The sequence below is a fragment of the Telmatherina bonti genome (assembly GCF_933228915.1).
Source record: "Telmatherina bonti genome assembly, chromosome: 5".
Lineage (NCBI taxonomy): Eukaryota > Metazoa > Chordata > Actinopteri > Atheriniformes > Telmatherinidae > Telmatherina > Telmatherina bonti.
The window spans coordinates 21,958,899-22,030,276 of NC_136623.1; the positions used below are offsets into that span (position 1 = coordinate 21,958,899).

The 71,378-nt window shown below is 39.3% G+C and overlaps 4 protein-coding genes across 7 annotated transcripts; all 4 read left to right on the top strand.

The window, feature by feature from the left end:
- Nucleotides 1-9,312: 9,312 nt before the first annotated feature.
- On the top strand, nt 9,313-11,350 carry gpr20 (G protein-coupled receptor 20; the record flags this gene model as incomplete). Its single annotated transcript, XM_079241096.1, has 6 exons — nt 9,313-9,510; nt 9,596-9,862; nt 9,975-10,219; nt 10,361-10,445; nt 10,883-11,008; nt 11,165-11,350. The coding sequence occupies 6 exons, from the start codon at nt 9,313-9,315 to the stop codon at nt 11,348-11,350; spliced, it is 1,107 nt and encodes a 368-aa protein (XP_079097222.1).
- Nucleotides 11,351-12,201: 851 nt separating this feature from the next.
- Nucleotides 12,202-23,794, top strand: LOC306756368 (solute carrier family 45 member 4-like; the record flags this gene model as incomplete). Its single annotated transcript, XM_079241097.1, has 13 exons — nt 12,202-12,336; nt 14,121-14,415; nt 17,146-17,334; nt 17,414-17,593; nt 19,259-19,935; nt 20,137-20,286; nt 20,369-20,617; nt 20,727-20,846; nt 21,080-21,179; nt 21,293-21,373; nt 22,717-22,847; nt 23,183-23,251; nt 23,489-23,794. Exons 2-13 carry the CDS (start codon nt 14,193-14,195, stop codon nt 23,792-23,794), a joined length of 2,475 nt encoding a protein of 824 aa, XP_079097223.1. The 5' UTR covers nt 12,202-12,336; nt 14,121-14,192.
- Nucleotides 23,795-26,626: 2,832 nt separating this feature from the next.
- On the top strand, nt 26,627-45,580 carry LOC306756606 (DENN domain-containing protein 3-like). Of its 2 annotated transcripts, XM_079241405.1 has the most exons (29): nt 26,665-26,745; nt 27,062-27,108; nt 30,622-30,775; nt 32,674-32,863; nt 33,035-33,127; nt 33,634-33,749; nt 33,966-34,087; nt 34,254-34,365; nt 34,580-34,699; nt 34,781-34,879; nt 35,169-35,288; nt 35,462-35,577; nt 35,663-35,818; nt 35,910-36,006; nt 36,113-36,216; nt 36,504-36,691; nt 37,453-37,612; nt 37,788-37,983; nt 38,098-38,266; nt 39,645-39,904; nt 39,983-40,153; nt 41,450-41,579; nt 41,903-42,010; nt 42,565-42,704; nt 43,428-43,588; nt 43,721-43,857; nt 44,296-44,414; nt 44,644-44,781; nt 44,998-45,580. In XM_079241405.1, exons 3-29 carry the CDS (start codon nt 30,692-30,694, stop codon nt 45,214-45,216), a joined length of 3,825 nt encoding a protein of 1,274 aa, XP_079097531.1. In that variant the 5' UTR covers nt 26,665-26,745; nt 27,062-27,108; nt 30,622-30,691; the 3' UTR covers nt 45,217-45,580. The 2 variants fall into 2 exon arrangements, with proteins under 2 accessions (XP_079097532.1, XP_079097531.1); XM_079241406.1 differs by lacking the exon at nt 27,062-27,108 and having other exon boundaries at nt 26,627-26,745.
- Nucleotides 45,581-50,650: 5,070 nt separating this feature from the next.
- Nucleotides 50,651-55,423, top strand: tbrg4 (transforming growth factor beta regulator 4; the record flags this gene model as incomplete). Of its 3 annotated transcripts, none has more annotated exons than XM_079241448.1 (11): nt 50,651-50,728; nt 51,278-51,690; nt 51,784-52,104; nt 52,276-52,450; nt 52,594-52,751; nt 52,839-52,949; nt 53,047-53,191; nt 53,802-54,044; nt 54,139-54,250; nt 54,383-54,497; nt 54,912-55,423. In XM_079241448.1, 10 exons carry the CDS (start codon nt 51,283-51,285, stop codon nt 55,011-55,013), a joined length of 1,890 nt encoding a protein of 629 aa, XP_079097574.1. In that variant the 3' UTR covers nt 55,014-55,423. The 3 variants fall into 3 exon arrangements, with proteins under 3 accessions (XP_079097574.1, XP_079097575.1, XP_079097573.1); XM_079241449.1 differs by having other exon boundaries at nt 50,679-50,728; nt 51,203-51,690; XM_079241447.1 differs by lacking the exon at nt 50,651-50,728 and adding an exon at nt 50,893-51,034.
- Between the last annotated feature and the right edge of the window lie 15,955 nt (nt 55,424-71,378).

Below are 71,378 nucleotides of genomic sequence, written 5' to 3' on the forward strand. Positions count from 1 at the left end.
AACTTTAAGCCCGTTGAGCTTCCTTTAGTTTATAACAGCTGAATAACCTTTCTGCGTGCGTTAACAAAGCTAAGTTGTTCCTTGCCATATTTGTCATTTAAAGTTCCCTCAGTTCAGCTGTCCCAGAATAAAGCAAAAGGATTACCTCATTTATTTGGCCAGTAAATATTATGTCAGTTTTGTGATCACGGTCCTTTCAGTTTGACGTGAGTCTGGACAGAAACACTGACTAAAAGCAGTGATTTTAAACATAATGTACATGTCATTTATCATGCGTCTGCGCTGTCTTCTTAGTCACAACTGAAGTCTTGTTTTTAGTCATACACATCTTTTACTGCACACGTTCATGAGACTATGACGTTATTTGTAAGTGATAGTCATGATAAGGCTGCCAGCAGGGCTAAATATTAGCACAGGGATGGACAATCCATCAAACACTTTCCTTGTCAGTAGAAATGAGCATCTTAAGGTTCAAAATCATGTCATGTTGTGTGTGTGTGTGTGTGCTGGTGGGTTTCTTGTCCAGAGGTTACAGACAAGGCTGTGAATCTGCACTTTGTCTTGTTGACAGAAAATTAAACAACGAGGCTGTGGCAAATCCCTAACACTCTGGAGGTATGTGTGCTTTGTGGGTGTGACATTTGCTTTAGTAGTTAACAGTGGGGATGAGAGGGAAAGTGTGAGAAGAAACAAAACTTTGGAAGTCAAAGACAATGCAATGTTGACAACTTAAAAAGTAAGCTTGTTTTTCCAGTAATCCCATTTTTGGAAATTTAGTTTTCTTTTTGGAGCCTGTTGTGTTTTTTAGAGACCCTCCAGACAGATGCATGGGAGAAATTATAGACATGAACTGAAAAAACTCTATAAACATTTAAAAATCATTGCAGTCTTGCTCTTCTCTTGTGATGGCTAATGAAATATGTGAAAAGCATGCAGGAGGCACATCTCTCCGAAAGACTTTTTCCATTTTCTTCTATTTAAGAGATACAAGCAACCATTTGCACAAGTATTAGTCCCTTAAGTCTCTCTTTGTGTTTCAAACTGAGGAAACCGGTCACCAGTGCCTAGAAGGGTGCTTTTTCTTCAGAGTGGAAATATTCTCCACCCATCCCCTGACTCATTCTGACTGAACCATCTAAGCCCAGCTGAAGTAGGTTAAAAAGTGCAGAAACCTCCTCATCACTCATTTATCATCAATATTCAGGATAAACAAAACCTTTCCTAGTTGGACTGCAACACACTGATGCCCCATCTCTACATGCACACTAACAAACATGTCATGCAGCTGTGCATCTGTCATTTCCACGCCTATACTACTCTGTCTTAGCTTTTCTTATTACTTTCCTCTTTTCCATTCATGTCTGTTTTTTGCTGCCCTTGTTCTCAGCAACAGGTTGATCCATGGATCTTCTCCTGACATCCGTTTTTCCGGATCTCCCGAGGAACGCTGACAAGATATGAGCAATGATGATCCTCTAGACAGGAAACCAGGAGACACAAACTCATTCTGCAAGATGGATGGAGAAGTGGTTCTGGGACTAGTTACGCAGATACAGAGCTTGGCTTACATTTAAATGTAACTTTCACTCAGGTGTGTGCGTATGTGTGCTTCATTCATACACTTTAAATGGCTTTACAATGACAAAACGAAACATAAACTAGGTCAAAAACTACTGAGGGAACATTGCTGTATCACCTTGATTTATAAAATCCAACTTTATGGTACTTCTGACAAATTGGACTTTGTTTTAAACAGACTGATTCACTATTGCATAGGTGTATTTGAGACACACACACATGCTGGGCATTATTTTTTTTTACACATTTTCTGGAAAAAAAATATACTCACTTCTTTATTCCTTTTTCCATCATACAAATGCCTCATGTCAGGTTCATGGCACAATTATTATTATTATTATTATTGTTATCAATAAAAATAATAATTTTGTTTGCTATTGTGCTTTTCTAGGAAAGGCAAGTGTATTTGGACAGCACATTTCATGTACAAGACAATCTGAAGGGCTTTACATTAAAAAATAAAAGCATTACAGATGGGATGAAAAATAGCATAAACGGCAGGAACAAATAGCAAAAATTTAAAATGAAATCCTAAATTTAATGTTTAAAAACAAGATAAGTTTAAAGTTACCATGCAGATTTCATACATAGGCACATCAAAAAAGAATGTTTTTAAAGTGGATATAAAAGTTTCCATATTTGGTAAAAAATTAGTTTCCACAGATAGTTTGTTCCACTTGCAGCATAACAGCTAAATGCAGCTTCTCCATGTTTAGTCTGGACTCTGGTCTGAAACAACTGACCTGAGTCTTTAGATCTAAGAGCCCTGCTTGGTTTATATTTTCTGAACACACCACACATGGGTTCTGAAACTAAACTGTTCGGGGATTTGTAAACCATCAGTAGGGTTTTAAAATCTACTGTGTGACTGACTGGTACCCAAAGTGCTTCAAATTGAATCCATTATTCATTTACTCCTCACTACTTGCTGATGGTAAGTTACATGTGTAGCCACAGCTACCCTGAGGAGAGACTGACAGAAATACTGCAGTTAATCTGCACCAACAGCTTCTCTGACCGCCACTGAACATTCAGCCACATTCATCCACCAGCCATGCCGACACTGGTGGCAAGCAGGGTGATGTATCTCGCCCAAGGACATAACTGCAGATTGACCGGAGGAGTGGGAATTGAGCAACCTTCTGGTTATTAGATGACCTGCTCTGCCATTTGGGCCCTGCAGCCCAGTAATGAATGTAAGAATATATTTATTCATTCATTCATTCATTCATTCATTCATGTTCTAAACCGCTTATTCCAATTCAGGGTTGCGGGGAAGCTGGAGCCTATCCCAGCTGGCTTTGGGCGACAGGCAGGGTACACCCTGGACAGCTCGCCAGTCCATCGCAGGGCCACACAGAGACGAACAACCACTCACACTCATTCCTAGGGGCAATTTAGAGTAACCAATTAACCTGCATGTCTTTGGATGGTGGGAGGAAGCCGGAGTACCCGGAGAGAACCCACGCGTACACGGGGAGAACATGCAAACTCCACACAGAAAGGCCACTGACCAAACCCCTCCCCAGCCAAGGATTTAGCCAGTGACCTTCTTGCTGTGAGGCCACAGTGCTAACCACTGTGCTACCGTGCAGCCCTATTTATTACTATTAAATTACTATTAGTTATTAGAGTTGAGAGGTCATTCATTCATAGCACATCTCTCTTTTAAATAATATTTCTTTCATAAAAACTTTCTGAACAAATCAGAGGGCTTTCTGATTTTTACAACTCTGGATCCAGACTTGTGTCAGATGTGTAAAGCCTCCTACTACCACTGGTTCTGCTTAGGTATTTTGTGATTGCACTGCAAGTCTAAGTCACTGAAGAATAATAAAAGATTAAAATATGATGTAGAATATTTGGCTAAATAAAATATGGCTCCTATCTCAAGGACAAAAGATCCAATAAACTCAAACCTGACTAAATGTTGCAGATGTATACTTGCGTTTGGTTGATTATATTTTTGTTGTAACACTTGATCTGGCTGTCAACACCTGGGATACCAGAGGCTTATAACAAGCCAATAACAGAATATGTTGTCTGGCAGAGAGGATGAGGCAAGTTTTTCACAGGCACAACACACAAATTCAACTTTGCTCCCAATATCACAAATGCATTTTCTTTAACAATGAGCACTATTTACAAGGAAATAAAGAGGCATTTATACATTTAAGAAATAAAGCAAACATATATTTCTTCAGTTTTTATGCTAAATTTATGATAAAACTGGAATAAATTAGGAGTTCACAAACTAACCGAAAGCTTTATGATCTTTAAAAACATTTTGTTTAAAATTCTAATATTCTCCGTAGCTGCATGTAAGTGACTGGGAAAACCCCAAACTGCTCCCAGGATGAAAAAACATGACAGTCCACTGCTCTCAATCAAGAGATGCGTAAAATAGGATGTGAATTTCCTTTTTGGGTTAAAGTAAAAATGATTATGAAGAATTGTTTTTGTTTTTGTTGTTGTTGCTTTGACGTGTAATGTTGTGTATTTGTTCATAATGTAGTACGGTATTTCACAATGGTTTATATCTTGTGTTAAAAAACATAAAAAGAAAGTTAAATAAAGTTCGAGATAAAAAAAAAGTGTCTACAGCTTTGTTGTGAACCAATTTGCAACTTCACCATTTTTTTATTTTATATTCCTCCTTATACTCTATATAACCATATGAAATGCTTGAGAAAGGTGCAATACTCTAGCTATGTGTTTTTTACAGTTGGTGTGTGTGCATGATGGACATGACATGTGAGTGTCCACGATATAAACACATACTGAGACTTCCTGTCTGAGAACCAAACCAAGGGGGATTTGGGGTGGGACGGGGGAAAGTGGGAAGGCAATGTCAGAGAATGAGAAGAAAGAAGAAGAATGATGCTGAAACAAGGAGGAAGAGAAGAAGGACAAATAGTCAAAGCTACTAGACAAAGACAGGCAAGAAAATGATACACAGAACAGAAGGCAGAGGGAAACGGCAAAGACAATCTTGATGTTTAGAGGAGGAAGTTTATTGTTGCAAGCTACCAGTATGAACTGAAAACCTGAGAGGAGACATTACTGACAGGGTGAAAAGAGAACTGAAAATCCACCTGAAAAGCTGAACAAAACACAGTGACTGAAGTCATAGTGGATGTTTGGAAATGGTTTGAGAGGGATTCCTACTTGGACAACAAGGATTTCTGGATTAGGACAAGAGGAGAGCTTCATTAGCCACAGATTTGATTAAGAGTTAGTCAATCTTATCTTCTTGAACGGGTAAGTAAACATCTCTTAAAGTTTTATTAATGTTTAATAGTTCCGGGTGATCCAGGGAAACCACATTGATAACAACACACCAAATCTTAAGATAAAAATCAAGAAAAGGGGCCCATTTAGTCCCCATCACATATTTAGGTAAATAGATTGCATGTAAATAGACTTCACAATCAATTCATTTAATGAACATAGAAAATAACCTGATCCCCCTCCTCAAAGTGAATGGTGTATAAAGTCCAGTGTTTTGAAAAGTTACCGTTTCAGGCTCTAGAAATACCTTCCCCATTTTAACTGAACGTACAAGCATCTCTAAAATTAGAGACATAACAGGCAACAAAATGTTCTGTTTGCCTCGGGGCTCCTCTGTAAAGCAATAAATTGATGATGTACAGCTTGAGATCTCTGCACCACTATACCACCCTGTCTCTCTCCTTTTCTGTATATTTCTGTCTTTCAGACAGTCACAACACACATGCTCACACAGGACTCCCACACTGCTGGAATTTATTTGGACAGTGTTATTTGTGATCTGCCTCCAGGCCCTCTGTTCTCCTCTCAGTATCACTTTACACTTATTGCATCACCACTCCCTTTGATGTTGGGAAAGAAGAGCAACAGTAGGATAGAAATAGTAAAGCATTAGATTTGATCTGGGCTGACTGAATTCCCAACCTGGATTCCAGTATTTGTGGTTCAGTGGTTTAGATGGTATAATATAGACTACATTGTGGTATGTGGCGTTCCTTCCCTTAAAACTTACTCTTAAAAAATGTGCGAGCTTACTATATAGAAGGGTATGCAGGTTTTCAACTCAGTACTTAAAAAAGCTTTAATTTTATTTAAGAAATAAAATTAAAGCTCTGACTCAACAACTACAGGCTTGAAAAGATTTTCACTCTTGCATTGTCAGATTTTTCCCAGGAGATCCACTTGAGTTTCATCGAACTGGATGAGAGGCATCTGTAAACGGATGTGTAGAGCTAAATTATTGTTTAATGATGAACCACACATATACAGTGCCCAGCCGAAGACTAGAAGCTAGCCTATTGCATCAATGTCCTAGTCTACTTGTATTCTCAACTACATCCCGCACATGAGGTTGCCTGGTCAGGAACCATTTTCTTTTCACATTTCAACAGAGGTGTATAAAGTAGAAGTAGAAAGTAGAATTTCTGTCCGGCAGCTCTTTCCAACCAGTCCCTAAACCAAGTGAATTTAATTAGCTGAGTTCCACAGCAAGGTAGATGAGCCTGTTATACACTGCTTCATACACCTCTGCATTTCAATGCACATTAATGCCATTTTTTTTTTCTTTTTTTTCAGAGGTGTTTGATGTTTTGCTAAAAAGCAAACCTGTGATTTTGATGCCTAGATTATGTAAAAGCAACACCAGTCTCCCACAGGACACCAGCTCCTGTCTTCTTAGTGCAGTGATGTCCAAAGTCAGACCTCAGGGGCTGCTGTCCTGCAGGTTTTGGTGTTCACTGTTGCTGCACACCAGAGTCAGATTACTGAATCAGCATGTTTGGGCAGCGCTTGACATCAAGCTGTTGAGGAAAGCCATTTCATTTGAATCAAGTAAGTTGGAGCAGGAAAACACCCACAACTTGAAGCACTGTGGCCCTCAAGGGCCCAAAGTTGGACGGCCTTTTACAATAAAAGACATTACTGTAAATGTACCAGAGTTAGCCAAATAGCTATTTTACAGCAGAATTCTCTGGATGAGACTAATAGTAATACAAAAAAGTACCCTAACAACCCTGTAACACTCCTTTCTTGAAGGATCTTATGGCATTCAACAACTTATTCTTTGTATTTTAACATAGGTGATATTGTGGGGTGGAAGAAAAAAATAATAATAATAATAATTTAAAAAAAAAAAAAAAAGTAAAAAAAGAAGCCTGTAACACTACATGTTGACACCTGCGTCCAACTGGCCTCGGAGCAGTCCACGGGCACCTTCCTATGATGTCCTCTACTGTTTGATTCTGTGGTTGTGTTGTTCTCACACTCAAATGTAAGTCGCTTTGCTAAATGACTGCAGAATAGAAAATAATAGAACTGCATTCAGCTTTATAGCAGTTCAGATTAACCACTATGTCCCTGCTATTGACAGCCACCATCACAGCATGATGATGCAACCATCCATGTTTCACTGTAATGTTGATGTTAGATAGATGTTAAATGATCTCTAGTGTTAGGGCCCTGCAGGGTCCTATTCCTTATCTCATCTGATCTATGGACTCACAACACTCACAAACAACTAACAGTTAATGTAGAAATGCTTTCCACTTGCTATTTATCTTTATCTGAGTGACAGATATGTTCATACATCCCATACCTGATGAGGCATTTTATCCGTCACTACAAATGTCATATTTAAGGTGGTGCAATAAAGTTGTGAGATGACTGGAGACAGTGCATGTCCTGTGACCAGAAATAAATCCATCTTAATCCATCTCATAATAGATATTTGTTTCCCAGAGCAGTGCACAGCATGCAGATTTGGGCATCAGCTGGGTCAGGATATGTTTAGGCTTAGCTTTCATTTTCCCACAGCTCAACCTCAGTCAACAAGCTATAACATTAAAAACCACTGGAAGGTTTTATTTGTCACTGCCATTTACTCTTAACAGAGGAAGCACATGATTTATTATATAATTTCCCTAGAGTGATGCTCATGACACTTGTTAGCAGTGTTAATGATGATAAGCCAGTTCCAATAAGCTGACTAATACCACGGGACGTTACTGTGAAAACATCCATTTATTTCCTTCATTGGTTTTAATGTTCTGGTTACACTGGTTTAGTTCTTATGGATGAATCACATTATTCATGTCTCACCCTCAACTGAGCATATTTGTCTCATTAGCCTGAATCAGCTCTATTTTTCATCAGTGGGGTGATATTTTGCTAAGAGATGAGTTACGAGCAATGAGCATATGCACGACAATATGCAGAGCATCTAAAAATTTCCTGTCTGAGTTCACACAAGCAATTAAACTGCATTTAGGAATACATGACACGCTGGCCCAGATTTAAGCTGACAGTTACTGAGAGCAATAAGGGATGGAAAAATTGTTTATCTTCATGTGACTTGGCAGTTTTTTTTTACAGCATCTTGGATGTAAAAAGATCCCCTATTAATTTGATTTAATCAACATCCCTTTTGGATCTCCTTTACATTCCTTACTATTTTACATCCAATACTCATGCAAATATATATTTTGCTTCTGTTGTATTGTACCACATACTGTATGTGGTCACTGACTGCCCTCTGCTGACTAATATCCACACTTCCCCCCCCCCCCTCTCTTATTATAAACACAGATATATTGAGCATGTAATGTAACAGAATCATAAAAAGGCGATTTTGTTAGTGAACAAAAAAAATACTGCAAAGGCCACATTCTTTGTTATTCTAACATGATACTTTAAGATTGAATAGATTATGCTCTGTAGTCTTTAGTCTGCCTTACTAGGATAATATGTGGGTGTTTTGTGCCGTGCTTTTTCTCCTGGACATCACCTATTCTATAACTTGGCATATATGGCACTGAAATGAGTTCAGTTGACTTGTTTTTATATTGCCTGTAAATATTAGTAATCATTTATCCATAACCAAACCAATTTAATGCAATTTCACAGTGCTTCTTCTATTTCCAAGGACTTGTCAACTCTCTCATGTGTAAATAAGCACACTCAGTTCAGCATTGAAATCAGGACTGAGTCATGCCAGCCGAAAAGATCCATGTAGGGGGAGTTTGGTCTTGCAGCGCTTTATGAATTATGTATTACTATAACATCATATATAGGCCAGAATTTAGTGAATACGTTTTTCAGCATTTTGTGATAGTTTTAACAAAACTAGTTTTTCTTGTGGAAACAGATCCGCCCATAGCCCGTGAGAAAGCATTGCTATAGAAATAAATAAATGTGATATTATTATAAATAGCTGGGGTAAATAACTTAAATATTGGTTCAAGTGGCTTCTGTGCCAACAGAAACACCCATTTAAAGTTCAGATGTCCAAGCAGAGGAATGAAGAGGCCACTGTGTGTGTATGAGAGACAGATCCTGAATACAAATAAAGGAAACAACTTTATTAACAGGATAAAAAATAAAAAAAAAACACAAGGATTTAGTCCCAAAACTGGTTCTTCTTAAAACTTTGACTGCATTGACTGACAGAGATGCCCGTAAATAGATCTTTTGCTCTAATTATTGGTGGACAAGTAGATAATGTGAGAGAGGTGACTGAATCATGGCCTGTTAACTCAACTCTTTTAAGAGATGTTGAAAACAAGCATGTCATTAGAAATGCAAACTACATGCACAGCAGCTACCAGTTAGTCACTGTAGAAAAGGAAATAAACCCATTTTGTCTTCTTGTGATTTATACTTCAGTACTGACTCACCGTCATCTGTATCATCCTCTTCATTAATGTGGATCAGCATCATCACATCCCCAATATGCTGAAGCACAACAGTTCTGAATCCTGGCTTTTTATAAATGCTTCACTCTCCATCCTGCCGGTGACAGCCAGTCCAGCTACCACAAGTGGCACGGAAGCTAATCTCCAAAGACTGGCACACTTAGATGAAGGCCTCTACAATGACTTCTATGGCCTCTGGATAGCACTTATGATCATAAACTCTATCATTTTCCTGGTAGGAGTACATTTGACATCTAGTCTATTTACGCTTTTGCAACGACGCATCTCTAACTGTCTTTTCCTCTTCCTCTGTATTCCAGGTGGGCATGGTGCTCAACACAGTTGCACTTTATGTTTTTTGTTTTCGCACCAAGCAGAAGACCACCTCGGTGATCTACACCATCAACCTGGCAGTGACTGACCTCTTGGTGAATCTTTCTCTGCCCACTCGCATACTGCTTTATTATAGCGGAGGAGCCTGTGTGACCTGCTCCTACATGCACATCTTCAGCTACTTTGTCAACATGTACTGCAGCATCTTGTTTCTAACCTGTATATGTGTCGACCGTTACCTTGCCATTGTGCAGGTGAGCATTACCTGCAGTTTGGCTTCATAGTTTGCCTTGGTGACTTTTTCTGAAGTCTTTATATCTGATGCTGATATGAGATATTAATCTAGCATTTTTTTCCTCCTTGCAGGTAGAAGCTTCCCGCCGTTGGAGGAACTCTAGTGTTGCAAAATGTGTGTGCATTTCTGTCTGGCTATTTGCTATCGTGGTCACATACTCCTTTCTCTCTACTGCTTTCCAACATACAGGCTGTTGCCTCTCAAAGCTTCTTTTTCTTACAATCACTGAGTTCTTCTTACCCCTCATCATCATTGTGGTTTTCACATTGCGTATTATGTGGGCCCTGGTCGACCGCCGCCTAATGCAGCAGAGCAGGTAACAACAGCAAATAATAAACATGTTCCAGTGACAGACACAACAGCCTTCAATTTATGAATAAAACACTGAGAAATCACTAATCAATGCTTGAGCATTAAAAGCAGTTAATACTATTTCATACTGCTGGTTTTTCTGCAGGGAGAGGAGAAGAAGAGCTGTCCAGCTGCTAACTACTGTGCTGATCATCTTCACAGTCTGTTTCACACCTTTCCACATCAGACAAGTGAGATCAGCAACAAGTTTAACACTTTTCACCCCTTATCTATTGGAATTATTTAGCGTGGCATTGCAAATCCTACACAGTGTATTCTATATTTAAATAATGTTGCCAAAGATGTTGAACAAGGGTCTCCAACTTCGGTCCTTATGAACCACAATCCTGGAGGTTTTGGTGTTTTTCTGGTACAACAAACTTCATTTAAATGAAAAGGTTCTCCAACAACTTGTTTTCATCTTCTGCACCTGTCTGTTAATGAGCCATTGATTTGGGTCACTTGTGTCACAGCGAGGAAACACTAAAACCTGCCAGATGGTAGCTCACGAGAACCGCAGTTGGAGATCCCCGTGCAAGAAGAAAGCAAAGATAAATTTTATTTCAATCCTCTGAATATTTGCAAGGTGATATTAAGAGTTGTTTCTTTGTGTTTTCTTATGTTACAGGTTTTAGTATACTTTTACCCTGAAATGCCACATCATGTGATTGTATACCACCTAACTGTCACTCTCAGTAGTTTGAACAGCTGTATGGATCCTGTCGTCTACTGCTTTGTTACAAATAATTTCCAGGTAAGACTTCCGTTCCTTTCTGACTCTTTTCTTCATCTCCTGCATCTCGACAATCTTCCTCTCTGCCACCTATTTATTTTTCCCTCTAGTCATAATTTATCCATCCATCTTTCATTGGTTACTCAATAAATAATTTACCTCCATTGCTGCCCCCAGGCCACTATGAGACATCTTTTCCGTCGTGCAGAGCCAGAGCAGACCAGTGGTGACATTGTCAGTATGCAGCACAGCTCCAAGGCCTCAGGAGGGACAGCTAACGCCATTGCTAATAATGTGGTTATGATGACCAAGATTGCCACAGCACTGCAGAAGGACAATTTGGGGAAGAATGACACACTATAAAACGGTTCTTACAAAGAGTGCTTTGTTTTGACAAAGGGTGCTTTGCAAATGGGCTCTGCAAAATGTTGACAAATGACAAAACCTTTTTTTGTAATGGTTCAGTACTCTCACCTGAGGACAGACACCCAGCGAAGTCATACATTTTTAAAATAAGTGCCAGCAGATTTTAAAAAAAAGAAAGCCAGCTGGTTCTGAAACCCAACACTATTGCTATATAGTTAAACAGATAAGACAGAGTTAAACAGCAAGATACATTTTTTATCTGCAACAAAATCCCATCATGTTACGAGACTGCCTCATCAAGCTGGATTTCTTCTCTTTTTATGTCTGTGAGAGCTTCTGTTTATTAAATAAATAAGGACTGAGAAACATTACAACTTGTTACAATTTTACAAGAAAACATCACAGTTTTAGGCTTCTTTGACATTGTGCAATGCTTAAATGAATCTTTAAGATGACTGCTACGGACATTGGAGATGACAAAATGTCACACAGCAGTGTTTGTTGTGATGTCTGCTGTGCAGTTTAAAAAGATAGCACAGATGGAGTGCAAATCTTCAAATAAAAATAATAAAGAATGGCATTTTTATGACAGCTTGTGGCACTGCATTCTTTTTATGAAATGTTTATAGTTAAACACAATTGAATTAGAATCTGACAGTCATGGCTCGTCACAGGTCTATAAAGCCTTAATCTATTCTATCTGGTTTCAGTACTGATAAATGATGAGAAATGAAAACGTGGTTTTGCGTAATAAGTCGCTGGGTGGGTACGTTGCTGACGTCATGTTCGTTCCCTCGCGACCACGCCCCTCTCTCATTTTGTTAAAAACCATTGGAAATAGAGGACTGTAGTAAAGCAGATGGTCATTGAAGGTTAGCCGGATTGCTAACCTAATATGCACCTTTTTTTTCGTTGGCACGATAGCGAAACTTGTCGTGTCGCATGGAAATATTTGTGCTGTACCAAGGAAGACTAAAAACCAGGTATATATATACTTTTTTTTTTAAATTATCGGACCTAATTCGCTAAAGTTAGCTACCCAATACATTAGCCATCCTAGCTCGCTAACGTAACATTAGCAAGCCAAACCACAGTCAAAGTAAGGTTGCCATCAACGTGTCCACAGCATGGTGTATTCATTTAGCCTAAAGACATTTCTGTTCCATCCGGCCACAAAGGTAAAAAGTCCAGATAATATCCACGTAATGTGTTTCAAGGTGTGTAGCTCAGGTAAGTTTGGAATGCCTTTCCAGAGAGAAACAAAAAAAGCGTAGCTGGTTTAGTAAGAACCAAGTGCCTCCGTACACCACAGGAACACGCGTTTAATCCTTATGACAGGAGATAAAATGGGCTATTGAGGGATACTTGCAAAGTTTATGTGCAGCTGTTAATATTTGTAACATATGGCACAATAGTTTACCCGTTTCTGTGTGAAGACACTATAAAACTGCAGAATACTGTCTCAGATCTCTGGTTAGATTATATTAAATATTAACAGTAAAGTCACCAGAGTCTGTGTTGTTCACCTTTTTACTTAAGGAGGTGAAAGTAGGACAATATTGGAATACGTAGAGTAAAGATTAGATTAAAAAAAAAAAAAAAAAAACTATTAACCATATCCCTAAATTATAACCCTCAAATCAAGTTAAATCATCCATCTGACATGTATTATCTCAGGTGATATAGTAGCTCTGCCTGCTTATACGGTTGTCACTTATGCAACATCCATAATGTTGTAATAATGGTTTATTTCTTAATGTAACCTGTGTTTCTGCTTCTGATGTCAGTTTTGTTGTGTGAAGATTACAGGATAAGTGGCATCACTGAGTTTAACAAATCAATCATTGACTATAGAAAAATAATTTTATGTTTTGTGCCTTATTGTGTCATAAGAGTCAATGTCATCTTTAATCTCAGTAATTGCATATTTTAGATGTTGAGTTTAGGGGCAGGACATAATTTCTCTAAAACTATGAAGAGTATTTTTTCTCTCATGGGAAAAATGTACCAAAATATTTCTAAACATGGGAACCTTCTGGTATTTGACCCTGCCATCGTCTTTATGAAAAAATGGTAACCCTTTCAAAGGGTTTACTGGACAAAATCCATACAGTATGAACATACAGCTATAGGTTAATTAAAGATGTGCCAATTCAAACTATGAAAATGGTCCCATTTTATATCTTCTCCATGCTTTGATTTTTACCTAACATCTATTTTCCTGCAGGTACTGTAGAAAAGCAACATCCTATCTTTGCCAAGGAATTTCCAGATGTTTTAGCACTGTACTTGCATGGACCTCTAAGAACTGATTCAGCTGTAAAGACTCCAACACCCAATGTTACATATTTAAGTATTTACCTCTGTGCACCACAAACACTGCTACTGGAACTTGTTACCCAATTATTACCCCTCCCCTTCCATCTTTTTTACTCGGCTTAGCTGCTCCTCCCATCTACATACCTTTGGAGCTGCACAGACTTTTTTGCTCTTATATTTATATAATCTTATATAATATTTTGTGTGAGTGCAAGCAGCTGTTAGAGTCCCATCGCTTTCAGTAGATTTTCTAAACCTTGCTGTCTGGTTATATGTAGTCATGTTGCAGCATCAAGAGTTTGGATTATTCATCCCCATATGTTGAAGACTGCTTCATTTCATCTGCTTTGAACTGCTTGCTACAAGGATAGATCAAGATGGAAAATGATGGACATCACATATTTGTTTTGTTTAATATAAAGTATTAAAGTTATTTTGGCATTTACAGGAAAATTCTGCCAACACATTGACTTAAACCAGCCACAGCCTGTTGGATCCTGTGACGTTAAACCAGACTGAAATGGGGGGTGAGGCTGGAGAGAGAGAGGCTTTGGGCCTTACTGAAAACAGAAAAGCCACGCAAGACGCAGAAGACGGTGAAAGCGAGAATGAAGTGTCTGAGGAGCGGGAAGCCGTTCGAATTCCGGTTCACCGCTGGGTAATGCACGCAGCTGTGATGTTTGGACGCGAATTTTGTTATGCCATGGAAACGGCCCTTGTGACACCAGTGCTGCTGCAGATAGGTATGCAAAACACACACAGACTATTAAAGAAATGCGAGAGTGAAGTTGCTGTCTGTTCCTGGCATATTCTGTATAAACTGTCAAGGAGTTTGAGATGAAGAGCTGTTTGAGGTGTGTAAAGTATGCAGAGCAAGTATAAGTAGAACCAGTTTTTACTTCAGTTTGTACATAGAATAAATAGTGAGCCAATGTGCCAATGAATGTAAATATACATTACACTGTTTACTTTATTCACTCGTACCTCAACTTAAAATCTGCAGTTGGATGGTAATTGTTAAAATAGTGTATCAATGTGATGTCAAACTGATGTTGACACAAAATGGAGCCTCATATTTCCCCTGATATAATTGTTTCTTTTCCTAACAATAACATACTGTTAGCTTAGTCTTAACTTTGTTTTACTCTAAAGGTATTTAGTCAATTTTGCTGTCACACACTGATAATGGTAAACTGCATACAAATTTAAAAAAAAAAGAAAAGACAAAAAACGCAAATTGCACGGAGATTACTGATGTGTAAAACATAAAATCAGATATTCTGAAAAATCTTAAAGCAACCAGAATGGAGTTTAGTTTTAAAGTTAGTAATATTGTTAATATAGTAGAAAACACAGAGCATGATATATGCTGCGTAATACATTCTTGTCATACCTAACCTGGGGAAAAGGCCTTTGTTCCATTTCTGCTTCGGTAGCAAACTTGACATCTAGCTGCATACCGTAGCCCCTCAGTGGCTCCTGCTAGAGTTAGCATGACACAGAGGTTCAGAGATCAAATGGCTGATGGACTGAAAGTCAGACTCCACTGTGTCTGGTGTCACTTCACTACGCTTTCCCATTTAGAGCAATATGGATACCTTTTGGATAACCAACTAAATCACTAAGCAGGCTCAACTACTCTAATGCTGGCAGTGAACCAGTAACAACATACTCGTAGCTAGGGAATTAGTTCATGTTGATCATCCAATTTACTGACCCTAACAGTTGACTACGTGAAATTATGTGTCTAAAATAACTGAACAATTGACACTACTTATTTTGGGTGAAGCACTTTTGTGGATTACTGATATCAGGATGGGAATTTTTTTTCCCCTTTTGGTGTTTTTCTCAAGTCTTTAAATTCAGTGCTGCAAAATCTTGTGATGCCACCTTCAGGAATGTTAACATGTTTAGCTAAAATGATGTTAACTTGCAAGTTGTGCATAGCTGATGCAAAGGTTGTGGCCTTTGTCAAACGCAACACGTCAGAACTAACAGCACAGAAAATGTGGTTCATTTGTATTGTTGTATAGTTTTGTATTAACTTCCAGATAAGTATTTCTGTAGTTATTGTTACAGTGGTAGATAGGACTTTTACCACAGACAAGCAGCTCTGGATAGTATGACGATATGCTTCTGTACTGATAGAAATGTAAAACACAGTCTCATGCTCTTTTGTTATAAAAGATGAGGAACAATGATTAAATCATATTGTCTTAAGTGTCCAAACTTGGGGAAAAAAACTATTTAAAATCATTTTAAAACTAACAACTCAAACACAAATGAAGTACCCCGCTTTCTTTTTTTGATGGCTTGCACAGCAAAATCAAATCAAAGGTGACTCAAAACATGTGATTGTCAGTCAAGGTAGAGGACTGTAAGTACTACAACAAACTCAAATATTACTCATTGTTAGTTTTACCTTCTTACAACACAAATGTACAAAGATTGTGTCAAACCTTTGCTGAAGACTAACCGGTGGAGTTGTGCATATAACAAATAATAGTTATGTTTACAAATGCCATTAGTCACTGGAAACAAAACTGATTGCTCTTCCTCTGTCATTCTGGATGATCCGGACAAACAGAGTCCCACTCATATGTCTCCAAAGGGGACTTATATGTCCTGCTTCAAGCCCACTTAAGAATAAAAATAGGAAGGGCAGATGGAAAGCAAGATATTTCTGCCTCTGTGAGAAAGTAATGTTCTGTTATGTTGACTTACAGAAAAAATATGACATGAGCAGATTAAGAGAGTTACATGTTCCTCTGCCAGCCAACACACATTATAATAAAATAAATAAAATGAATGTGATAAAATGAAGAGATTTTAAAAACAAAACTTTTGAGTTTACTTCTTTGTTAGAGGAGTCAAATATCTCCCTATAGGAGAAGTGGTTGCTTTTATTACCAAAGCCATGGGCAAGGGTAGGTGGCTCTTCACTCAGCAAATATTGGTTTGCAAGAGCAGTAATGTCCTTTTGATTTGATAAATTGCACAACCAGTAATACTTTGCTTGGAAAGGAAACAATACAAAAGCTTCTTTGCCCCAACCTTAAACTCTGGCAGTCATTCTGACAAGTCTTTGCCTGACAAATATTCCAGCAGCTTGCCTTCAAGTTTTTCTAAACAGTCTGGTAGATGAGTATTTAATTGCAGAAAAGGATTAAACAAATTGGCGTAATTGTGTTTCACATGCATCTTTTTTGTTTGTCATCAATTTAGAAATACAAGCAAGACTCCAGCCTTTTAAGATTACAAAAAACATTAAAGCATTAATGTTGTATTTCAGCGTTTTGTCAAAAGAAACTGAGACTTATAAGAAAAAAGGCAGTTTCATCCCATCTCTTTACTAAGAACTAAAATTTAAGATTTGTGTTCCAAAAATTGCAAAACGTAACTATTAACTGTGCATTAATCTTGCCTGTAATATAAATGAATTTATTGAAATTAATCTTCTTTGTGTTTTCCAGGACTGCCTGAGCAGTATTACAGTTTAACTTGGTTTCTCAGTCCTATCTTGGGCCTGATTTTCACACCAGTCATTGGCTCAGCTAGTGACCGCTGTACTCTGCGGTGGGGTCGAAGAAGACCCTTCATTCTTGCTCTGTGTTTTGGCGTGCTGATTGGAGTGGCTCTGTTTTTGAATGGATCATTGATTGGTGAGTATGTCTAAGAAAAAAAAGCGCACCTCCTCTGTATTTGCAGTTTAAGCCCGCCTGGTAACTTGTTTTCCTTCAGGCCTTTCCATTGGTGACAGCCCGAACAAGCAGCCAATTGGCATTGTTCTTACTGTCCTCGGCGTTGTAGTTCTGGACTTCAGTGCTGATGCTTCCGAGGGACCAATCAGAGCATACCTTCTTGATGTTGCTGACACTGAGGAACAGGATAAGGCCCTGAATATTCATGGTCTTTCTGCTGGTAGGAGATTGCTCACAAAGCAACTGCAAGTTGTTTGCATGTGCACACCTTCAAAAACTAAAGATTATTTAATGAACCTTTTTCACCTTGTACTTCTTGTCTTTTTTGCATGTTACTTTTGCTGTTACTGTTGATCTAATCAAATCTACATAAGTCTGTTTATTCTGTCTGTAGCCCAGAGTTAATATTTTTCCTTTTGATCAGACTTTCACTGCCAGGTAACAGTTTGACTTCCTAGCTTCACACACTAACAGGCAGTGAAAACCTCTATTGTGACACAGTTCTGTAAGCCATGATTGCTACACAAAAGGGTGTAGCAAAGCCAAAACAAAAGCCCATGCAAAGAGATAGTAAGACACATGAAAAAGATTTAAAGCAGATTTTTTTCACTCTTAATAATGGTGTGATTTAAAATTTTATGTTGTTTAAATAATGTAAGAACTTTATTTTATTTGTAATTAACAAATGTGAGCTTTTGTATGCAGTTTATAGTACTTTTTTGTACACTTAAGCTGTGATGAAATATCTGAGACTTGCTTAAAGTACTTTACAACTTTCTTTAAACAAAACTCTGATTTTTAAAGCTTTTGATGATTGCAACTGGTTTTAGGATTTTGAGTGAGCAACTCAACTCTGCTTTCCCCTCTTTCTCGAAAATTGGATTTAATGAGATTTGAACAACAACTTGTACCTACTTGGCTGATATGAATTAAGACATAAAATGCATAAAATACTTCCTGAAGCATACATGACCTAGCTTAAGAGCTAATCTTAGTATAAAAAGCAACTCGGTGTCACACTCATCTTAATGAGAGACAATACCTGACTGGCAGTTTTCATCTCATTCATTCATTCATTCATTATCCTAACCGCTTAGTCAGATTAAGGGTTGCGGAGAAACTGGAGCCTATCCTAGCAGTCTTTGGGCAAAAGGCAGGGTACACCCTGGACAGCTCATCTGCAGTTTGACATCAGACAGCCGATATTTACCTTTCTTTTAGGTAAAATCTCGTGTGTTGAATTGGTTGAGGTTGTGATGAGAATTAGTAAGTTACAGCAATGCAAAAAGCTACATGAAGAGGTTGAACTTTGGGTAAAACAGAGGTGTCCAGCTCCGGTCCTCGAGGACCACAATCCTGCAGGTTTTCTGTGTATCCGCACTCCAACACACCTGACTCAAACTAATCAGTCATTGTGCAGAACTTCATAGGCTGTTGGATCCAGTTAACGGAAGCCAGGTATGTTGGAACAGGGATACATAGAAAAGTTGGAGAAGAGCAGTCCTTGAGGACCGGCTTTGGACACCCATGGGGTAAAGCAAATGCATCGTAATTTGAAGGAGATAAGCATGAGAAGGTGGGGAACTTTGTAGTCGGAGCTGTAAGAGTGATGTACTTCCTTTAAACACTGAACAACTCACTGAAAGGGTCCCCAAACAAAGAGCCAGAATTGGGTTTTTAGTGAGTTTTTGACTTGCATGTGTCTTTATACTCTTTAAGTCTCTTCTCAAACACTTTTATACTGTAGTTTGTCACTTTAAGAAATCTTCAGTTTTGCCACACACACATAAATCTCACTGCACTCACAAGTAACACAGTAATGCCATTTTTATACACCCTTACAAACAACATGGCAACAATAACCCTCATATACCTGTCTCTCTAGGGCTCGGAGGAGCAGTGGGTTACATGCTGGGAGGCCTTGACTGGACTGACACACCTCTTGGCAGAGCATTTAAATCACAAGAACAAGTCCTTTTCCTGTTTGCAGGAATAATCTTCATTATTTCTGTTACACTGCACATGCTCAGTATCCCTGAGCGACCTTGCGCTTCATCCAACCAGCTTAAAGACTCAGAAGGTGGAGAATCCATCAGCCAAGTGTATTTGAAGCCAGCTGGCAACACGGCACCTTTTCTAGATGCAATTGTGGAGGAAGATGCTTTCACACAAGCCCCATCTCGAGAGGACAACGAATCAGATACAGAGAAAAGAGAATTGGACTTCCTCGCTGTTGACAGAGTACGGAGTAAAAGCGATTCTGTTTTAGCCATGCCCGATGCCACAGTTGAGTTGGATCCTGACCTCAATATAGAGCCACAGGTTTTCTTGCCAGATGCACACTTTCCTCTAGAAATACATGGAGACCTAGAAGATGCTTTTAAGCCATCAGACCACAGTCCTGAGTCCTCATCTCCTGCTGCTGAGCCCCCCTCATTTACCGGTCGGGGGGTGATCATCGAGTCTACTAATACAATTTTAACTGAAATTACAAATGCAATAAATGGTCAGGCATCTTTGGGTCAGAGCAGCCCTGCCTCGGAGGATGCACATCTTAAACAGGTGAAACCATCTGCAACAGAAACATGTTTGTCAAATCATTTTGAGACTGCGGTCATTGTTTTATCAGATGTTAAGCTTTTTGCTAATTTTATGTGAATGACAAATAAAACTCTTTAAAGACAGAAAAGATTTGTACTCTTTCAGACAGGAAGTTCCTTGGTTTCCATCCTGACCTTCAGTGTGTACGTCTGTGCTTTCTAGCAGGTTAAAGCCATCAATGGTGTCAACGCCAGCTCGCCACCTTCTAATGATTCCAAATGTAACAAAAAGCACGCTGCCGCCAAGTCAGGGAACCACCTTGGTAGTTCTTCAGTTTCATCTCGGCTACCCCCACCAACCTTCTACAGACAAGTAAAATTAATTGACCACTAGTGTGTTTTTTTAAATATATATATCGAAATAAGGTTGATAAACATCAATCTTTTCTGTTCAGCCCTCCTTCACGTTTTCTTATTATGGACGAGTGGGATCCCAACGCTGGAGACTTCGACACACAAAACCTTCAAGCCATCGGCCAATCACCACATCGAGGAGTCTGAATGATCTGCGAGACATTAAGCGGCTCGCACCCAGGCGACCGTTCCAGTGGTCTGTTAGCAGTCTGTCCTCGGAGAGCTCCAGCAGTGAGGGAGGACCGGACGAGGGTACAACCGTGCAACTACTTTGGCTGTCCATGTTTAAGGTAAAGTAAATGGAAAATCTGAGCGTTTCCTATTTTATGTGCTGTTGGAGATTAACAAACCAACCTGATGTTTAATCATCTTTTTTATATTCATTTTTCTCCATCCCAGATGCCGAGGCAACTCTGGAGGTTATGTGTGTGTCACCTCCTTACATGGTTCTCCATCATAGCTCAAGCTGTGTTTTACACTGATTTCATGGGACAAGTTATCTTTGAGGGTGACCCTACGGTACATGCATGCATATTTTTTTGAATCGCATCACTGAAACATCTGACATTTTTAATTTTTTGTGTGTGTGTGCGTGTGCGTGCGCGCACGTGTACGTGTACCAAAGAGAATACAAAGCAAGGGCGCACACATGTCATGTTACACACAGTTATTCATAGTTAGAGACTAAGTGTTAATGATTCCATCAAGTCTGGGTTGAAATAATTCTGAAATTTTGTTGTCTTTTTTTTTAGGCACCAGCTAATTCCACAGACCTACAAAATTATCACAAAGGAGTTCAGATGGGCTGCTGGGGACTCGTGGTCTATGCTGCTACAGCTGCTGTCTGCTCTAGTAAAATGCGTCTATCGTTTCTATATTTAACAGTTACAGTAGAAGATGGAGTTGAGCCTCTTCTTCCTTTTCTTGCCCTCTTCCCAAAAGTTCAATCATTTTTCTCCATTCAGCCATTCTTCAGAAGTCTTTGGATAATTTCGATCTGAGCATTAAGGTCATCTACATCATCGGTACTCTGGGGTTCTCAATTGGTGAGTTTATTTTCGAGCATATTACAATAGATTTTTCTGTCATGTACAGTGATGCTTGAACGTTTTATATGTGAATTTATATTTCTACATATATGAGCTATATCATGGGGGGCTGGTAAACAGTGTTGACTGTTTACTACAGTAGCACTAAAAGGGAAAACCCAATACCAATTTGTATGTTTTCCTACATCATGGAAATAACAGGGTGCTGCAATAAGCAGTTTGTGCTGCTAGATGATGCCATGTTACACTGGACTTTGTAGAAAAACGATTTATATCAGTTCTTTTATATTTTTAACTTATTTGACCAAGATTGCATCTCTGTGAGGGGCAAAAGGATGTGAACTTTTAGGATTGGAACTTAATTTGAAAAAAAGGTTGACTCTATCTGGGATAAAATCAGGAATGAGTGGTGAATTTAGAAATTAGGTTCAGAGCCCGATGTTAACAACTTTTTTATGAAAGTGTGCCTCAGAGTGTTTTTTTTAAAAATTTTTTTATTGCATGAAAGTTATTTTATTTATATAAAAAGACATGTTTAAAAAGAAAATCTCCTTAAATTACTTTTAAATTCAAACTCCACCAAAAAAAAATGATAATGGATTGCATATGTATGAAGTAGATTCTATTAGTTTTTTATCCTCTCAGAGAATGATCAACAGGAACGACCACTCCAAGACCAAAGGTTATAGAAATCTGTGAGGTCCCGAAGAAAACCAAGTTAACTTGAAAGCAACTAAAGCCCTCTATCACTTTGGCAAATAATATTGTTCAAATTAAAAAGACACTGAACAAGTGTATGTATGGCGAAGTTACAAAAAAAGCTGCTATGTTTTTAAAAGGACATTCTTGCCCATTTCTGTACTAAGGATCACTCTGATAAACCAAAAGCAATGCTGTAAATGCTTATGGTTGGATGATAGATTTTAGTAAAATGTGGAGAGAGAAAAAAATGTTCCAGCAGGTCTGAGTTTTAGCATCTGAAGCAGGACAGGCAAGATGTCAGAACACCTACATTTTTTGAGTTGATCTCAATCAACACTAATAACAAAGCGAAATAACATTTTAAGAAGAATATAGTCAAAGTTTTGAAATATCCAAATCAAAGTGCTGACATTTCATGCAATGCATATTTTAGAGAAAAGCTAAAGATCATATGTGGAAACTTACCATCATCTCAGATGTGAACAATTCATTGCAGAGGAATCAACTAAAACTCCTCTGGGCTCGTGTTTATGCATAAACACCAAACATTGTAAAGGTTTCACAAACGTTCACGCATCACAGAGGTTGTTCAAAGTCTGAATCCATTTACTCACAAAATGTGTTATCCCTCGTTTAAGGAACTGCAATCATGGCAATCTTCCCCAATGTTTATGTTGCCATGGTGATGATTAGTAGCATGGGAATTATCTCCATGAGTATCTCCTACTGTCCCTATGCATTACTCGGGCAGTACCATGAGATCAAAGAGGTACATTCACACACACATATTTGTGATGCACATTAGAAATGATTATGATTATGATTCATCCTTTATTTTTACTCTTAAACTAAGACTTTGACCAATTAAAAGCTTTGATTTTTATTTTAAGCTGGACTAGGTTATGAGGTAATTCTGCTATGTTTGTTTTCCTGATATACAGTAGCAATCTTATACAATCTTAGTCAATCCTTAGATTGTGTTTTCACTAAATATTTGAGTGTTATTTTTCAGATTAGTCAGCTTGTTTTTAACACTAAAAGTATGTGACGGCAAAAACGTGAAAGATGTCATTAAGGTTACAGTTTTTTTTGTTTCTTCCTCAGTACATCCACCACAGTCCAGCCAACACTCGAAGAGGTTTTGGGATAGATTGCGCCATATTATCTTGCCAGGTCAGTTTTGACTATGTTTTCATTTTCCGGCCAAACCAATGTCCTGTTTGCTGTAAACTTTAACTGAACCAGTTTTTGCTACTCCACATCAGCAACATAAAGCATTAGAAATGAGCAATATTTAAACTGGAGCAGGATCAGTTTTGTTTGAAGAGATAAGTTGGTCAATAGGATTGTCATAATAATTGATGAATGTGAACCTCTGGTTACAGTTTTTTTTTTTTTTTCCCCCTCTAGGTTTATATTAGCCAGATCTTGGTAGCGTCAGCCCTCGGATCTGTGGTGGATGCAGTTGGTAGTGTTCGTGTCATTCCAGTTGTGGCCTCCGTGGGGGCCTTCCTCGGTTTCCTCACTGCCTGTTTCCTAATCATTTACCCTGAGAATGAGCCCAGCAACTCTGAGTCGGACCAGGACTCGAGTGGTTTACCTGAAGAGCAGGATAAGAATGGAGAAAGGACTGGTGAACAGACACTGGCTCTACTGGACTCTTCAGACAGAGTTGGTTTAAAGAAGTCAGACACTCCTTCTGATTTCCAAGCATGAAGCTCATCAACCAAAGGAGGATTAGAGCAGCATGTGGCATACATAGCCTGTCTGTTAGTCTGTGCCTTTTAGAGAAGCAAAGATGAGAAAAAAGGTAAAAGCTGACAGAAAGTTGACGTTCCATCTACAGAAATCTGGGCAGTGCATTTAGACAGATTATTTTCCTGCAGTGTAAGCCTGAATAGAAGAAGCCATGTCATTTTCAGGTCGCTCTTCTTCTACTGCCACTACCTCAACCAAAACAAATAGATGCTTAGCTGCTTAAGCAACAACAAAAAAAAGCCATTAAAACACAAAAGTAACATTTATCAAACCATTTCAGATGTGGTTGAAAGAATTAAATCCAGACTACTAAATTGAAGATTTAATGTTCAGACATGAAAAGCACTCAGCACTTTGTTTCAATTCTAAACAGTGCTATCACACTGAAGCTGGCAAGTCAAATATGTGACATTTTACTTAATGAGAGCTGCTTCAAAACTGCTGAATGACAATCATAATGCTGTGTGGGGTTTAGGGTAAATGTAGGTTAAATACAGATGGAAATAGTTCTAATTCTGAATGGTATTCTTTGACATTTTTTATTATACAGTGCCAGAAAATGAAGAAGAGTTCAGGTAAAGCCTTCTAAGTTTATTATATAAATAAACAAAAGCTAATTTTATTCACAGTCAATGCCTTGTCTGCAGAAAGAAGTGCCATTTTATTCTTGCCTTGACAAAAATACCACAGTTCAGGTCACATCTTTATTTATCAAAATTCTAAGACATTGAGGAAATATTGTCACGAATGAATATTTTGGGCACAACCGAACCTCCAAATTATTCTTGTTTATGTTTATGTTTTCAGATTACCAACCATTAGCAGTGTCTCATGCAAATACTAAGTGCTAGTTAATGCCTTGGAAATTTATTCTTGAGGAGTTTTAGATTTCATAATCACATTGTAGAGTGGCATTTTTCCCAAATCTATAGATTAAATTAATTGAAAATGTCAGATAAGTTCATGATGAAAGTCATTTGGCACATTTGTCCCTTTTTATAAGTAGAAATACTGACTTTAAGGGAATTAGTGGTAGAATTGTTTTATATTTTTCATTAGAACATCACCTTTTCCTTCCTGTACATGTTAAGAGTCCTGTAATTATCCTCTGGCAGCTGTTAATCTTTATCCTGTTTTATGGACACTGTGTAAGTGGAACAATAGTTCAGTGAGATTTCAGTTTACCTCAGCATAATAGCTCGAGAGACAGCAGAGGGCCAAGTGAGAATTGCAGCAACCATTGACTGACATGCAAGTTATTGGCAGTGTCATAAAAAGAGTGAATTGTCCGCAGTGTAACCAGCTGAAGACTTTAGTATGTGAGCACTCATCCTCAGAAGAGCTTTCAAACTGTTGGGAAAACCTGCATGAGAAAGGGAAAGGAGGACGACTCTATGCAAGACCTGCAGATAACCTGCGCCAGACTTGAATTTTTCCCTGACTGGGGTGTCACAACCAAGTTAATCTTTAAAAAGTCTCAGGAAGTTCTCCATCTACTTTCCTTAAAAAGAGAATATCCTTTCAGCTCACAATGGTACCAAACCTAAAAAAAGAAAAGAAAAAGAAAGAGAAGTTTTTTTTCAGCACCTTGAGTGACTTGAGTATGTTTTGTTGGTTAGTTTTTTTTTCTAACTTCCTGGTTGTGAACCAGTCTAAGGTTCTTAAAGCTTTTTACTATCTACATATCAAGTATCTGTAAATTATAATAGTATTTTTCCACACTTTTGTAAAGTCTGAAGAGATTCACCCATTTTTTATTTTGTTTATTCAGACTGAGAAATGGAAACAAGGGTTCTGTTCCTGTTAGTTTTTAGCTGGGTTCTATCATCACTTTGCAGCTGATTGAAATGTTTCAGATGTTTAAATCACACCAGGAAGATTCCTTGTAAGTGCTAAACTGTTTTAGAAGATGCCTTGAGGTTTTAGAGTGGTATTGTAAAGACCTTTTGTAATGATATTCTGTGATTTAGTTTGATGACTGAATACCTGTTATGTTTGTTATCTTTGATAATGTTTGCTGCTGAACAAATGACTTTAAGTTGATTACAGTGTACTTTTGTGTATGTATTTTTTTTTTTTTTTTTTAAGAAAGACTCTACCTTTTTATTGAATGTGAGTTTTTATTCACTGTCTGCCATCACACAAATTTCTTCCTGTCATCACATCATCGACCCTTTGGTGTGTTTTACAAAAGTATGGGAGGCTGTTTCATAAATAGATTAAGCAAGGTAATAGTTGATATAGAGATTAAAAGTCAACAAGGATTTTGGTAAAATTGAAATAAAAATGTTATTTCATGACAAAATTTGGATCAAGAGATTAAGTTGGGTTCTATATGCAGTTAGTTCACAGGATCAACTCCATCTTCAGGTACTTGTGTGTTATTGCAGTGTGATAAAAGTCCTGTGATGTCTGCAGTTTTTTTATGCACTCAGGTAAATTTCTCCTGAAACCATAAAGACTTAAAAATGACAGGATTTGCTTTCTGAGGTGGTTTGCTTGGTTTTGTGAGCTCAAATAATCATTTCCCCAACAATGCAGGGTACTGGTGTAGAGCAAAGTTACTTTAGTTTGGGGGACTAAACAAATACTGACAAGTTTTTCCTTCCAGCTGTGGCAGAACAGAATGTCATGGGGCATTTATATACTTTTCTTTTACTATTTCCTCACCTTCAATCACTAAAACTGTTAAGCTGAACCCAGTACAGACAAGGCTCGAATCTTCCCTGGATGTCAATGCGCATGTTTGCGGCTCCACGCAGAGAAACAGGAAGCAGTCAGCCGGTAAAAATGGGAACTGTCTGCACAGTTTCTCACTCAGAGGGGACGGAGGAGTGTGTGAAGCTCTGGATACGCCGTCATGAATGTAAAAAGGAAGAGATAAGGAGCCGCCTAAAGTCTGTAAAAAGGTTAGTAACAACATGGAAGGGAAAGAGGAGTCTGGTAAAGTTAATGTTAATTTAGGAATTCACGGCTGTTTGGGTTTTTGCTTTAAAGTTAGTGGCGTGAAGCATCATCTCACCTGTGCAGCTTGTTACTCGCGGTCACGTGTCAAAGTAGCAACAACAGCTTTTGCTGAATTAAAAAAGTGAAGAAAAATTTTTTCGTGCACAAAATACTATTGAATCATACATTATTTAAAAAAACAAAAACGGTAGTATCCGCTGTAACAGTAACCCACATGGTGACTTAAAGTAATTTCTTCTTTTTTTTTCTTCAATGCAGTCGGACAAAGCTGCTGAATAAAGTTTGGAAAGTGAAAGGAAAATATGGTATGTTTATTTTAAAACATTTACTTAAAGAAACTTTTTAAGGAATAATTTAAAAACTACCCCAGCTGATGCAGTTTTCTGTTGGCATGGAAGCTTTCCAAAAGAACTTGTAAACCAGGACGCATCATGTGGTAGATGCTTGCTGCTTCTCTTAAAATCTGGGAATGTGCATTTTATTTCCAGCTAATTGATTCAGCAGGTCAGATGTTATTTTTCTCTCTTTTAAAAAAAAAAAAAAAGAAAGAAGGAAAAATCTGTTTATTTTTGCCATCTTGATTTAAAAAAGACAGATGCCTCTTTCATTTCCTTATGTTTCTGTGAATGCTTGTCTGTGTCCGTTTGTCCTATTTCCTTCACACTAGTTTCTGTGTTTATAAGACCCATTTGCTCCAGACTGAGCTGAATTCCAGTCGCACAGGAAGCATCTCTGCTCTGAGACAGCAATGTTTATGTAACTGACTGTGATGTGACAGTATCTTGGGATGTTGCACTGTAAAATCTAGGGCTGGGACGATGTGCTTTTCTCACTATTTGATTTTTAACTATTATTTTTGGTACCAATTCGATTTAAATCGCGATTCCTAGTATTATCGATATTTACCGATCATCTGAAAAAGTTGCATGATGATCGAATTTACAGACTATATCACAAGCCAGATTTCCCAAATAAAAAGATCAACTATCAGTTTTTAAGATTTATTCGGCAGCGATACACTTGAACCAGCTGTTTGAACTTATATTCTTGTTTCAGAAGCTTGAACTGCAAATAAAAGTGCTGGTTTGATGCGGCACTACGTTTGGCTTTTAGCTCTGCATCTACCTCAGGATGGTGTCTTGGACGTGTGCATTACAGAATTTACAAATACCTTGTGACATGTCCAGCCCCCCCTGCGATGGACTGGTCTACCCTGCCTTTCGCCCAAAGACTGCTGGGATAGGCTCCAGCTTTGCCGCGACCCTTAATCGGACTAAGCGGTTAGGATGATGAATGAATGAATGAATGTCCAGCTCTGCTTTTCGCCTCAAAGTTATAATCCAAAATGTGTCCACATTTTTTTCTTAAAATGTGATGATGGCGGTTTTATCTCTGCACATTTTTGCAGGTTTTCGCCGTTCTCTGTCTTCTTTTTAAGTGTTTTCGAAAACGCCCTGTTACTAGACAGTCGAAGAGAAACGAGAAGCTGAAGAAAAACAGTAACTTATTCTCCATCTGGCATCAAAACATATAAACATTTAAAATGGGGGGGGGGTCTATTTTTGACTAAAAAATATATTTAAAGATTGTAGAACAAAAAAAATCACGATTTTTGTGTCAAACAATTTTATTTCCCACCCCTAGTAAAATAACTCACCGTAAAGAGTTCTGTTAGGTTTGATGTGAAATGGTCCTCCATGCCATATGACTGTACTGGCAATAATCAAATAGCATCTTTTGACCGCAGGTGTTTACGGAGAAGCGCGCGTGTGTGTGTGTATGTTTTTTTGTTTTTTTTTGTTTGTTTTAAATAATGAAATATTAGTTTGTGTGTGATGGATCTTTTCTATATGTAATTTGTTGCTGCCATTTGAAGACATGTACAAAACTGCCTTGTTACAGTTATTACACTCATTACATTTCTTTTACTGTAAAAGAAATGAAATAATAAGAAGACAAAGAAGAGGCCCGTCCCTTCCAAGTGTCAAATTTACTTAATGTTGTGTAGCCAGATTTCAAGTGAAACTCTTCTGGTGTTTTATTTGCATTTTACCTCATTGTCTTTAACTGCATATACTGTATAAGCATTATGTGCACGATTGTTTTGAGGTGTTGACATGTAACGTGCAGCAGTCCACTTCGAAGCTATGTTCTTGTTGCTTTTCTGTTCCCGTGTCCTCTTCTGTACACATGAGCCCAATTTTCTGAGAACAGACTGGACAGTGTGCAGCATCAGGAAAATTAGATTAAAATCGTTTGCTTCTCACTGTAGTTACTAAGTTGTACAGAAAGAGGAAAATAAAAAAGCCATGGAGAAGAATGCAACAGCCAGTGATACGGTGTGGAGAAATTAGCCATCCTGTTTCAAGCACGACATTTTCTGCACGTGATTTACTGCTTGTATATATAGAAACCTCATGGGAGCCATAAACTAAAAATGAAAATGTATTCTGTTCCAGATTTAGCAGAGTAATCTATATCACAGCGTGTTAATTCATAAATGTAGACATTGTTTGAAGAAAACATGTAATTAACTGTACTTTCCAGTATGTTAAAGGATGAAGCCTGAAGCTTTGAACATGCTTCTGCAACACTTCTATGTTGGAACTTTATAAACAAACTTCTATTGCAATTTTTGAACGCCACATTGTGAGCAACCTCAGAAATATGTAGGACAATCTAAAATGTAGGCTAATCTTCTGTTTATGCTGATGTTGCTTCTTTAACTTGGGGAACAGACAAGATATAAACTGTTCTCAAGAGAAAATAGGAGTTAACAAAACCCAAACTGTCTTGTGCTGCCGGAGATGATGCCATAATCACATGAAGTTGACACTTTTTGAATGGTAGTCTACATGATGTAAGCTAATCCCTTGTGCCTGTTATTGCAACTTGTAAGGCTGCTCTGCATAAATTTAACTATTTATGACTCCATCCATTCATCCATTCTCCGCTGCTTATCCGGGGTTGGGTCATGGGGGTCCTGGATCTTCCCCAGTGTCTCCTCCCACAGGGACGTGCCCGGAACACCTCACCAGGGAGTCCAGGAGGCATCCTGACCAGATGCCTGAGCCACTTTAACTGGCTCCTCTTGATGCGGAGAAGCAGCGACTCTACTCTGAGCCCCTCCCAGATGAAAGAGCTTCTCCCCCTATCTCTAAGGGAGAGCCTGGCCATGCTGCGGAGGAAACTCATTTCAGCCGCCTGTATACGAGATCTCGTTCTTTCAGGACGAAAACCGAATTTATGACTCCTTACTGATAATATGACCTATACATATGAAGCCTGTACATCGTCATTGGTGATTATAGAATAACAGCTATGGTGGGTCGACAAGACAGGCAGTCATAGATAGAAAATGCAAAAACAAGTTCACTGCAACTCATCTCACATAACTTGATATTATGCAGCTGTTGTGGGAACAAATGTGGAACAAATTTTAATCCCAACAAATAATTCTGAGGCAATAAAATCAAATTAAGGTCAGATTCTGGTCCTGGGAAAATATTTTTACGCCCATTATCTGGGATTAACTTTGTAATGGAAAATGAAAAAGGTCCAACTCTGCATTGAGTTTTGTGGGTTTTTTTTTTTTTTTTTTAACCCCAAAACAGCAGTTTCTGTTGTGGCTGTAAATAGCTGCCCATAGATATAAACTGGAGCAATCTTTCTGTCATATATTAAGGCTTTATTTTATAGAACTGAAGACTACTAAACAGACACCTTCCTAATTAACACACAAGCGAATATGAAAATTAAGAATATTTTTGTCTCTCATCTTTTAAGATGCTTAATTTTTATTCTTCTCTTTTTGTTAGTTTATTGTTTGAGTTCCAGCACATCTGAGCCAGAGTAGTTGTGTGACCAGACCTTGGACGTCACTCAGTGATGGCAGACAATCTCCCACCTGCTCTCCTGGAAGCCTGTGTGGTGGTTGGAGCATCCAGTGACAAACTCCAGGAAGTCTACCAGGTTTCTGCCTCCAAATGTTTTTTTGACTCGCATGAGGGATTGACTGCCTTTCAAGTTTAAACTACATGCATTTACAGTCTTGTGGTCTTGCTTTGGATCCTGGAAAACAAACATTTTGCTAATGATATGCAGTGCTTGCAAAATACATTAGTACCATGATGGCTCTTTAGTAAACTGGACAATTTGACTGTAAAACTGCTGATTTAAATTATGATCAAGTACCTTTGTGACACTTAATATCGGTCTGCCACACTTCCTGAATGTATGTTAACTATCATGTTTGTCAAAGTAGACAAAATGCAACCCATAAAACTTGACTATTAGGAATAGTCAGTTAACTATTTTTACATGCTTTTAAAGTACCTTGTTAAAGCAATTTTCCCATTGCCAGTAGTACCTTTTTTAATATCTTAAGGCTTCAGCATACCTAGAACTATTTCAGTAACTATATCTGTCTCCAAGGTGACGAGCCTTTTATTACTGCCTGGCCAAAAAAAAAAAAAAAAAAAGTTCACACACTCATATCTTCCTGGATCTCCTTTAGCTTTGCTTATGGCATTGTTTTGATAAGCCTTTGCAATGTGAAAAGATATATTTCCATCCAGTGTTTCATTCATTTTTCACAAAACTCTTGTGGCATAGTCTGACCACGGTGCAAAGTCTTCTCTCGCACATTCCAAAGATTTTCCATGGAGTTCAGGTCCTGACTCTGTGGTGGCCAATCCATGTGTAAAAATTATGTCTCATTCTCCCTGAACCACTCTTTGACAATTTGACTCCAATATATCTCAGTGTTTTGGTGTTGGAGTATACCTGTGCCGTCATAGGGATTAAACAAATTTGAACAGTAACCTTTCTGTGTGGAGTTTGCATGTTTTTCTCATGTATGCGTGGGTTTTCTCCCGGCACTCTGGCTTCCTCCCACAAGATATGGATGTTAGGGTAACTGATCACTTTTCATATGCAAGTCGCTTTGGATAAAAGCATCTGCCAAATGAATGTAGAATAAAAGAGGATAATACAGAAGGCACTGAGTAGGATGGCTGCATCACTTCTTCTGCCTGTCTCCATACCCTGATGCTCCCATCAGTCTTGAACAGAGTAATTCTGCTCTCATTAAGCCACATTACCTTCTTCCTTTGCTCCAGAGTCCAATCTTTATGCTCCCTAGAAAAGTCAAGCCTTTTTCTCCGGTTAGCATCACTGATTTTATGGGTTTTTGGTTTGGTTTTTTTTGTGTCTACACAGCTGTTCAGTCCCAATCTGTTGAGTTCCTTTCACATTGTGCACGTGGGAATGTTATTCCTTTCACTGTTTTACAGTGCTGAGATCTTCTGTTGTTTGTCATCAATTTAATTTCACTAAATATTTAAGTGATCAACGAAAACCATCATTCAGGATTTTTTTGAGACCACATTTCTACCTCAAACAATGGCTCTCCATTATTCTTCCCGTTTTTAAAAATGTCTTGAGGAGGGACTTTCAGACATTTTACAGATGAGTATAACAACTGAATCAGGTGTTTTTGTCTCCAGGTCCATTTCAGTGCCTCCAGTTGAGGTGATCCAGTTAGTAAGAATGCATTTCCTCCAAGATAAAATGAGCTACACGAACTCTGGTAGAGCACAGCTGCAGATGCTTAGTGGATGTTTGAGTATCCAGGTGTTAGTTGGAATCATTAATACCAGTGATGACTTCAGTCCGTAACCAGTTTATAAAAGTTCTTTAGACTAAACTTATGAGGAAAAGCAAGGAAGAAAGAAAATGCCCCGATGTCTATATGAGATCAGTGCTTAAAGGTTCCTGCTTTTTTTTTTTTTTCAGTGAACGATATGTGGAATGTATTTTTAAGTTGCACTGAAAGTATTGAATCTTATCAAGTATGTTTTTCTACCCAGGCCATTAACAGTAATGAAAATCCAGAGCCTTTCCAGTTGCAGCCAGAGGTTCTTCATGTATTGGCACCTCCGTTCTTTAGCAGACCACAAGGTGAGAGTGAATTGTTGAAGCCACGAGGAAAGCGGCGGCGTTCCTTTCTCAGGAAGAGGAGAGAACAACCTTCATCATCTGCAGCATCACACAATCAAGGTCTGGTAAATGCAGACCTAAATGCCACTTCACAGTATGTCACAGATCTTGTTTTTATAGATATTTGAAGAGCCTCCAAAATGCTGCATTTTTCAAGGTTTCTGTTGAATCAATCTTAAGTATTGTTTGTCGCTTTTGCATTGTATTATTTTACCCTCTCATTTTTTGCAGGTGGAGCTGTGTCAGAGGGAAGAGGAGGGAATGAAGACGTTAGTGTGCCAAAAGACATCGACCTTATGGCTTTGCCTCAGCTCTGCTTCCCCGGTATTTGGCTGCTTGTTTATATGAAATAATGTGTCTGTACTTTTCTATATGGATTTGATGCTCTTCCTGTGCATGTGTGGGTTCTCTGCAGGAACTCAACTGCAGTCTAAAACATGCAAGTTTGCTTAACAGGCCTTTATGAGCTCAACCAAGGATTGAGTGTGAATAGTTTGTCTCTCCATGATGGTCATGTGATGGACTTGTAAGCTGTCCAGGATGTACCCTGTCTCTTGTTTGATTGCAGCTGAGATTACATTCAGCACCAAATTTCAAACAGATTTATTGTTTATTGCCTTGAGATTTGTAACCGTCTCAGTGGGTCAAAGTTTTCTTTATACACATAACCTTTGAACCATATGCCTCATGTTCTGGTGTAAGGTGTGGTCAAATAAAAAAAAAAAAAAAAAACCAATTTGCTCAAACCATGCTGTTAGCATTGATTTTGTACTTATGCTCTATATGTGTATATAAGATTTTTTTTTAAAAATTTCTTTCATGTTAATCAGGTGGCCTGCAAGTGACCAGTGAACAGAAAAATGAGCAATTCCATTTCCTGGTTTTCACCGACGTCTTTGGCAACAAGACCCACGGAGTAGTGATGCAGTATTACCGCCCACTACTGGTACGTAGTTCTGCATGAAGTATTACAAACAGCACTTTTTATAAAACAGTCCCATCAACACTAGTCCTGTCATGCTAGATAACAATACATTTCACATGCAGTGGTTATGATTTGGCCAATTAGCTTGGATCTCTAAAGAGTTTGGCTTCTACCTGAGCTAAGCACACACGTTTATAACAAATGCATGTCAGTACTGGATTGTCTGTGTTTTCACAGGAAGGGACCATCCATCCATCCATCTATCAGAATGGAGTCAGGTCTAAACTTTTTTGCGGCTACAGTTTCTGTGTCATATCCAAATATCCCTACTTCACTGCACTCAAGGACTGCTTGTCATGGTAATAAGACACAAATAAATGAACCAAAGTATTAGCTGGCAGTTTCTTTTTTTCTTTCTTCATGTTTTAATGTTTTGGTGTGCATTTATCAACATTCTTATATTGTAGATGGAATACCTGTAATTCTTTTTATCAATTTAGTGCCTCTTGTTTTTCTGTTTGCTAGTCTTTTAATCCAGCTGAGAACATGTCGGGTGTCAGACATAGAGGACAGATTGAAGGAATTTGCAACCAAACTGACACTTGTACCCATTCCTCCACCTGGGCAACTACATTTGGTGCGTTCAGAATTTGTGACTGTGAAATGAAGCTCAAAAGACTTTTTCTTTTTTTTTTTCTTTTTTTTTTTTTAAGTTTTATTTCTCTTAAGATTAAAAGCAGAAGAAGCTTGTGCAGCCAACACATCGCATTGCTTTAGCTGTTAATAATCCTCTCTGGTGCTACGTTTCCGTTGCTATTTTGTTTGGGTTATTTTTGTACCATGTTTTCCAGATGTTTACATTACGTCCTCTGACCATCATATTACCATCCAGAGAAGACAAAGACCACCCAGCTATAGATTTAGACCTCCACCTGCCTTTCCTTTGTTTCAGGCCACAGCAACTACTGCAGGTATTACACACACATTTTGTGTTTTTAGTCTGCTCATATTAAGTTCCTTGGATCTCTTTTATTCTGTGTGCATTTCTGCAGGTGCTGTCTTGTCTCCTGCAGGAACAGAGAGTGGTCTTATTTTCTGCTGACTGGGCCAGACTCACACTGGTAGCAGAGAGCTTGCTGATTTTTCTGCAGGTCTGTTTAAAGTCTGTCTGCAAATCCTCTAACGGCTTCGTTTGTGATGAATGAGTCACCATGCTTTTCTCAAGTCTAATAATATGTTTTATAAAGTATCTTTGCATGTTACTCATAACCTTGACAGCTCCCTGAAAATTGTAAAACAGAATTTGTATCAGAATGCAATTAATTGCTCATTTATTAAAGGATATTTTTCCTGTGCAAAATTCATAGATGTTCCTTAAAGGACTTTAAATCGTCCATATTCCTTCACTGTTACGATCTTCCCTTTGTCTTTTCCCTGTAGCCTCTGTCATGGCAGCATCCTTATGTTCCAGTCTTGGCCAGAGGCATGCTGGACTTTCTTATGGCTCCAACAGCCTTCCTAATGGGATGTCATCTAAACCATTTCACAGAGGTTGCTGCTGTAAGCATCACTTCAAGTTTCAGTGCAGGAATCAGAGGAGTAGTGGGGTTTTTTTATTCTTTGGAGATCATGTAATCTTTGAGAAGACAAAGCCAACAAAACAAACGAAAACCCATATGATTAAGAAGTTGTAGCATTTAATTCATAACTTCTTTTCTGTTTTTTTTTCCCAGGAAACTGATGATTTGATCTTGGTTAATATTGACGATGGAAGCATTTCCACTTCATCTTTCGAAACTCCAGACCTGCCTGATATTCCTCCAGCTGCTGCAGACTGCTTTGTACAAAGGTACGGTACCATCATAACGGTAACATTTTTTCTGTCAAACTTGACAAAAGTTGTTGTTCTCAAACCACATCTGTATTTTTTGCAGGTGTAAGTCACTGCAAATACATTTTGACTTGGATCAGTGCCACAGTGCAACCTGCACTGACATCAATGAGCAGCGCGCACAGAGAAGAGCATGGCAACACAGTCTCAATCATGATATCCAGAGGATTGCGCTGACACTTATTGTCAACATTTTCAGGTTCTGTTGGTGCCAAGATTAAGTGTGCTTGTTTTCCTAAGTAGATCTAGTTATATTTTGGTAATAATAATTGTGTTTGTGTATTAAACAGGGATGTTAGCAGTCATCTCAACTACGAACATCGAGTGTTTCACAGTGAAGAGTTCCTGAAAACCAGAGAGCCAGCTGAGCAACTTTTTTACAAAAAGGTAAACTCTTAACTCCACTGATGAGTTTGAATAAATAGTGAATTGGAAAACACTTGTTTGTAAATGAAAGATGCTGAGTAGGAGCTTTAATATGGCTTTGTTGCAGGTGTTGGAGACACACATCTTTCACTCCTTTCTCAGGGATCGCCTCAACAAGAAAATGGACAACTTTGCCCGAATGGAACTATGTACTCGTTCTGAGATGCAAAAGTATGATACTGAATTAATTCATAAATACAATGAGCTGATAATCTTATTGAAATTGACATAGATACAATGCTATAAGCACCACTTATTCAAATGCACCACAACCTACAGCCGTAGAGACAACTACAGCTTCAACAGAGGTACCTAGTACCAAACGTTGCCGAAATAATCTTGAAAACATAATGACGTGCAGTGTGGACACCAGTCAGTACCTGAACACACAAACATTCACAAAGAATAAAAGAAGTTATTCGGTTTTCCAGCACTTAACATCTTTAATTTGTCTGTAGAATGAAGGCTATGCTAGAGATTCCACGCAGACCCACCATGCAGGAGATTCAAGCCAGGAGAAAGAATTCCATTACAGAAAACAGGCTGAGTAAAAGACTGGGGATGAGTCTTCCTAACCTAGATGATGATCAAGCTATCAGTTTCCAAAGAAACCCACTGTTCTCCAGGATTGTGATGTCTGACTCAGGTAGGCCCACATAATAAACAACTAAATTACAGCAGGGCCTGCCAGTTTGAATGCATAAAAATAACAAATTTTAGTTCATGTTCACAAGTTCTAATAAGGGACTAAGAACCAAATTAAACAAATGAAATACAGATATTTCACAATATCTTAGATAAAAGTTGGAAATTTATTTTATCAACAAAAAAGAATATTTAGTTTTGCTTTAAACCGTCTGCTGTGGCTGTCTTATGTAACTGTTATAGCTGCTAAATGTTTCGGCCAAAACTGTTAATTTTCTCCAGATTCTTCTGCAAGCTCTGTGTTGGATTAAAGTCAGGGTTCTAACTTGGTCATTCAAAAAACATTTTTTCTATTTCAGCCATTCTTCTGAGGAATGACTTGCATTTGGGCTCATTTTCTCCCTGTGTTAAAAAAAAAAAAAAAAAAAACTTGCTATCAGGCCATACTGAACCCATAAAAATCAACATAAGTCAGTGTGAGTGAAATAATCACAAACTTATAGTTTATCATGAGCTTTGACATTAACATCTCCTTTCTAAAATCTCTTTATGTACCACAAATAAACCGTGGAACTCATGCTTTGTATCTTTATATATATATATATATATATATATATATATATATATATATATATATATATATATATATATATATATATATATATATTTAAAATGAATTTATTTCATCTGCTCATGTATTCACATGTCTCTCATTCTGTTTTCTGTTTCTTTGGGTTTTTTTTTTTTTCATCCTGTGTCCAGCTCTGAGAATGCCTCTGAAATCTATAAAGGTGTTCAAACTCCCAGACTTCCCAGTATCTTTGTCTTTCCACTCCATCCAAAGTTATTACAGTGAGCTCATTCAGCTGCTTGGCAAAACCATTTTGTCTGTCCAAACTGAGAGCTCTACGCTGTTGGCCAGGTATGTTGACTTTTGTTTGTTCTATTATAAAAAGAAAAAACTTCTCTTTCACTTTTCCAGAATAGACGTGGTCACAAACTTTTATCATTTTAAGGTGATTATTCTTGTACACTTGTAACCCCCCCACCGCTCCTGTCCAGTTTAGTAAACTGTTTATTCTTTCATTTCTCTGTAGGTTTTACTACCTGCGTGGTCTTATTAACACGCTGTGTTCAAGGCGACTGGATGCTCTGAGTGATTTCCAAAATCTGTACAAGACGGACACCGCTATCTTCCCCACACACCTGGTCACATGGCTTGTGGACTCTCTCCATCGCGATGAGAGGCAACAAGCCCAAAGACGACCTGAACTCAAAAGACTAATCTTCAAGGTCCGCCAGCTCAAACGTTGATTTACTGTTGTGATTGAAATGCTGTGAGTATGTTGGATGCTGTGGAACTAAATATGACGATGATAGAGATATACATTTTTTTTGCTTCATCAGGTAAAGACGGATAATGAGAAGCCGTTGGTCCAGACTGATGATCATGTCAAAAAGTTTGAGCTTCCCAGAAATCCTTTGCATCAACACGAGTTTGTGCGTTGCATTCAGGAGTGTGGGATTGTTAAAGACGTGGCGACCATACACCGTTTATTTGATGCTCTAACTGATGGTAAATTGTGTACACCATCTATCATCAAACTTGAATCAACTGTGTTTCCTCTTTAAACTGCTGTGTATGCAGACATGCAGACAAAAACCAAAGATACAGACTTGGGTTTTGCTTCATAATTCACAATGACTCTTTTGTACATGTTCAAGCCTTTTTCAAAGCTTCTTTTATGAGATTTGATTCACTCTGAGTTGACATGTTGTACACATACTTTAAGTGACTTTATAGTGATTATTTTCTGTGGCACCATTATGCAATAGAATTTGAAATCAATTGCAACACCAGGCTGGATTGAAGCTGTATGATGATATCTTGCTCTGTGTTAGAGGAGAGCTTTGTCAATCCTTAGCTTTACGAGGACTTCATGTCAAAGTTTACCAGAAACTCTGCTTTAAACATCGCTTAAAGAGTAAATATTTAAGTTACAATCACTCCCAGTGCAGCTGATTCTGTCCACCAACAGAGTGCTAAAATGAGCGTTGCACCAGTGAAAGAAGCTGGATAGTATTTGTGGTATGTAAATCAGTTCGTTACTTCAACAGAAATAAAAGTATAACTCTATAGGCATTTTCACAGGGATATAAAGTATCACAAGTTAACAGTAGATCTATTCAGTATGTCGAAGGAATTTCAGCTTGCTTTGAAATGGTGTTAGAAATCGAGAGAAAATGAGAAAAACACAAGTGTGTGTGCGTGCGTGCGTGTGATGTGATAAAGGTCATAAAACAAATTTAAACTTGGTCATCAGTCCTTTCTTTGAGCCATTTTTAGAAGAAAGTTATTTTTCCCACCAGTAAACACAATCATGCACAGCTAGACGGAAGAACAAACTGATCTGTGGCGTTTTAGTGAAAGCCGTGTTACTACTTAAAGTAACATGCTACGATTTAAATCGCTGAACGGATTCATACATGAACAATGTACAGTAGTCTAAAAAATGTGGAACTAAACAAGCTCTTGGGAACAGGGTATTGGACCATTTGGACCATTTTCTGCTGATATTTTTGTATGATTTATGCTTATTTCCAGCATCTGCCAGTGGTGTTTTGTCTATCCTTATGTGTCTATATGTAACATTGCTGTGACTGCAGTATCCTAGTCTGTCCCAATTTTTTTTTTTTTTTTAGATTTTGTTGCCTCAATGAGGCCTAAAAAAAAGGTGTTGCACCACAAGGGATAAAAGTTGGTATTTTGGATATTACTCTATGCTAGTGCTATGACTGCCTCTTAATCAAAGGAACAGATCAATATAAACTAACAGAGCTGCTTATTGGTGACATTCAAACTAATTTGGGTATTTTTCATTGTATTTATATATTTCTTCATATGCTTGTTTGCTCTAACAAAGAGCATATGTAAACTACTCCCCTTTTCTCAGGTCAGTTACAGCAGGTGGACCCTGACCTCTTCAGAGTTTTCTACACCTTTTGGAAGGAAGCAGAGGCCGAAGCACAAGATGTCAACCTGCCCTCTGAAGTCATCAACAACCTTGACAATAGCGAATGTGTCTATAAGTTGTCATCCTGTGTCAAGACCTCCCATGGTGTGGGTAAAATAGCCATGACACAGAAACGCCTGTTTTTACTTACTGAGGGACGACCGGGCTTCCTGGAAATCACAAAGTTCAGAGACATACAGGTTCAGTGCCATCTCTTATTCAGTCTTTTGTGCTTTCTGGACTCCTGTTTGAATAAGTTCTTCCTTCCCTCTCTGCAGGATGTGAAGATTGCCTCTGCTCCTTTTCTACTTGTCCGCATTCCCTCCCTTCGCATCCTGATGTCCAGTAAGCCTGAGGTGTTTGAGGCCAACTTGAAGATGGAGACTGAACTCTGGAACCTTGTGGTGAAAGAGATGTGGGCTGGACGCAAGATGGCAGACCAACACAAGGTACATGAAAGTCTATAAAGAAATGGTACAGTTTAAACAGCTTCAGGAGTTGCACTACTATTTGGCTTCAATTCTCAAAAAATATCTCAAAAATTGCTTTAAAAAATATGGAGTATAAACCATGTAGTACGCTTTAAGCAATGCTGCAGTGTCATGCGACTGACACACCCAGCAAGCATTTACCGAGCTATATGTCCATTTGTAGAACTGTCAGAAAATTTAGTAGAGACTCGTTAAAATCTGAATTTATTAATTTATCTTTAGCGTTGGCTGGTAAATTTCATGTGATTTTTACCCTGTCTTGCAAGTTTGGACTGAATGTACAGAGGAGTTCTATGCTTTTCAAAATACAGTCATTTAATTTCTAATCCTTTAAGTGGTTTGTCTGCTATTAGATGCTAATATGACCAACACATGTTACAGCTGTAAAAATTAGGTCTGAAAGAAACGTGGAAATCTGTCTTGTTTTTGGTCAAATCCGACTAAACTAATTTTAAAAAATGGCTCAACTTTCTCTTTGATAATTGGTGAAAAACCTTTCAGTCAGTGTCAGCTGTTATACCAGACATATAGTGGACTTGACAGCAAATCAGGACTTAAAACAGAAAATGTTGATGGATTTTTTTTTTTTTTTTTTTTTTAATTTCCCCTGCTGACAGACAGTCTACAACGAGGGTGTTCAACTCTGTCCTACTGTACCTCGTAGAGTTGAATACCCCTGTTGTAGACTGTCTGTCAGCAGGAAACTTTTAAGTGGTAGTGTATTTTTGCTTGAATACACCTGAATCAAATTAAATGGCTCTAACAGCCTATCAGGTTCTGCAAAATGAATCATTAATTTGAGTCAGCTGTGTTGAAGCAAGGGTACATAGAAAACCTGCTGGATTGTGGACCATGTAGGACCGAGGTAAATACTCTTGGTCTATAAGTAGCTGTGGCGATGTAACATACTTACTGTGCTGTTTCAGCTGACCTAATTCATTTGGCGGCATCATGCATAAAGTATATATCAACGGGATCATATAATGTATTAGCTTACATGACCTGTAGCGCTCATGAGATAAAAACAAAAATCTATAACTCTGTAAACATCCGCAGAGCAGGTTTAAAGCCTAATATAGTTCCAACAGCAGTCTTAACTAAGCTAAAGGAGAGCCATGTGTGGTATTATATTCTCAGCTTTATGCTCAAAATATCTTGCTAACCCATTAATCACACTTCTTAATACACTTCTGTGTTCTTAAACTTTTTTTTTATGTGCGTGTTTGTTTTTAATTTAACCTTTTGCCTCTTCAGGACCCTCAGTACATGGCTCAGGCCCTGACCAATGTCTTGTTAATGGATGCTGTCATGGGTTGCCTGCAGACTCAGAGATCCATCTCTGCAGCGTCAAAGCTGGTTTACTTTGACAAGATCAAGCATGAAGGTCTGGACTTACTCTTTCCTTTTTCTTCTGCTGTTAAATGACATTACTGTGCTGATTTGAAAACTACATTGCCATTATTGTTCAGAAAATCAATACAAATTCAACCGATTGCATTATCAAGCTGAAGATGGCTTCTTCTCAGACTTGGCTTACTGAAGGTTTTATACATGTGTTATTTAGCAATCATTTGGTCTTCAAAATAGCAGCAAAATGTAGAAAATGCTCAAACAACCTCTGTAGACCTGAAGGTGTGTCAAGCGTTGGCTTTCAAATCCCGATGCATATTGGTTTTTAAGTGAATATTTTGTGTGTGCCTCTTTCAGTTCCTATGATGGTCCCTAAAACTACTTCAGAGACGCTAAAGCACAAGATCAACCCATCACTGGACCTGGCAGAACCTCAGACAGTACATGTACTGCTGTACACTCCAGGTATCTGATGGAACTGTCTGAACAATGTGTGATTATTTGTTGATGAGTTTGCAGTTTTATTTCTTGACATAACAAACCATAAATGTGGAGTTAAGCCTGAAATGTTAAAAACTGAAGATTTTTTATCACGTTGTCACATTTTCTTTTGAACTTTGTGTTTTAATGCAAAATTTTTAACATTTATCTCTTTGATATTTACTTTTCCAGTTCAGACCCTATAAGTTGGATGCATTTAATGCTTTTTAGTTTTAACAAACCAACTTATTATCTAATGAAAGCGATTGTCATGTGCCCCATTCTTCGGTTTATTATCTGTTTCATGGTACAGCAGTACTTCTGCTGTACATTGTGAAAGTCACGCGGCACACACATAGTTTTTCATAGAAAGGTTGCATGTCACTATGTGGATTTAGACCGTGCCTTGACCTGGTCTAATCTGATTCACAAATTTTAACCTGTCCAGCGAGGAGAACAGCATCTCCACCACCTCCTCTATAGCTGTGTCCTCTTCTCTCGCAAACTTAACTTGTCCCTCTCTGTTTCTGTCATTTCAGGTCAGCTGACCTGCAGCGACTCCGAGGGCGAGATGAACCCAAAGCTGTGGGTCGCTCTCAACGGGGGTAAAGTGGTTGTATTTGATGCTGCTAGCTGGTCAATTCTGCTCGACTGCATTCAGGTTGGGGAGTCACAAGTGGTGAGAGACATTGTTGTATTATGTTACTTTGATAATAAAAAGGGGACATCCACAGATTTATTAATTCATTCATTCATTTTCTGAACCAATTAGTTTAATAAAGGGTCACGGGGAAGCTGGAGCCTATCCCAGCAATCACTGGGCAAGAGGCAGGGTACACCCTGAACAGGTCACCAGTCCACTGCAAAGTTGGACCAATTTAACTCATCAGAATCTGATTACAGATCTGAAGGAGTTTTTACATACAGTATGTGGGAAATGTTGCATGCATTATGCTGCATTTAAAGTACCATGGAATCCAAATCATTGGTGATTTTTATGCATTTATTGCACAAAGAAATGAAGTAGAAAACATGGAAGTCTCAAGGTTGGATTTGTTACTGACAGGAGCTTAACGTTGACATAATTTGACATTTCTCTTTTTTGCATTTAATTAATCTTATTTTTACTGAAGAGTCCATGTTTCCACTGGTTATTGAGTGCAGCATTACTCTTGGTCATGTGGCATTATGAGCAAATCTACCATGTTACCATTTTATAAGAACTGCTGCTTATGGAATAATAATAGATTAAATTCATTTTAATGCTTTTTCAGAAACGATTCATGAGTGCTTGTACTGTGTTGAGATGTGTGATCTATAAAAAGATGAGTCTGTTGAGTAGTATGTTGAGATAATGTGTTTTTGACTCTCCTCAAACTGAGCTGTCTCATGATCTGTGCAGACCTGCATGATGGGGCTGGTCCAGGAGCAGGTGTGGATTGGTTCTCAGGACTCTGTCATCTACATCATCGATACTCACAGCATGGCCTGCAACAAACAGCTGACCGAACATAGACATGAAGTGGCTGGCCTCATAGTGGACACCAGGGATCAACACAACAGGTCCAGAAGAGATTGTCTCTATTAAATATCTATTAACTACTAAATAATACCGGCAGCTTTATGAAGATGAATTTAAATGTGTAAATGAACTTCATGCAGTTCTTCTTAATAAGGCTCCTCTTTGTTTCCCAGTCAGCACACATACTCATGCAGCTGTGATGGGACAATCCTACAGTGGGACTCATTGAGTCTTAAAGTAAAGAGACAGTTCCACCTCACCTGTGAGCGTCTCTCCTCCATACAGATCCATGATGGCACCTTGTGGTGCTGTGAGTACACTGCAATTATCAATGCAAATTCATTATTAATGCACTTTAAAAACAACAAAGTTGACCAAAGCACCACAATGTTCAGAGTTAAAACTAAACAGAATAAATAACAAGTATGAGGAAATTAAAATGTAAAATATGAGAAATAAAAGTAAAATAATTAATCAACTAAAATCAATCTCTGTCAGTCTGTAACCTAAGATGAAATCGTTTTAGCTCATATCAGTAATCTGCAAGCTTTGGTGATCATCTGAATGTTTTCAGGCTCCTTCTTTTCTTTTCAACTGCAGGATTTCAGTCACTGTTACAGTTGTCTGTTCATAAAGATATACGATTTATCTAAAGTCAGCAGTGTCTGAACACCTTTCAGAATCACTTGGCCAGCAAGACGTTGGCCTTTTTAATGTTCTCCATTGTGATGTTTGTGTGTGTGTGCAGGCTGTGGTGACAGTATTGTGGAACTGAAGAAGAGCGGTGTACCACAGAGGAGATTTACGCTTCCTGATGACATACGGAGCATGCCCAGTAGCTTCAGCTGCTTCATCGTCATCCCAGAGGTGATTTTTTTTTTTCTAAACAATTCTCAGCAAAGATGTCAGAAAGCCTTTCAATAGTTTATGGTAGCAGCACTTGTCCATGAAACCACTGAAACTCAGACTTCTATGTCTACAACACAAAAACAGAAGCATTACGGCTCGTCTGGCTGCCACTAAGATTTATTCAGGTGTTTTTATGTCCTGAAAGTAGACCTACAAACCTAATAATAATTATGGTCATGTGTTGCAGCGAGGACAGTTGTTGACAGGCTGTTCAAACTCGGTGGAGCTGTGTCTCTGGCATATTAACAACCACAAACATCCTTTCAAAAGAATCTGCCTGCCAGGAAGTTCGGGAGTCACCTGCATGATTCGAGTGAAAAACCAGGTGAGATTCGAAAACATTTCAGGCTAAAGATGTGGCTTCTGCAAAATAGTCAGTGCTGAAAACCGTTATTAGCTTTAATATGTTTTTATGAAATGAAACCTGGAAAAGATATCCAGTACTACCATTTTATGCTTTCAGGAGTTGTTTCTAACTCATGTCATCCATCTTTTCTTCTTTTATGTCCAATATCATTGCTGCTACATTTTATTGTCTCAGATCTGGGTGGGCTGCCATGGACGGAGTGGCGTCGGCGGGCAGTGTGATGGTCAGCTGAGGAGCCAGGTGTTGGTGGTGGACCCAGAAAGCCTCACAGTGGCGAAGGAGCTGCAAGCCCACTCTGACAGCATCCAGACGCTCTGCTCTGCTGAGGATCGCTATGTCCTGAGTGGCTCTGGGCGACGTGATGGAAAAATCGCCATCTGGAAAGTGGAATAAAGAACAGAGATGGAGATTGTAGCTGAATTATAAAAAAAAAAAAATGTGGACAAAGTGCAGGAAGACAAGACAAAGGCGAGCTGAGAATTTAAAAAAGAAAAAAAAAAAGGACTTTACCACAAAATTACATGATAAATGATTTGTTCATTGTTGTTGAGACAAGAAAATGATGTCTGAAAACAGCAAGGATGATAAAAGGAAAAAAAAAATCATTATTTAAAAAAAGGATGGATGTTTATTTGTAGCAATGTTGCGAGTGTTGGTTTACTGAGACTAACTAGAATAAAAATAGCTGTTTAAAATAAATATTTCCAATATTTATGAAAGTGATTTGCTTTTTATCCACATGCAAAAAGTTATTTCTGTGCCGTCTATATTCCTGAATGAATTAGCAACAGTTAAGTATTAAAATACTGTAAATTTGACATTTTGTCACCAGCATTAATAACATTTTCCATCATTTTTTTTATGTACCTTCGTAAAATACACATTCTATCCTATTTGTTCATGCTGTAATGACTCTTGTTGTTGGTTAAATTCATCAGGTTCAGGTATCTGTTTGAAATAATATCAGCACCCTAAAAGGAAGTAATGCATGTTTTACACTTCTCGTCTTTCATGTACCAGTTTCACCAGTTCAGGGCCTCAGAGGCTGTAATCACATGTGGAGTGTTCCCAAAGGTTTCCACCTCTGAAATGTATAATTAGACGAACAAAAAATGCAAAGGATTATAGAATTCTTCAACATAAAACATACAGCTGTATAGTTTGAGATTATGAGTCACATTTAAACAAATGAGCTACTGAATGTCGGTACTAATTTAGTCACACTATGTCTGGTCGTTTATTTTCTCCTTAATTTCCACCAGGGCAGTCCACCAATACTAATCCTGTATTCTATTTTCCCCTCTCTAATAATACCCATTAGTGTTTCATTATATTGATTAATCATCTTTACAATGATGCATAACTGTTGAGGACAGTCCTTCTGTGGAAGGAGTAACAGTTGCACATGGTAAAAATGTGCGCAGGCTAGAGAGCCAAGCTGTTTATTATGTACTTTCTTGATCCCCAGTTAAGGAGTTGGTCTCTGTTAATTCCATCTTTAGTTATGGTAGAGAACAGTGGCCTGTCATGTTCCAGCAAACAGCATTGTTCAGGGTCCCACATAAGATCACCTTCATTGCCAGCACAGGGTCTTGAACTTTAATGACAAGGCCACGGTTTTTGCTCTGTAAAGATAATCCTTGGGCAGAGCGCCACAGTAAGCAAGACAGGACAAAAAGATGTCCAAAAAAAAAGAAAACTATTGTGTCCAGTTCAACAATACAGTAGTTTTACCTGTAATGATCATAATTGACTTGACAAACTGAACTAATGCACACTAAGTATAAGAAAACTAAAACACTCAAAGCCAGTTCAGTCTAAAAATTACAGTTAAACACCATGTATCCAGCTGGACAGAGGTCCAGCAGGGCCATGTATACTTTTTATTTTTCTTTTTTTTTTTTTTTTTTTTTTTTTTTTTAATTGTACAGAATAAGAAATATTAGGTCAGAGAGACCTCGGAATTTAACCAGTCACCATATATGTGGAGGCTCCTATACTATGTGAACTAAACCAGTCAGGTCCTCATGACCCACACTGCCCTGAAGGTTTCAGCAGTAACTCTTATTTTAACACACCTGAAAAAATTAAGGCACGTTTACAGGCTTGCAAGAAACTTTATGAGAAAGTTCATTCATCTATATTGTGTGTGTTAAGAGTAGGAACACATCTTATGCATGGCGGTGTGTACGATTGAGAAATACTGAAACTAATCCACAAAGATTCGAAAAACCAGAGTACTAACATGACATTGCAGACACATTGGTGGGAACTACTGACACATTTAGTCCATTTTGCTCATTCTACAAATTCACAATCTTTACATTTAATAGTCTCAGTCCTGATCTTGTAAATAATCATATTGCAAACGTGACAAATATAAAAATATACAAGAAAACCGCAGCTCAGTTTTATTTTTCATAGCAAGAGCACCACAATCCTGCAGAACTGTAAACAGCGACGTCACAGTAATGTGGTATCCACAGAAACTCCAGAATATTTGCTGAAAAAATAACATAAACCATTTCTATGACTACCAGACATATTTAAGAGGGCAATTCTATGCTAATGTCAACCTCACCATGAAAAAAGTAACCAAATTTAAAATAAAACCTATTTAAAGTATATAATCAAGGTCTATATTTTTAGGGCAGAAATACTTTTGATCATAATAGTCATGCAAATATGTTTTTCCTAACTATAACAAGGAGATGTCCTAATGTAACAATTTATTTTCAATGTAACAAATTGTATGTCTTTCTAAAAGGCCAGAAGGGCAATAAGAAAATCACCTCCAGACGTCTTCTAACCTCTTTTTTTTTTTTTTTTTTTTATCAGTAAGGGTTGTTCTATCAATATTGTACAATCATTTGTGATTTTTTTGTCTTCTCATTGGTAACCGGAATGTGCTGTAATGATGCTCATTTATAGGACAGCTCATGTCACATCCATAACGTTTTTAAGGAAAAGTTTTTATAAAACATCCATTTGGAAAGTAATCTCAACCAAACTTTCTTAGCAAAGCTAACTTTTAGGAAGATGACATATTAGCAACAATTTGTCACCCTGGTCTTACTTTTTTTAAATGTATTTATTTTTTTTATGTCCCGTTACGGATGTTCCCTTTATGGACGTTATTCATCACTGACATAGGTGCTGACAGCTTGCTGTCACTTAGTTGAGTTTGTACTCAGTTGCGCTTCACGCTGCCACGGTTTTATGTGTCTCCTGGTCTTTTAACTTCTCGCATACAACCATATAGTTGTGAGAATTGTTCATGTAACATTTTATAATAATTTGTGTCTTCGAGTGACATATTTGGACAACGCAATGTAGATTACGGTAGAGATTTTTTTAAACAATCCGAGTGTTTTAGAAGCACAAGCCGCCTCACAGTAAACTATCTCGCGTGTGCTTTAATCTGGTTATTAGTCGGTTGGTATTGTTGTTTTTATTGTAAGACTAGTTTGTTTTTATAAACTGACATTTCCTGCTATCTGGTGTTAGAATTAACTTGATATGAATGACAGATCAACAGTCATCAGGTTGCAGGCTCATACGATAAATCTTACCATACAAACACTGAATCATTTTATCTATCATCTAGATACAGGTTTACCTGCTAGTTGGTCGTTTTGAAAAAATACTGAAATATAAGCGCATTGCTCGCTATAGAGGGGAGTGAGGCTCTCAGTCTATTGCGCTCAGAGCATCAAATGTCAAAGTGCACGTTTCTTTCCGCAGTAAATCCTCTTGGCAGCTGCACGTCTACACGACTCACACAGACACACCGAAACGTAGACAGGTAATTGACTGCAGTTCTGTTTAGAAATGAGAAAAAAAAAAAAGTAAAAGTGATTTTCGACACAGTAGTTGACGTGGAAAGCTGTGCGTCAGACCCACCCAGCCTGGCCGTGATACCTGCGGGCGCATCCTAAATAACAACAGGACAGGTAGGCGGGGAAATATGCAACAACAAAATAATGTTAATATTACTGTCATTGTTGTGGTATTTTATTGTGTAATGATAATAATAATAATAATAATAATAATAAAAAGCGCATTATAAACACATGCATTTTTATTTAATTTCAGCATGTCCAAAACAGGCGCAGAACGCCAGAAGGCATACAGGAAAAGAAAAAAGAATGATGCTTTTAAATAAAAAGAGAGTGTGAGGGAAAGGAAAGAGAGGGAAACTAAAAAGAGGACCCAGTCAAAGAAAGAGGCAGAAAGAGTTCGGGTATTAGTAAGAGAGAGAGTTAGAAAATGTCGTCTTCTCAGAAGGATTGGTCAGGAAGTCAGTCAAGTGGCTAATCCTGCCAGAAACCTCCCACCTGTCCCCTCTGAGAAGAACAGTTGCAAACATTTTGTGAAGGCTGTCTCCTAATCAGTTTTACAATAAACAAATCTAACAGGCAGTGTTTGGTCACCCAAAATCTAGCCTCATGTGCCAAAAGAGGACAAGGCCTGGATCAGTTTTCATCAGACTGTCAGACAGCTCAGTCCTCATGGACAAGAGGGAGATACCTTCTCTGAATCAGTCCAGGCTCAATGAGTTGGACTTTTATACAACATCTGAAGTGTTGTGGTAGTAAAACAGTTTGTTGCCCTTTAATGTGCTTTCTTATTTCATCCACAATTTCATGAATTTTGTTTTTTTCTTGAAGAAACAACAACATACAAATCACCAAATTATGTTCTCGACAAATAAATGCCCACGTATTGCTTATAAAGACACACTGAAGAAAATGGTGACAGTAGATTCAGCAAATGTGTGGTGAAACATTACTTCCTATGTGCTTTCTGTTTGAATGGGAAACAAATAGTTTTTCCTAAAGTAAAGTAGCCTTTCTTCTGAAAGTAGCCTTTACTACCAGAGTAGTTTGACTCTTTAAATTGGCTACTGAAGGGAAAAAAATGTAGTTAAAGCTCTATTTTAAGACAATGTCTTTTGTCTATCTCAGAAGTGTAACATCCATAACGCAAAAATGTAACATCCGTAGCAGCACATTTTTGTAATTCTTTCCTTAACATAAAAAACAAGGTTTTCTTAAATGTGTTTCTTGGGTACCTCAAACCTTTCCCTACAAAATTATATTAAACATGTCAGTCTTCAAAAGAAACATTCACTGAGTTTTCATCATTTGTTTAGTGAGTCTGAAAAGCTTGTCTATTTTGTAACATCCATAACACTAGATAATTTGTCATGTCTCTCAAAATCCAAAGGGTCAAAACATTTCAAATTGCAGGCTTATCTTCATCCCAATAAGGGTAACTAAAATATGTATATTCAATTTTCTAATTCAAATCAATGGCTCGTCAATGTTTAGTTTATTTTCTAATTTTCTATCTGAACGCAACATCCATAACGCTGGAATTGCCCAAGACAGTAAACAAATAAAAGGTCAGGTAAGCAAAGTCTGCAAAAAAAGTGAAGACAAATATGAGATGCCAACCCGACGGCAGGCCGACACAGACTAATGGCACCTCTGACCTCTGACATTCCAGGGGTCGATCATACTGATCAGCCAATCATAGCATAAATTTAGCATATTTTAAACATAGAAGATATACACCAGTGTTCCTGCTCCTTTTAATCTGTAATCTCACAAGTCTTATTGCAATTTAAATACCAATATAGTTTAAATGGCACTTCGGCGAAATATGAAATCATTCTTGCGCGTGCAATTTTTCATCTATCTATCTATCTATCTATCTATCTATCTATCTATCTATCTATCTATCTATCTATCTATCTATCGTCTTTGGGAAAAGAACATTTTAGCGAATTGCAGCAGCGTCCGCAGATCACGTGACGACTTGTCTTGACGTCAGTTTCCTGCGACAACCTCTGACAGCTCCCCATGTGACAACATTTGGTCAAACATATCTTTAAATTAAGGTAAGTGTCGTGTAAATATGACAGCGGGCTTAGTTTCTAGTTTCTTAACGTTGTTAGTTTGAAAGTAAAACTCTTCCGGTTCAGAAAAGGCATAAAGGGACGTTACTGAGCGTCGTTTCCCTGCGCCGGTTCGTTTCCACGACAAGGTCAGGATTTTACGTTACATGACAAGAACAGCAACATCTTCTGCGCGATCAGTCCGTAACTCTAGGAGGAGATGTTTCTTTAGAAAACAAGAGCTGTTTGTCACAATTGCAGCAGTATGCTCTGCCGGGCTTCATGCTGCTGCAGCATTGTTTATCACAGGTTTGTAAATTCTGGTTACACAACGTGTAATTCCTGGTTAACTGGATCTCGGTCATTTCAGCCTTCGCTTCACCTGATGCTGGATATTTGACAACGTGTAACTGCCAAAAGCTTATTGCTATGATGTTCCTAAACCACAGTTAATGGTGTCTTATGTGGCTCCTGTAGATGGGGACACCAGCTGCTGAACTGTGAGAAACTTGCCCCTTCCTCTTTTGCCTGAGGCTTCTTTTTTTCTCTCAGACCCAATGGCTGGCCGCCTTCTGGGCAGATGTGCCCTCGTGATTTGCAGGTCGTCCTCTTCAGCACCTGCAGCCACCCGTCTGCCTGCGCTTGGAGTTGGCGCTGCAGAGATGCACAGAGCTAAGGGCTGGCCATGGGTCACAGAAAGGTTGATGTGTGAAAGAACAGTTACCAAGGAAGACCTGTTTCCAACTGCGCCCACACGGTCCCAGGTGGATGTGTCTATGGAAGAGGCAGCAGCACCAGAAGACATCCTATTGGCTTGGGAGCAGTATGGAGGAAACGGCAATCAAGCTGCCTCTGCCCTGATTAAATGGACTCTTTTGGTGCTGAAAACCAAGGAGAAGTTTCGGGAACCAGAGCTGCTGATAGATTCAAGGCTGCAGGATATGATGAAAACGTTATCTCGACAGGTATGTAAGATTTATCACATTAAGATGAGCCAATAGAATCACTGTGTAGGTAAAAAGACATCAAGTATTGTCATGTATTCATCATCACTTTAGGTGTCTTCGGTGTGGAACGGCAACCTAGTGACTGTTTTACGGACTCTCTGGATTATGGGCGTACCACCTACCGATGCAGTGCTAAACTCTGTCCAGACAGAGGTCACGTGGAGGATCCGCAGGCTAACATACAAGCAGCTGGGCTACCTGGCAGACTGGGGAGCGGCACGGAAAGCACCGCAAGACGCAGCAATAGTGAGCTCTGCATTAAAGCAACTAGAGCTCCGCTGGACTGAAATAGCTGATGCCAAAACCGTCAGTGCATTGATATCCAAAGGAGAACACATGTCACCGACTTTACTGGACAGACTTGAAGACAAGGTATCATTGGAGTTGAAGCAGTCATTGTCTTAATTAAATGTTTTAATGAGAAGTTAAAGTATGAAATACACATACCTAAACTTTGTACCTATTTTGAAGTCAGTAAATGTTGATGCTATTTCTCCATAAACCCAGACTATACTGAGACCTTTGTGTCTGCTTCTCTTGAAGGCCTTGGAGCTTGCTGAAACATTTTCAGCGGAAGAGATTCGCAAAGTGTGTGTATCTTTGGCAGCTCAGAGTCGCAGAAGTGTTCCACTACTCAGAGCTCTGTCCTACCACCTCCTCCAGAAACCCTCATCAGAGTTCACCACTCCTCTCATACTGGATATGGCTTTTGCATACGGTACAGTAATAACTAAATAATAGTGGTTAACAAAAATAGGTTGTTACTTCATTCCAAGTTAGTTATACCAAGACTGAGTGGAGATTACTGCCAAGTAAAAGTATCTGTAACACTGACGGACGTTTGTTGCTGTCCTTCTATAGGGAAGCTGAATTTTCATCATACTCAGGTTTTTCAACGAATGGCCAACGAGCTGTTACCCAGAATCCCTGATCTCAGCTCCGCTGATGTCACACGCTGTGCTAAATCACTGGGCTTCCTCAAATGGCTCCACATCCCTCTCTTTGAGGCCTTCACTGAGGTTAGTATCACACAAGACTGCCTCTGATTCAGTAACATTCTAACAAGCCCATCCACCTTGGTAATTATCGCTGTATGTCTTCATCAGCACTACGCAGCAAACAGTAACAAGTACAGCCCTCTTCAGCTCTGCAATCTGCTCATGACTTTTGCCAGACTAGGATTCCAACCCCGCAAAGAAGAAGAGTTTTTCAGCAAGGTACTAATGATGTTAGAAGGTCGTTGTAGAGGGAGAACAGTTGGTTTCACTTAATACCATAAATGTATGTTTTCTCTTTGTCCCATTTTGCATGAAGGCTCACGTCGTGTTGGAGGAGTCTCTCACAAGCTTGGAGCCTTTTCTGCAGACGGATGTAGTTTGGTCTCTGTGTGTGTTACAGCAGGCCAAGCCCCACTACCTCATTCCGCTTACACAGCAAAATCATGTCAACAAACTGTCAGGTGAGAGATGTGGCTGGATGTGCTTGTCATCATTTTGCTTTCTTATTTCCCTTTTTACAAGTAATGAATGATATGCATAAATACTTACACACTTAGTACACTCGGTGTGGTTAAGCTCATATTGCATGCATATTGCAAAAAGGATCAAATGTACCCCATTCTCAATTTGTGAGTTGAGATGAAGCTAAAAAAAAAAAACAACCGCTTTTTAAATAATGAGTCAATTAATTTGTCTTTCAGTGGAAAAAAAGCCCAATCAAGCAGCAATTTGTGTCTTTAAATCAGCCTTAAATATAAAAGTTCACTGGAACCGGTCATTTTAAGAGCAACCACAACAGTCAGAAAGAAAAGAAAACTCAAACTTGTTGTGAAAAAAGTAAACCTGTGCACACTTTGTTCAGATTATTGGAATGTTTATAAAGGAAGATGAAAGAAAAACAATAATATCTCTTTAGGAATACTAAATTTTCACAGTCATGAAGATACTTCTGTTGTTCCCTTTAGCCGTGTAAGTCTCGCTGTTGTCCAGTAGATGGCAGCAGAGTTCTGTTTTTCACTGACATAAAGCATTTCTTTGATTCCTAAAACATCCTCTCTTTTCTTTCTGCAGAGGGCAGCCCAGCTCGAGTGGAGAACTACAAACTGAAGCTGTTGCATATCAGAGCCACTCTGCACTTGGAGCATCCAAGTTCTTCAGATACTGCATCCTCTCCCAGTGTCCTGTCTGTTCCAGTCAACACCTCCCCCCTGTCTGTCCTGCAGAGCAGTCTAAAAGAGGCCTTGCAGGGTTTGGTGGGTGGGAAGACAGAGGCCCTCCGTGCTCGTGTTGACACTGTGTATGGATGGACTATTGGTAAGGGAGGGCAGTGTTGTCAGTACATGTATAATCTGTATTAAAACATTTTCATGTTTTTTATTTAAACATCTCACACATCATTCTTAATCAGATGGCGAGATGGTGGTTGATGCTGAAAACAAGCCAATTGACATATCAATGCTAAAAGCCCCTCATTTACAAAGTGGAGGAGGAAATCAGGATTTACCCGCAGGGGCGCGGCGGTGAGTCATGCGGGGGGACTACCTAGGATTTATCTGTAAAAAGTTTTGCGTTTTTTTTGCCTTTGAATTTTGCAGAGATGCTTTTGTTTTAGGTGTCTAAAAATATTTAATTATCTTCTGTTTATATTTTAGGCTAGCGTTCTTGGGTTGGGATTTCCCAAATTTTGGCTCCAAGAGTAGGGACCTCCTGGGCCGTTTTGTCATGATGAAGCGACATCTTCAGTTGGCTGGCTTCATCACAGTGGAGGTGATGCAGAGTGTAGCGCTGGAATATTTACATGCAAACTTAAGCTACTTTAAACACTTGTTCGCTGCAGTCTGGAGGAATACAAAGGCAGAGAAGCACAACTGTGGCTGCTGCATCTCGAAGCTTTAACATGCACACAATGGACCTAATACTTTTGTAGAGCTGCGAGTCAGGTGGGCCACGCTGCAGTCTGTGGTATAAATAGAGCTCCAGCCGCAGCTCTGCCTCATCTAGGCCAATCCAAGCTTTGTCTCTTTCTCATCTAGGACAATCTCCTTAGTCGCTAGTAGCTTCACTGTCATCTAAGGTTTGCAGTGTTTCAGCACGTTTCAACTCCTGTCCACACATGTCCCAGCCTATGTCCCTTTTTTTTTTTATGTCCGCCTAGTCACTTTGCTGTATTTTCTCTCACAGGTGCCGTATTATGAGTGGCTGGAGCTGAAGACAGAGTGGCAGAAACTAGCCTACCTGAAGACTAAAATGGGGAAGGCCGTGGCTGAAGATATGGCCAAGTGAACAGAGGGACAATTGCAGGCTCAGCTAAATCAGAGCCTTCCCTGTTAAACGGGACCACAGGGAATACACACATCCACCTACGTACACACGCTGAAACTGAGCAGCATTGCAGTATGGAAATGCAAGAAATAGGGAAAAAAAAAACATATTTTGACTCTGGTTTCCTTGGCAACATGTGGGGTTTTTCCTGTTTCCATAGTGATGACAAGTAAAGCGTTTTGGAGACGGAAATAAACAACATCGAGTTGATCTGCTAAATTCTTTACATCTGTGACTGATTTAAAAGCAGACGGTGTGATTTGTGGAATTATGCTCAAAACATACTTAAGATCAGGACATGAATGGATCTGAATAACTTATCTATGTGAATGTTTGTCAACTTTTTGATGGAATAAATTGTTCTATTGCCAGTTCTTGTGTCTTCTCACAACATGTCATTAAGCTCAAATTTCCTTTAAGAGTGTGCAGTTTGGACCCGGTGAATTAGGTTGCTTTTGGGTATTTAGACAAGATGCTTCATGCTTTATGTGAAGGCCAGTTGGCAGATGTCTGTTGTTGATCAACTGCTGTATTTTTGGATATTAAGATCAGGATTCATGACAGCTTTGTTGACAGCAATGTTAGAATGTTTTATTCATAAGAGGACTTGTGATTTGTTGCAAGATGAAAGTACAGCAAATTGTAATGTTAATTTTAAAATGATGTCTTTTTGCTTGTGAGAAAGCCTTGGCACAGAAACATGGCTCGATTCAGAGATGCTGACCTGAAACTGCTTACACATCAACATGTGCTGCTGCAGCATCCAACCATCAGTGGCTGCTAAGTGAGAAAAAAGAAACCAAACAAGAATCAAGGCACAGACAAGAAAGTAAATGCAAATAGCCAGATGATGCATGAAAAGACATGTGGCAACAAGCATCATTGTGATAAGCTATTATATTATCCCCAGATATTGCATCTAGTTCTTTACTGCCACATTAATGGATCGACTAATGGAGTGTTGGAAAAAGGCCCTTGACATCACTTCCAGTACAATATTCCTTAGTCATAGCTAGTATCTCGTGATGCATTAGCTGTGTGCACGGAAGTCAGACTTTTTTCAAAAGGTAAGAAAGGAAACTTGATTGTTGCCAGTACATCAGGTAAGCTGTATGTGGCACCATATGTATAAACCAGCTCCTCCAGCTCTGCTGTTTGGAGAGGCAGAGCTGATTGGTGGATGGGATGAGAACTCAGACAAACTTCCCAGGCTTTTCTTTTGTCTTTTTTCTGTAAGTGTGTCATGATATAACACCGTAAACTGTTATAATGATATTTAAAGAATGATATATCTATATTATGGTGACAATAGAGTTATGATAACATGGTGAGTTGTTGTCAGCTGGTAAAATTATTACTGACTGGTAAATAAATGGGGTTTATGTGTAATGTTTACACTTCCTTCATATTTTCATGTTTTGAATATAATTCTTTTGCCAAAAAAGAAGGCAAAAGAGTGATTTAGTAGTTTTCAATGGATTGTTTTTAGTTTTATATGGATATTTTGCTATTATATTTCTTAAGAATGTTTTTGGCCATAAAATGATGTAAAAAAAAAATCAGGCAGCTCTTCTCTGTGTGTGAGCAGCTGTATTTTAGGGGGTTGTGTGTTTTGCACAGTCTATTAAACGGCCTCCAGTAACTCGGCAGTCTCCTCTGCTGAGCTGGCACCCTGTCATGAGAAGTTTTAGGTTGCCACGGAAATAACCATTGCTCATCACTTGGCTCAGTGCTGCTGTCCCCCTATCTATTTGTTTTCCCCCTAAATATTATTCAAAGCTTAAATTAGCTTGACAAATCCTTTTCTATGGCATAATGTAGATCCTTGTACATTGTTTAACACTGCTGGGAAGCTGCGTAATCCTGTCATACAGTTACCTCCTCGCTTCCTATTTCTGAAAAGGATTTTTTTTAGAATCCCTTCATTTTAAACAATGCAACTTGCCAAACAATTTTGTTGCATTGAAATAATTTAGCGAAACCATACATGCAATGATATCATTGCTTTGATCAAGAGCAAGTTTTAAAGTATTATTATTGCTCTACTTAGTGTTGATAACTTGGCACCTGAGGAAATATGCCTTTAAACTTCATTGTAAGAGAAAAAAAAACATCAAGAAAGCTGATTAAAGCAACATCTTGAAGTAAAATACCACTCAACTTGCTTCTTTTTTTTTTTTCCAAACTGTCCTTTAGTTAAATCAGTAGTATCACTGTGCATTTTTTAGGAGTTAAAAAAAATCCCAAAACATGCTTGTTTTTAAAAGACTGTCTCTGCAAAAGCTAAGTGTTGCTAGGTGGAAGGATGGGATTATGGGAACTGTTGTTAAGGTGAAAAATCATCATATTTGATCACTGCTGTGTATTTCAGTGCAGCTGCTTTGTATGTGAGATCTACTCTTGAAAAGCAGCTAAAATATTCTCAGAAAGACTTATTGTGTTATGTTCCAGCTCAGGTAGGGGCATCAGAAAACCTTGAGTATTTAGGATTATATAACCTTCAACTTAAAACTCAAATTTCCACTCTGGATCTGAACACTCATTCCAGCAAAACACAATTTTCTACTTGAAACATGTTGCCTTAAATCACAAAATGTAAGACAAGAATAGAAAATGCACAACAAAATTTTTAATCGTTCTGAAATTTAAATGGATCATCTCAACATTTAAAGTCCCATAAGGGTTGCTCCGCCTGCACAAGCTCCTTCTGGGACAAACTATGCCAACGACAGAACCAACAGACTGCAGTCAGAATTACTTAGCTTTTACACCAATAAGGAAACCACTGAATGCCATGCTATGGCAATACACATACTTTATACAAAAACCACATTCACGTCTAAATAGCTACAGTATGATGTTTAGACAAAAATTAGAAAAAGATCAGCCATGTTTTAAGTGATATTACATGAGTTTCCAACCTTAAAGTTCTTTTTCTGACTCATTTTGGTGGCACACTGACATTCATTTCGCATATTTCTGGTGTCACTGTTGCGTTTTAGCATCCCAGGCCAGTTTATCATCTGATAGCTGGATGGTACTTGATGCCACTGTGTCAGACACCAACAACTGGACATCAACACAATGGCCATTTTGAATATATACCACAGTTCATTCCTTTTTCTATTTTTATAAAATCCAGTTAAGGGTCATGTGGGAGCTGGAGCCTATCCCAGCAGCAGACTCTGGACAGGTCTGCCAGTCCATCGCAGGACCAACACAATAGGACAAACAACCATTCACACTCACTCCTATGGGCAATGTAGAGTAACCAATTAACCTAACATGCTGTCTTTGGATAGTGGGAGGAAGCTGGAGTACTGGGAGAGAACCTACGCATACATGGGAAGAACATTCAAACTCCACACAGAAAGGCCACCAGTCGAGCCTCCCTCAGCCGAGGATCGAACAGTGATGCCACAGTGCTAACGACTACGCCACTGTGCACCGCACCACAGCTGATTCTGCAAAAAACGACAAGACACTAAGAAGAAGTGAAAAGAAAGTGAGAAAGTGACAGAAGACCAGACATGCAAGATGCTTTCATTTGAGACTGCCAGAGTGCAAAAAGTTTGCCAAAGCTTAGGTGTACCGCTCTAATGTCCAGCAGAGGCTATTGTAATGGTCTTTTTTATGGATCCCAAAAGGACTGATACACAATATTAGGTCATTCAGAATCTGCTATTCAACACGAACCAAGAATACTGAAAATACTGACTCCACAATGAGCTATGTTTCACCTCAGTGAAAGCTTGTTAGTTTTAGAAAAATAAAGAGTTCTCTTTTGGACTGTTTTAAAAAGAACAACTGCGTTCTTGTTGCATATTTATTTTTCCTAATGCTGAAGCCAAATTGATTTAGTAAGGATTGAGTTTTATTTTGAATTTGGTTTTATGCCATTTAATAAGCTGCTTTCTTATATGCAGATCCCTCTGAGTTTTATTAGAAATTAGATGTTGGTTAAAGCTGAGTGCTAAAGATGGAGGGCAGACAGATGCTGTTGAGCTCGGGGGAAATGTCTCCCTGTGTACTCCTCAAGGACATAATCAGAGGAGGATTCACAGAATATGTCTTAATTAGGATTACACTTTCAGGTTTCTCATCTGTCCATTTGATTCTTTTTGTTCTTGGTTTCTTTTTCTTCTGTCTGTTTAGTTTTCCTGAAATCCCCCACCTTTCCTTGATAAGTGAAACCCACTCTTGTTTTTGCAGTACTGCTTCTTTCCTTCAAGGCTGGGGGGGGCAGCACTGAGAGATCAGCACAAATCTGCTGACATCATCTCTCAAGATCCAGTCATTGCCTGGCTGGAAGCAAAGGAAGGGAGTGGGGGTGGGGCGGGGTGGGGGGTGGGGGGGTGAAGAAGAGAGATACAGAGAGGATAGGAAAGAGGGAGGAGGAGGGAGCAAAGCAGGAACTGGGCATCAAGAGAGGATACTGCAGCTCCCTCTCAGATCAACACACACATACACACATATTCAGATGAACAGGATCATGGGTCTTTAAAACACACGCCCACAGCAGCAGCATCACTGCGCTGCAGCACAGAGAGAGACCAGCCGATGCTCCTATCTCTGATTCTCCCTCTTTCGCTCTCTGTCTGCCTCATTCTCTCTTACATACAAACACACACACATAGACAGACACGTGCTGCAGGGAAGATCTGAGTGCTGGGTCGCTGAGCATCCAGATCCCCCCTCCCTTTCTTCTTTCATTTCACCCCCTCTCCCTGTTCACCTTGTCGGTTCTGGCTGTATGGTTTATTATTGCGTCAGAGCCGGAGACAGCCAGCGAGAAGCATGCCAGGAGAGAGCACCCACAGATCTGTCCCTTCTGAGAAGCATCCAGAGCGGGGAGCAGAGGAAACAGGGCTCCCAGGACCAGGTAAGACTTCTGGGTTTGGGGATGGACAAAGAAGACCGAAGCTATTAAGCTGTTTTGCTCAACTGTGTTGTTTTTGTGTAAATCAGAAGGACGGCACAGGTCAGGAGGAACTGATAGGATGAAAGGAGGATGTTAGTTTAAACACTTGCTGCTCAGAAGTGCCATGTGGAGAGAACTCATTTCTGAGCTGGGTCATTTCTTCTTAACATGTCCTACCTAACTAAGCTCTGATTCAGCTGCAGACATGTTTCTTCCTTAAACCGCATGTTGTACTCCCATCTAGTTAGTGGCAGCCTCCCCACAGCCTCCTCCTCAAAACATCAGCTCCAAATCAGCAATTTCTTACCCAATTGTGTCAATAGACTTGCAAAACCTTTGTGTAAATGCCTTCCCCCAGCGCCCAGCCCCAGTTCTTATGAGAGCTTCAGTCCTCTTGCCCCACTAAACCTGGCCTTCTCACCCCCATCCCTCCTCCCACTGTCCCGTCTTCATGCCACATCCTCATCCACATCTCTACATCAGTTTGGTGAGCTGTAAGGGGAAAAAAAGAGGCAAGTAGCTCCTCCCTTCCCCCCAGCCTCAGTGGGAGCATGACACAGCAGCATGGGAAAGCACTTTGCAACACATAAACTCCCGTGAACAGCTTATATTTTGCAACCATACATCTTCACTTGCAAATTTAGGTATAAATAATCAAGCACATAAACAATGAAAGGGAGAGTGAAAACAGTTCCCTTTCTCCACGCAGGAAACATTTTCAAGTGGTGGTCTGTTCTACATCTACTACTGCTTTAACTTAACCATCGACCTTGTTTGTTCTTGGGCTTGAAATAATTTTGACCTTTCTTGGAGTAGATTTTGATATAGAAAAAGATGATAACTGACTCATGCTGTATACAACTTAAACTCTCACATGTTGTAGATGAAAAAGGAATAATGAAACAATCGTGAATGAGTGTGTATCTGCCATGGGAACGGACAAAAGGCAGTGAAACATTTACCACTGCTGGAGTGTCTCTTTTTCATAGCTCAAATAGAACCATCGCTGGAATCAAGGCTACCCTTGGGGGTGGCACTGCAGCCTCTGTGACGCAGCTCCAGTTTGTTCAAATTGCTGCGGCCTGTCTTCCATACAGCAAACGTGATGCTCACTGTGTTATAAAACTTGTAAGGAGCAGATGCAGTCAAAGAATGAATGTTAGAGGCCTTATTTAGCAACCTAGCAAAACAGATTTGAGCAATTTTTCAGTCTTGCACGTCAGCATTTCTAGATACATTTAGTAGCATCTATTCTTGTGTTATTTCCTTTGAGTCAGGGATTATTTTTATATACGTCCAATCCCAGTCACAAATGCATTGCAACTTTTTTGTCAGGGCATGTATTAGAAAATGGTTGCTTTCTATCTGCATTTAATTGTAGCATAGAGGTTACTTTTCCTGGATGTTTAACTCTTACTAGTTTATCCTCCACACAGCATGACTCAGCACACTCCCTAACGCACATTCAGTACAATACTGAGGCAGAATCAGGCAGGACTGCTGATGTTTGCTTCTGCCATCACACCAGCTAGGCCACGATGGCTGCAAGGGAGCGCGTGCAAAAGACAAGACAAGAGACATGGGAGTCAATATCAAGTCTTGTTCTGTATTAACATGTACAAAGCAGGCCTACAGAGAGGATTAGATTAAAAGAGTTTTAGAGGTAATTTGAGGGTGAGATGCAGAGATGGAGCTACGGAACAGAGAGTAAATGTGACACTGTATCTGTATCTCTGGCAGAGTAAAACATGTGTGTATGTGTGTGTGTGTGTATGTCAGAGAGAGAGAGAGAGAGAGAGAGAGGAAGTGTGTGAGTGTTTGTGGCTGGCACTGAGCTGAGCCACTTTTGTGTCTATGGCCAATCAGCATGTGGATTGAGGTCACCGTGGCAACAGCCCAATTATGAGAGTAAAGGAAGATTTAGTTTTCTCAATAGAAAAAGACAGTTAGAGCAGATCCTCTGGGGATATTTGTATTAAAGTAGTCCATCAACATTTAGTGAACATTTTTTAATTTCATCTTGTTTATACTTGCTTTTCCTTTCTGGCTTGTAAAGAAGACTCCCCTTACTCACTCCTTGATCCCATTTCCTCATCAATCTGGCCATTTCATCTAAATTATCCGCTGACATGTGATGACACAAGGTCATAGTCTGGAAGGACAGGAGGACAGACAGCTCTATATTTCAGTAACAGTTCATTTGCTTTTGGCTAATTGAGCAATTGTGTATGGTGTATGTTATTAGAGACAGAGAGAAGCTGCAGGACCTCTGTAATTATTAGTTTTTAACACCAGTCAAAGCAATTTCCAGACAGGTTTTTCAGTCACAATGCTTGTTGATCTTTCAAAACCCATTTGCAGTATTGTAGTTATGACAGGCATATTAGTTTAATTCAGTGACTGGAATTATGGTGACATTTTTTAATGTCTTAAATTCAGAAGTGTTTGTGTGAAATGAAAGAAGCTGATTATTCCACATCATATCTTCTCATTTTGTTTCATTTTCTTGTTTCAGTTCAAATCCACACAAATCTGCAGATAAATCCTCTTTTTTCCCACTGAAATTAAAGTTTGATTAAACTGTTTCTTATAATTATTTTCTGTTTCTCCAGACATGACCAGACACCCGTCTACTGACTCCACCCCAAGTGACTGTGGCTCCTCTCCCAGTGACAGTGGGTCTAGCCCTTCTCCTACCACGCCACAGAAACTTCTCCCAGTATGCACTTCTCCATTTGGGTCACGACTATTTCATGTACCACCCAGCTCCTCTGGCACTCCAAGGCCACAGCCTGAAGGCTCCGACCATCGCAACACACCCAGACTGTCTGGAAGATTAGGTGGTCATGGGCCATGTGGCCGTCACATACCTGTGAAGATGGAGAGAATAAAGGTGGGAACTTGTTTGAGTATGTTTGTAATTCTACAGAATAAACGCTACAAAATGTATGTCAGAGATATGTTCATTTCAACTGTGTGTTTTATGCATTTTTACCAGGTCTTGACTGGTTCTGAGCTGGAGAGCGACTATCAAGAGCCACAGACCATTGATACCAGAGTGGTAATGGGTGAAGAGACACTGCTCAAAACAACAGACAAACAGAAAGGGAATATCCTAGTTGAGCCATGTGGCCAAGCTATCCCTTTGCCAGATATTCCAAGGCTTCCTCATCCTCAGACCCAAATAAAAGAGGGACATCTCAAAACCAGGAAAGAGGAAATCCAACCAGAAATCCCCCCAAAACTGGAAGATCTGGAAAATGACCCAGTCACAAACCCTTGCCCTTCTTCCTCAGAGCTCATCACAACAGATGGCAATTTGATAGAAACCAAGAAAGAGGATGAGACCCTCTCTCAAGATGAAGTGCCTTCACTCTCTTTTTCTGAATTGGCCTGTCCAGTTGCTTTGTCCTTCTCGGAACCAGCCTATGCTGTTGATCCGCTGCGAGTGGGTGTTCCCTCATCTCTTGACCCAGATCTTTACTATACTGCTCCTTCCACCCCAATCAAGATGGCTACCCGCTCCTCAAACCTAAAACATCATTCATATCCTGGGTCTCCAGTGTCCCCTCTCTCTCCTGGTTCTCCCTCTGACAGCGAAGACCTCTGCTCTCCCCTCACGTCTCCTTCAGGCTCTTATATCACAGCAGAAGGAGGCAGCTGGACATCCTCTTATACATCCTCCACCTCGCCGTCCACTTCCCCCAACCTGCTTCTTGCAGAAGAAACACAAGAGGCCCCAGCTTGCTTTGTGAGCTCCTTATCAGAGATTGGAGATGAAGTTGGGGAAGAAAGGGGCCGGCTGGGTGCAGAACGGGAGGAGGAAAGGGCCGGGGACTATTGCTTGTACCATCCTGAGAATTTTGTTATGAATTCACGGATGGGAATTACAGACACAATAATCCCAGAGGAAGATGAGGCTCTAAAAGGGGAGGAGATCAATATTTCCAGAGAAAGTTGCCGACCTTGCTGGGTGACCGATAATACACCTCCTACAAGGAGCAGTAGCAGCAGTGACTCGCAGGAGGATGGGGGAGAGTCCGAAAGTTCACTTTGCCCATTGGAAGAGGCCAGTTCAGAGAGAGCAGAGTACTCCAGGCCCATACAGACAGGTCTGACACTGCAACTGGAAGAATGTACATCACAGGATCCCTATGGACCTATTGATACTCACCCAGATCTTCCCTCCACTGCCTTGACACCTGACACAGAGAACATTACCATGGCCTCTTCTAGCATCAGCCCTGACTCACTGATCCACCCCCTTGATGGTTTCTGTCCAGGAGCCTTTGATAGCCTTGGCCCCAGTTCTTTCATACTCTCCCAAGCAGCATGTGCTGATGATACACTAGATGAGGAACGGATGATCCCTGCCTCATTGATCTCCTTTCCCATCCACACCAGCCTGATCTTCAGGGCTGACTCAATGGAAATCACCCTCTTCCCCACAGAGGAAGAAAATGAATTTGAAGTCAATGACAGAAATGAAAGGAAGGATGTTGATGCATATGCTGCAGGAGAGGAGGAAGCAGATGTAGAAGATGGTGATGATGATGATGATGATGATGAAGAGGAGGAGGATGATGACTACGATTATGAGGATGATGGCAATGTTGAAGCTGCTCCTGATAGTGATGAAGAGGTGGAAAATGATAAAAATGATAACAGCAACGGGCAGGCGGAAGATGGCGAGGAAGCTCAAGTAGAGGTGAAAGTGGTAGAAGATAAGGAAGAGGACGAAGAGGAGGAGCAAGAGGATGACGATGATGATGACTGTGACATCAAAGCAGTGGAAGATCCCACTGATGAGGACAGCTCAGCATCTTTCCTTCATTCACTTTCAGAAACATCAATCAACGAGGGCTTAGATGAATCCTTCTGCTTCCAAGATGACACAGATGACTCATTAGATTCTGCCTCTTATAATGGGGAGGAAGATGAACGCTTGTACAGCACTGAGAGACATGCACAATCACTTGAACCCGTACCAGTGGATGAACTTGAATTGACTGAAGTCCAACCAGAACATGAACAGGACCTGAGTCAAACGGAACCTTTGCACACACAACTGAGCACAAATAAGACATTGGATAACTCTCACCCTGCCTGTGTGTCTGAAGCCACTGCTTCATATCCTGAAAGTAGAGAAACCAAACCTCTAGGTGTACCTCTTACCCCCCAACCCCAGTCAGACCCTGATTGTGAATCAGCTAGTGCTGTAGAGGAGATAAAAACTTTTCATGCACAAGTTAGGGCAAATAATCCTGTGGATAACCAGAAACTTCCTTCCGAGGCAAATTCTTGTCAGATAGAGTCCAACACCAACCAGAGTGAGAAGAAAGAAAAAGGTGGGGTGATGAATCAAAGTCTTTCTTATGACCCTCTCACCGAACCAAAGAAAATCTCGGCTAAAAATTCGTCTACCACTTCTGTTATCACCCATGCATCACCGGACTCTGCTGCTGAGTCCCAAATTGTTCCTCCTTTTGTCCAGGAGACAACAGACCTGAACAGTTTGGTCCTTTCAGAAGACTTACCAACATCTGTTAAAGCAGATTACACAAAAGAACCAGAGAAAGACTCTTTCAAATTGCTCATTAAGCCTCATCAGAAGCACTCAGAAAGCCAAAAGACGGTAGGTGCAAGTAGAGTTGCATTATCAAAGTCCTTCTCCAGTAAATATGATGTGCCTGTACAGGGAGAGGAAGGAGTAGGTATGAACAACGAATCTGGCAGTGAGCTTCACCAGAAGAATGAGAATTCTTCAGCTGAGCCTAAAACTGTGGAGTGTAGAATCAATGATTCTGGATCTCCACTGAAGATGGTGTCTCCTACCAATGACTTGAATAAGGGTGTGCCTCTTCTGTCTTGCCCTAAAGACTCGAGTCCCAACCCAAGTAATATTCCTGTTTCTGCCTCCCCAGAAGTCATCTCAGAACTTCCTGAAAACTTGGCTCTGACTCCTGAGCACTGTGCTGGAGACTCTGCTCAGGATAACTTAAGGGAGAATACCCTAAGTACTGATGAGGGGGTTCTTGGAGCTGCTGGGTCCTCACACTCCCCACTTGCTATTTCACCCAAAAGAGAAAATTCTGAAACCGACACAAGCAGAGAGATAGGTCCTGGAGCTGGGGCATGGTGTGACACCAGGATGGGACTCGGTTTTGATCTAGGATTTGGATCAGGGACGGATTTTGGGGTCTGGGGAGCAGGAGAATCGTTGTCTTTGTCTCTGGGCAAGAGATACGAATTAGAGTCGGAGAGCCTATTAATGTGCGATACAGAGGGCCAAAGCACACAGACAGCCATGGTTACTAATATGAGCAGTGATGTGTGCAAAAATTATGAAAATGTTCTGAGTTCCATCCTGGATGAAGAAGATAACAACAGTCTTAATGGAAAGAAGGAGCAAATGGTGGATAAAGATTTGGTTGGAGAAGGAGTTTCTGAGTTCAACTTGGCTCGTTGGAAGTCCATTGAAGAGATTTCAGAGGCGGGCGGAGGAGAGGATGGAAGCTCCAGATTCCCAGAGGACAATGTCAGTAATTTGAATCCAGACGATGACGATAATGCAGACATGCTAATACAAGACACTTGGAGGAGTTCAAATGAATCTGCCTTTGATCCCTTGGAAGTAGGCCTGTATGGAAGTCTGAACGCTCTGTCAGAAGAAGTGAGACCCCAGAGTGCGAATGTTAGCGCTAGAGAGTCTGTGTCTAACATTCCACTTGAAGAGATGCCCATGCCCAAGACTCCTGATGAAGACCAAGAACTAACAGAAAGGCCCATAAACCAAACACCAGACACAATACAGACACCAGTCCCAAAAGAAACTGCTTGTAGCTTTCCAGCATCAGTGGCCGACACTAACATAGATGCTACTGGAATAGCTAAACACCTTGATTCGCTAACCAAAGCCAAATCAAGATGTGATGGAACCCCAGAGTGTCAATCAATCACTCCAGAAAGTAATGTATTTTCTTTGCCCCAAGGATCATTTGGATACTTTACCCCTAAATGTAAATCTGATATTTGCAGACCAAAAAGTGCTCATGAAGCCAATGTGGAAAATTACATCTGTCCACTGGAAACAGAAAGGGAGCAGCTTCAGACCAATGGTCAAAGTAAATGTGATGCCAGTGCTGTGAGGAACAGACCAGTTAATGAACCAAAGATGATAGAGGCCTTTAGAGGACAGCATGGTGTTGTATGTATCTCAGGGGAAGAAAAAGATGAAAGCAGAGAAAAAGAGAAAGATGGGGAGAAAGATAAAAAGAACCAAAAAGAAAGAAATTCATCTTCTGCGCAGAATGGCTCGGAGCACTTTGCACACACACCTAAGGATGGGCTTTGCACAGATGCACAAGTTGCTGCTGCAAAAGGGAGGAGAAGGAAGCAGAATAAACACAGGGCATCTCTAACAGGAAATAATGCTGACTTTAGTCCTGAATTTGTGGATGATACAAAGAAAGTTTCTGCTGCTACAGATGTAAGGTCAAAGGAGATGGCACAAAGTTCTACAACTACAACAAACTACAGTGAGAACAACATTTCATCTTTAGACAATCAACAGAGAGGACATGTGGAAGGCAAAGCTGAATCTGGTTCACAGATACAGGGACATAACAGTTCCAGCCCTGATGTCAAAAATCCGATACAAGGACGCTGCAGCTCTACCACAAATATACCAGACAACCTCAATACTATGGTAAAACTGAAGCAAAACTTTAATCAAAAGCAGGAAGTGCTCGATAACAGACCACTAGCTGATACACTGAGAGGAATCACAGTGGACATAAATGACAATGACATACATACTGACTCCAGCCTATCTAATAAGACTCCACTTTCATTCTCTTCCTTGTCCTCCTCTTCCCTCCCTTGTGCCTCAGCAGAGCCAGAGAATGGCCTTTCCACACCTGTCCAAGAATCCCAACCTGTCCTCTCAGCCCAACAAGAATCTTTACTGTCCACAAGTCACACCAGCCCTTCCCTTTTCTCCATGGACTCTGGATTTCCCCAAAACAGCAACCTCCAAGAGGTCACTGCCGTCTTTTCTACATCAACAGCATCTGCCACAAGTGTCTCTTCGCCCTCACTGTCCACTGCCATGCCATTCAGCTTGCCACAGTCTACCCAGGAGTCAGGGAGTTTAGACTCGGTATGTGCTCAAGGTCCTTCTTCTCAGCCACAATCTCAGTCTTATTTACAGGCTCAGACTACAGTCAGCGTCCAGTCTCACAAGCAAATCAAACAAGGTCACACATGGAGCAACCGAGACAGGTGCAGAGGTAAGCAAGGAAATGATCACTTTTATCCATGTTACAGCCCAAAAGCAACTGAGTAAAATAAATAGTGACTGATGTTCCCTCTGTAAAAGGCTCATCTTTGGCTGAAGAGGAGACAGACAGTGAGGATGACGGTGAATGGTTTCAACAGGGTCAGCGATCTCAGCCCAGAGGTGTTGCTGGAAACAGAAAAGGATCATCACAAAATGAGTCGGATCCTGGCAGTCAAAAGGAAATTCAGCCTTTTTCTTCTCATCAAAGGATCGACAGACATTCAGTCTTTCCAATCAACCACAACCACAGCATTTCTGAAGAGATTGATCTCTCTTTAAATAACAACTGTAAGTTTTTCTTATATTTTTAAGGTAAAAAAACCCCCAGAAAATAATGTCCCCTACATTTCTTCTATGTCTCTTACATTAACACATTTGAATGTTACAGAGTATATTATCAAACCTGGCGTAATGTTTCTGTTCTTGTCACTTGTATAATTGCACATTATGTTAATGATTAAACAGTTGGGAGATGTAATTAAGTATATTTTCCACTGGAAGATTTAATAAGCTGGTGCTGATGTGCCTTTGGAATTTGTAGTGAACACTCTTTATCAGTATTTATGGCACTTATTGCGATTACCATGGATATTAGTTTCTATGGCAATAAGGATATGGTGCACCTTTTTCATTCAGTGTGTTTTAAAAAATATCCTTGCTCAGGTTCCATGTTGGCTTCCTTTAATGAGTCTGAGAGTGAAGGTTCAGTGCCTGAGCTTGAAGAACCAGGGCCACTAAGACCATCAGAACCACAGGTGGGTCTGCTGTTGATGGTTGAATCAGGATCATCAAGCTTTTCTTTTTCACACTTTTAGAAATAAAAATAATATTCCCAGGGGATGCTGATTAAATATTGTGTTTTCTGCAAGATGCTAATTTTTAGAACAGGTGACCCTTTAACCGCATCATGATCTAATTTTTGTGAGGAACAGAACTTCTCCGTTCAATTTCTCCCCAAACTTGTGCCATTGGGTGTAGACAGCCTAAAAAATAATTGAACATGGTGTGGTTTTGACTGTGGCAATTATAGCAGATGAAAAACATGAAATATAACCCTCTAAATGTTATACTTGGCCATTCATTCGAATTTTATGGATTTTTAGCCTTTTTGTCGACTTCTTACTTTTCTTCATTTCAGCTAAAACATCTACATGTATAAAAGGACTTCTTTTTTTAAGTAATATTAGCAGAGCTGATGTTAGTGAGTTTACTAATGTTGGTTTATTTTTTCAGTCTATTTCTTCTGCAGAAGAAGGGCTGAACAGGCCAAAACAGAGCCGAAGTGAGAAGAAGGCCCGTAAGGTTAGACTCAGCTATATATGACTATTTATTGAAATAAAATGAAAACAAAATTACAAAAAAAGCAACGATAAAACAAAGAAGACAATATTTAAAGCTGTATCATACCATGTTCTGGGCTTGCGTGATATTGTTCCTAACTGTCGCTCTCTGTATGTAGGCCATGTCTAAACTGGGTCTGAAGCCAGTCCACGGTGTGACCAGAATCACTATCAGGAAGTCCAAGAGTATATTATTTGTCATCAGCAGACCAGATGTATTCAAAAGCCCTGTGTCGGATATCTATATTGTATTTGGAGAGGCAAAGGTACATCTTTCTGGCTTTTTTGATCATATATGTTGAAATAATTGTATGTTTGTGCTTCTTACCCTCTTCTCTCTCCTCCCTCAGATCGAGGACTTATCACAGCAGGCTCACAAAGCAGCTGCAGAAAAATTCAAGGTGCCTGTGACATCCTCTCCTTCAGCCCCACCTGTCCCACCCAGCCTCACCATCAAGGAAGAGAGTGAAGAAGAGGAAGAGGAGGTATTTACCGTTCAAACATTTTTCCATATTGTTTGTTGTATGTACAGTCTTTCCTTTTCAAAACCCCACTCCTATCTTTTCTGCACATCAGGTGGACGAAGGAGGTCTTGAGCAGAGAGACATCGAACTGGTGATGGCTCAGGCCAATGTGTCGCGAACCAAGGCCATCCGTGCACTGAAACACAACAAGAATGACATTGTGAATGCTATCATGGTGAGGATGAAGGGAGGAGGAGGAGGGATGGAGGGAGGAAAAGCAAGAGGGTAGAGGGAGGGCAGATGGTAAACAAAATAATGAGTCATAGCTAGTGAGCAGAGAGAAGGGGGAGGGTAGAGAAAGAGCAGAGGACGAATGACACAAAGAACTTCTCCATAGTCACTGAGACCTGCACAGTTTGGTAGTGCAGTTTAATAACCACTAGATGGCAGCAACAACTAATTCTGAGTTCAGTACTGGCTCTACTAAATAGTGCAGATGCCATTTTTCCTGACGTGAAGTAAAGCTCCAGGTGAAATTGATGAAATCCCCACTTATGAAGATCATTCAGTTATTTTATTTTGTAAAAGTTGAAAATATTTTAGGTAACACCTAAACATTCTTAACATTCAGACTTCATAAAAAAAACACCCAAAAAAATTAAAATAAAAGTTTTAATCTTTGAATTTATATTCCCAAGATCAAGTTGACAAAAGAAAGAAGAGAATAGGAAATAAAGAACAATTATTACTTTGTTGAAGCTCAACAAATGGATGGATTTATAGTTAATCGTTAATCATATATATTTATATATATATACGTGAATTACGTGATGAGAGGATTTTTAGAATTCTTTACACTTTTTTTTCATGATGGGTTGTTTTCTGTCTGTTAGTTTGGAAAATATTCATTTTCCAAATATGTAAACACTTCACATCAGAATAATTCATAAATTAATACATGCATATGTTTTAAAATGTGTCATTATATAATTAGCTCACTATGTAATCTGAAAAGGCTTTTTAAAAAGTGCCTCAATTGTTTTTTCAAACAAATAAGAAAATAAGCATTAGCCAAGGGTGCTGAATCAAGTTTTTGTCATGGTTAAAAAAAAACCTGGATGAAAAGATGACAGTTAATCACAGTAGTGTCTTTTGTCATACTTGAAAACAATTTTCTTTTTTGTTCTATAATCCTGACACTGTTTTTCTTTCTACCTACCTTTTTCTTAGGAGCTGACCATGTGAGAGAGAACTGACAAA

Coding starts and splice junctions, on each gene's coding strand:
- LOC306756606 (XM_079241406.1), top strand. CDS start 30,692: ATGGCAGACAATCTCCCACCTGCTCTCCTGGAAGCCTGTGTGGTGGTT. Junction 33,128..33,633: donor GCCTCAGCTCTGCTTCCCCG/GTATTTGGCTGC, acceptor CATGTTAATCAG/GTGGCCTGCAAGTGACCAGT. Junction 35,819..35,909: donor CTTATTGTCAACATTTTCAG/GTTCTGTTGGTG, acceptor TGTATTAAACAG/GGATGTTAGCAGTCATCTCA.